The 72089-nt window shown below is 45.7% G+C and overlaps 1 protein-coding gene across 2 annotated transcripts; it reads left to right on the top strand.

Annotated features, from left to right (window-relative positions):
• The first annotated feature begins 32790 nt into the window (after positions 1 to 32790).
• On the top strand, positions 32791 to 70005 carry LOC147026238 (F-box only protein 32-like). 2 transcript variants are annotated; one of them, XM_085881457.1, is made up of 9 exons: positions 32791 to 33066; positions 36558 to 36661; positions 37210 to 37259; positions 37512 to 37604; positions 42130 to 42223; positions 46835 to 47019; positions 58980 to 59162; positions 64523 to 64597; positions 68800 to 70005. In XM_085881457.1, exons 1-9 carry the CDS (start codon positions 32936 to 32938, stop codon positions 68887 to 68889), a joined length of 1005 nt encoding a protein of 334 aa, XP_085737583.1. In that variant the 5' UTR covers positions 32791 to 32935; the 3' UTR covers positions 68890 to 70005. The 2 variants fall into 2 exon arrangements, with proteins under 2 accessions (XP_085737583.1, XP_085737581.1); XM_085881455.1 differs by having other exon boundaries at positions 32793 to 33066; positions 64454 to 64597.
• Positions 70006 to 72089: the final 2084 nt, after the last annotated feature.

Genomic DNA, 72089 nt, shown 5'->3' with positions numbered 1-72089 from the left:
TCATTCAAAAATGTGTTCGTAATTTCATTTTTTGGTATTTGACCTTTTGACCCCACCCAGGGGGTGGGGCTACAATGATACTGTTCTTGCACATTCTTGCCATGTGGTTTTCATAACTACCAAGTTTGGTGAATTCCTGCACAACCGTTTAGGAGGAGATAGCGTGACGGACAGACAGACGAAGCCGATTACAATATCTCCCTGTTTTTTTTTTCTCAAAAAAGTGTGGAGATAATGACGCTGGTGCAAATCGGTGCCAGCTAAGGTGCGCAGAGTCCAACAAGAGGACAGACTTTTGTGTCCTGCTTGCTTTCAGGCAAACCCTCACTCAGTGCACCAACACTCTTGGACGATTCTGCACTTCTTTGGATAATAATAGTAATAATAATAATAATAATAATAATAACAAGTCTGAAGACGACAATGGTTCACGAGCGGTATTTGACGATGTAGATTGTTTCAGAAGTCAAGGATGAGATAATGTGATAATTTTTGACCAAGTTATAATTAATTATAGTGGCCTTCAATTAACAGCTGCAAAATGTTGAAAACCCGGTTTCGTTCAACAACTTTTAAATTTTGACCTTTGCATAACCTTTGAAGGTCACAAAACAATGTTGTGGACATTAAAATAAGGAAACAGGATACGTGCTATAGCTTATTGGAGATAGTTCGTCGAAGAAGGTCGAAAACCCGGTTCGATTCCGACAACTTTGAAAATTTGACCTTTGTGGCCTTTAAAGGTCAAAGGTCAAGGATTATGACATTTGGTGCAAAACTTCCTCTGGAACATTCCAGGAACAATATGACGTCATATACGCTATATGGCATTTTGCACTCGGATTATCCATACTTTGATGAAATCAGCATAAAAACAAACTTGAAGGGGGCGTCACGGGCAAGGTGTTCGAGATAGAGCAAAATGGTTTCAAGACTTTTATTTAGGTGGGGAATGACCTCAAGATTATGCATAAAAAATATTGTCATCCGAGCTCTCAAAGTTTGGGCGGTCGTATGATTTTTGTCAAAATTCGCAATTTCCTAAGTTTTTGACCTTGTGACCTTGACCTTGGGATGAAAATGAAAATTCGGACAACAACAAGTTTTAGATAATTCATTTTGCTATTCAAATACCGAAGAACCCATTCCATTTAGTCAATTCCTTAGGAGAAGATAGATTTTTAATCCGACTACCCCCTAAAAATGGCTATTTTTTGGGCGTGGCTCCGCCCACAATGGGTGTAGCACGCCCTCATCCAGGAAAACACAACGAGACATTGATATCGAACACATAACCAAGTTTCCATAATATAACATAACCAAGAACACATAACCATAACTTTTTAACAGAATCCTTTCTCCCAAAGGACATTCCTGACTCCTTGGTGTCTCTCCGGTGATTGTCTCCTCCGATTTGCTCGGCCTGAACCACGCCCCAATGGCAGAGTTGCACTTTACATCAAGAACTCAATTTCTCACTGCCCATGTACTGATCTTTTACCTCCCAACCCCAGGAGTACCTCTGGCTGTGACTTCCCCTCTGCTCCCACCTCTTGCTCATGTGTGTGTTGGACCATCCTCCTATCAGTGCCTTACCTTGCCCTCCCTTTTGACCAATGTTGATCTAGTCTGGTTGGCCTAATCAACATCTAATCTAATCAACATCTAATCAACATCTGGCCAATGTTGATCTTTCCCTTGCCCTCCCCTGCCCTCCCCTCATGCTGCCTTCCCTTGCCATCCTCTCACGCTGCTTTCCCTTTCTGCAACCCTCCTCGCTTCCTCCTCTCCTTCCCCTGAACCTACCCTCGCTCATCTCTCCTTCTGCTCTCCCTCCCCTCCTTCTTACTCCCCACTCCTTAATATTCCTCTCAGTGAAGCGACAGGTTGTATTTGCTCGTAATAAATCTAAGCTTTATATATTTGATGAAGTGGTTTGTGGTTGCATTCTGCAAGCAGTTATGTACCTCAAGTCAGCAAAGAATTAGTGATTAGAATGAGCTCTTTCTTTAAACGTTTACAGCATGAGTAATTTTAATGTAAATTCGGCAAAAGTTATAAAACAAGAAACGGAAGAGACTCGTGTGAGCGTTTCCAGGCAACCGGTTCCGGTGTAAACGCCATGGTCTTGGGTCAGGTGATCCACCATGAGCAGAGCGAGTCTGCACTGGCCAAGTTTTATTCTTGGATATATTCTTTTACAGACATTTTCTGACTGCTTTGTGATTTTTCCTTGGATATTGGTTTTTAGTTGTGTAAGTGTAAAAATTTTGGGTTTCTATCCCACCGAGAAAGCACAAAATATTTATATCAGTGAGTGGTTGGAAATAACTTTATAATATACCAGCGGGGTATACTTAGTAAGCAATAATGAACCATGCTTCCCTATTGTCTTGGGCGGCTCACCTTCATTTGATTTTTTTCAATTATTTATTTTGTTTTACGGATGCTTTCTGACAGTTCTGTGATTTTTTTTTCTGGTGTATTGGCTTCGATGTCTGTTGGCATACAAAATTACTGTGCTTCCCAATTCTCAGGTCACTCACCTGCATATATATATATATATATATATATATATATATATATATATATATATATATATATATATATATATATGCATATATATATATATATGCATATATATATATATATATATGCATATATATATATATGCATATATATATATATATATATATATATATATATATATATATATGCATATATATATATATATTTATATATATATTTATATATATATATATATATATATATATATATATATATATATATATATGTATATATTGTTGCGGATTCGCGCCCGCCGGCGTGCGGACGGCCACATAACTCGAATCGCGGCACGTCGCCCACCGGACGGACAATCCAGTCATGACCCTCTCGGACTAACGCCGGGAACTAGTCACGGGTGGACCTTTCGGTCTCACCACGATCGTGCCAATCGGCCCCCGCGTGGGATAGGGTTGCTCGCCAAATTCGACCTACCTAAGTACCCACACGGAGGGTAGACCGGGCGATCGCACCTCGCCGCAGGTCGACTTCGGACATGGGCCACTTTAAGCGACCCGTTCCGTACTATCGGGATAACCGAGCGGTGTTATTCGTCGGCCTCGACGGTTCGATTAATTATCGGGCGTTTAACCCACGACCAACCCTTTACGTGAAGCAAGATGGAGATTCAATGAAAGAAAAGACGAAGCGAAGCGGGAAAACAGTTCAACATGAAGCACATTTATTTCGCGATGAACGGAAAGCACACATATACAATTCCACCAAAAGCACATGTAAAAGAAGAAGACAATGCAATATTACACAAAAAGCAAATGCAACAATGCAGATCTAACCGACTACCGGGCACACGGCAACACTTATACAATTTTACTTCACAGACGGCGCCGACAACACATATTCCCAAAACAAAAGAAAAAGAACCACCCTCAAGGATGAGGCGGGCCTGGGGCCGAGACCGGGTCGGGCCTACCCGTCTGATGATGAGACGCGAAGTGGCGGTGGTGCCTCAACTCCGCGGGCCTCGCGGACAGTGTCTGGTAGGGGGTGGGAAAGGGGCCCCCTTTGTCGCACTATCTCAGCGCGGGGGGAACAGGAGGGGGTTGCTGATGCTCGGGGGAAGGAGGATATCACCCTGTCTCGGGTCCCGCGGCGAGCGTCTCCTCCTCGACCTCGGTCGCGTTGCGGGCCTCTCCCTCTGCAGCTCCCGGCACCGACGCGAGCACCCCCTCGTCCGCCTTCGCCGCCGTCACCTCTCCACAGCTCCGTCTACTCGCCCTCTCCGTCTCCTCTCTTGGCTCGTCCCAACTCTTCACTCTTGACTTCTCCCACTTCTTTCCAGCTCCACCGACGACTCTCTTGAACTCCGCACAACTACTTTACTGATGAACGCAGCCGTTTATATAAGCCCCGTGGCTTCGCTCTTTCACCCTTGACCCTTTGCCTCCGACCCTTCACCTCGAACTGGCTCCCCATTGGACCGAGGAAAAGTGGGCGTGAATGCTTTTTGATCCATGAATTTGCATATCGCGACCTCACTCCAACGCCCTGGAGGCGGGGCCAAATCGCCCACGCTCTCCGATTGGATGGAACAAAAGTGGGCGTGAGTCGTTTTTGATCCGTTTTCTGCGGAAAGTCCGTGATGTTTTTGAATACGCTGCTCGGTGCGCGCCCTGCACGAGTCCAGTATCGGTGCCCACGAGTGGCGCGAGATGGTGTGGATGCGATGGTGGCGAGTTGTGACGGTAAAGGTCGTGGCGGTTGTGGTGAAGCGGCGTTGTGGTTGGTGGTTGTTGTTGTGAAGCGGCGTTGTGGTTGGTGGTCGTTGTTGTGAAGCGGCGTTGTGGTTGGTGGTTGTTGTTGTGAAGCGGTGTTGTGGTTGGTGGTTGTTGTGTGATGGCTGTTGAGACGTGGTTGGTGGTGGTAATAATGGCGGCTGGTCCAAAATAAAGATAGTAAAAGAAAAACGGCTATCCTGAAGAGTCGCAGCCCGCATGAATGACATTTATTCCCTCTAGACAACGGGTTTGGGCCAAACTACACATATACTTACCGAGATATCTCACCTAAGGGACCTGAATGGTGGTTTGTGAATTTCGTTAACCACAACACTACCCCCTCCCCTTTTTACAGACTCGTCCCGAGTCGTCAAATTTTCGTGTGCCATCATGTGTAGTTCTCCCCTAGTACATTTTACCTACGGATCCCTGAGTGCGACATTCATGGTATTCGTGTCCCCATAATAAATAACCTGAGGGCTGAGTAACTACCTAAACAAACTCACTCACACGGACGACTTAAATAAAATTGCCGGCGCTAAGACAAACATGCCGGGGGCGCACTCATATTTACAGTACATCTTACCTTAACTTACAAATTTTACACTAAACCATGGCCCAGGATCAATGAACTCTGCAAAAAGAAAGCAGTTAGCAGGGAGCCAGGCTGCTCGCATGCAGTCTCTGACTCAAACAATGCAGGTGACAGGGAACGTGGCCGGCTGCTCACACGCAGTCCAAGGCCTTCCTTTTTGAACTGAACGCAGTGAACCACAACGGTGCATGGGCTGCACAAACGTAGTCTCCGTGCCAGCTCAAGTGGCACACGCAATGAACACAACGAATGGATGGATGAATGGTTTGAACTGAACGCAGTGAACCACAACGGTGCATGGGCTGCACAAATGCAGTATCCGTGCCAGCTCAAGTGGCACACGCAATGAACACAACGAATGGATGGATGAATACAAACACGGTGCACGGGCCGCCACTACAGGCCCGTGTTGTAGCTGCCAACAGGGCAGTTCTTGCAGCTTGCAAACTGTTGCTTTCTGATCCTGGCGCACATGGCAATGAACAGGGGGGGGGGGGCAAAGCAAAAATTGAACGGGGCTGGTGAACAGGGGCAGTGGGCATGGCATGGCAAAGGCAGCAGGCAAACACAGCCTGCAGAACCAGGCCGCTGCAGGCAAACACAGCCGGCAGATGAACTGGCCGGCACAGGCCTTGAAGAAAAACAGCCAGCCGGCAGATGAAGTGGGCCGGCACAGGCCTTGCAGCACAGCAGCTGCAGACGATCCAGCCGGCACAGGCCTCGCAGCAAAACAACAGCTGCCGATGAAGTTGGCCAGCCTTTGCCGTTCCGTGGACGTTGGTGGAGGGAGTGCGGTGGTGCTGGCCACTTGGAAGGCGGGCTCGGACCTACCTACCTGTCTCCCTCCCAACCTATCGCCTTTGCCTGTCACTGTACATACCCACTCCCTTAATTTGTCAAACCCCAATTTAGCCCCAACTTATTTTTTTGTTTTTATTTTTACTTCCCCACTATAAATCGTCCCCTAACCCCCTGTACTGTCCTTGTTCGGCTAACCTATCCTGTCACCTAGCCTACTCCCAACCCCTACGTTCCCTTCCCGGAGGGGAATAAGGGAGAGCTCGCGTCCTGTGTCGAGGCCCAACGAAGCCTCAGAATATCCTCCCCAGAGTTCAGCGATCTATAACCAAAGTGGGTCCAGCGGCCCACAACGAGAGCGAGGGGATGGATGGTGCGGAGGGGTACACTTCCTAATCTACCCTAACCATTTAACTGTTAAACTACCCCGGGGCTTTCAACAAGCGCCTCTCGCTTAAACTATTGGTTCTAACAACCCAGATTCCCGTCGCCTGTGTTGGTGTCCTCACAATTTCGGGCCTCGCCCCCCCAATTTTCTCTCCGTGCCCTCACACGGTCTCATGGCTGGGACACGTGGCTCCCTTTGGCAGGCACGACCCTCTGCCGATTCTCCCGCTATGGCACCCCCGGGCACTACACTGCCTCCGAGCCTACCAGCTCCCTAACACCGGGGAGTGCCCCCCATGGCACCTCCCCTGAAACGCACATGTGGCAGGCTGGCTTCCCAGGCCCCTTTCCGCGGGTCACCCGTGCCCACAACACTGCCCACGCGGCTAATGGCACCCCGGGCCCCCGCACCAAGCAGGCGCACCCGTGCCCACTACGCTATCCCGGCCCCCCCCCCATGGGCCCTTGGCCTACCACGGCCGACTAGCCTGGTGCCCGGGGTACCCACTCAGCGATACTCACCTTTCGCAGCCACGCTCCCAAGCCCGTCAACAGGGCTCCTGCACCCCTCCAAATGGGTTTCGAGCCTACATTTCCACCAACAGCAAAACGACCTCCATTTTTGTTAATTTGACTAACCCAGCTAACTCACTCTACACTGACCCCGGGGTCCCTTGGGCGGGAGTCACTCCTCCCCCCAATCACTCATCGCACCATGCAGTCCCCATTCGCTCCACTCACACAGACCCGCTGGCCTCACTCACTCAACAAGCACACGTACTCACCTCACAACCCACAACTCTTCAACACACACACCGCTGAACTCTGCCATCCTCCTAACTACCTCCCCTAACTAACTCGTGCTCCCACGTCGTCCCTTAAACTAAAGCACGTTCCATTTAACCTACGTAGCTAAGCTACGTCCCCACTACACACTCACAAGTCTGTCACTGTCTCGGAATCATAAAAATCATTTTATTTCCCAACCTAAATCTCGCTACAATTCCTCTAACTAATCCATTCCACGGACTCCATGAGGACTTACCCCTGCCCCATGAAGTCGGTCTAACTAAGCTAACCCTTCCCCCTAACTAGTTTCCATCCTGTGCCCTGGCAAGGGGGTCTTCCACCCCTTGCCCAGGAATCCTGTGCACCCGAAAGTGAGGCTTGCTTTTTTTTTTTTTTTCATGCGCAGCACCAGCGCGGAAATTCGCAGCTCGCGCACTTTGCACCTGCCCGTGACGTCATGCAGCTGCACGTGTGCCTCGTCCCTCCTTGGACGGTACCATCCGGCAGGGATACCCCTCCTGCCGGATTCCAACCCCGCGTGCAGCCATGACGTCACCGTGTGCATAAAAAAAAAACACAAGCCCCACGTCTCGAGGGGTTCCCCACGTGAACACATGTGCTTTGCCCGTTGGAGCTCAACACACACGATCGCGTGGAGAACCCATCCGGTCCAAATCCGTAATCCTGCCTAAACTTTGTCCGTCCGCGGGATCGGCAAATCCACCGCTGGCGTTTCCGGACCGGGACTTCACTCTCGCAAGCGAGCACGTGGGGGCCTCGTGCGTTGCACAGCACGGACCTCGTGCTCACTGCTGGGTGAACCCGGCACGGTCCCCGAAACAACTACAGCCGCTACTCGGCTTTCTTTCTTCACATGTCTCCGTCGTCGCCTCCATTCCACCCACGCACACCTGCGTGTTACGACGCTCACACTCCATTCCATTACATTCACACCGGGAGACGCGGCTGCATGCTTCCGCATGCCAACCGACATCTCCCTCACATACCGCTCTCTCACACACACGGTCTCCCTTGCATAAACCATACCACTCACACGTGGTGCTCCATTCACTCGCGACCTTCCACTCACTCGTGCCTCACTCATACACCGTGCCTCACTCACACACGCGAGGGAACTCAACCGCGGTGCCTCATCCACACTGGCCGTTTCATCCACACACACGGCCTCTTCCACACACGGTGCCTCATCCACACACGGCGTGCTGGGAAGCACGTACTCCGGCACCATCGCCACCACACCACTCACACACGGGGTCGCTTCCACACACGGGGACGCACTCACACCTTGCACCACACACACAGGGACAACTACACTGGGGATTCGTGTCCCCACAAGGGTCTCCGGGGCCTCTATACCCCCCAAGCTCTCCGAGCACCCGTTCGCAGCACTCCTCCCCTCGACCTCGCAAAGCACGACCGAACCCAGCTGGTCGTGACTCGCCTCAAAGGGGCATACTCCCTCCCCTCGTTCCTGGAGGAGGCTATCCAGCTGCTCGCACCGGGCCTCCACCCAGTCCACCAGCTCACCCCCATTGTCCTCCACTACCTCCGTGTGTGTGTGTGCGTCACTTACCCCGTCTTCATCGTGCAGTCTTCCCTCTATCGTTCCCATCTCCCGTGTCTCTGCCAACTCTTCACCCTTTACCTCCCTTGTCTCCACTATTTTTATTTCCTTTGTCGTCACCTCGTGTCTCGTCTCACACGTTTTGGTCTCCCCATTTAATTTTTCCCTTTCGGTCACCGTCGCACCCCCTCCCAGTTCGTTCGCTCCTACACGTGGAGTCGCCATTTTAAGCTCCCTGCTCACGGCCTTCATGCCCGCCTGCAGGCATCGGCCCATGTTCTGCGTCTCACCCCGCAGCTTTTTAGTTTCTTCCTTCATTTGCTTGTTCATTCCTTTCATTTCATTTGCGTATGCATCCATTTTCGTTTTCATTTGTGCCAGCATGGTGAATAGCTGGGCCATGTCGGGTGCGCTTGGGTGAGCCGTTTCGGCAGGGGTTGGGGAAGGGTTTTGGTGGAGAGGGGGAGGGGAGGTGTCATACACCGCGGCCGCTGCCGTACCCATTTCGGGCTCTGGGTTCAGTTGGGCGAGTTCGTTTTCCTGTACAACCAACATTTCCTACACGGGGATTTCATCCTGAGCCATGGATTCTACACATTCTACATCCATTTCTAATACCCCCGGCTCCCGCTCGCCTTGAGACGCCATCTTGCTTCTCTTAAAGGGTTAATTTAGCTCGCTCGTAATTTGGAGGGAATCGGGGGTCGCTCCTCTCACCCCTGGAACGATTCCCGTGAATTTAGCCGGAGACAGGAGAGCCCGTTGTCCCGTTCTCCGATACCAGTGCCGCGAGGAGGGCGATGAGTTTATATCGCACGACCTGACACCAGTGTTGCGGATTCGCGCCCGCCGGCGTGCGGACGGCCACGTAACTCGAATCGCGGCACGTCGCCCACCGGACGGACAATCCAGTCGTGACCCTCTCGGACTAACGCCGGGAACTAGTCACGGGTGGACCTTTCGGTCTCACCACGATCGTGCCAATCGGCCCCCGCGTGGGATAGGGTTGCTCGCCAAATTCGACCTACCTAAGTACCCACACGGAGGGTAGACCGGGCGATCGCACCTCGCCGCAGGTCGACTTCGGACACGGGCCACTTTAAGCGACCCGTTCCGTACTATCGGGATAACCGAGCGGTGTTTTTCGTCGGCCTCGACGGTTCGATTAATTATCGGGCGTTTTAGCCCACGACCAACCCTTTACGTGAAGCAAGATGGAGATTCAATGAAAGAAAAGACGAAGCGAAGCGGGAAAACAGTTCAACATGAAGCACATTTATTTCGCGATGAACGGAAAGCACACATATACAATTCCACCAAAAGTGCATGTAAAAGAAGAAGACAATGCAATATTACACAAAAAGCAAATGCAACAATGCAGATCTAACCGACTACCGGGCACACGGCAACACTTATACAATTTTACTTCACAGACGGCGCCGACAACACATATTCCCAAAACAAAAGAAAAAGAACCACCCTCAAGGATGAGGCGGGCCTGGGGCCGAGACAGGGTCGGGCCTACCCGTCTGATGATGAGACGCGAAGTGGCGGTGGTGCCTCAACTCCGCGGGCCTCGCGGACAGTGTCTGGTAGGGGGTGGGAAAGGGGCCCCCTTTGTCGCACTATCTCAGCGCGGGGGGAAACAGGAGGGGGTTGCTGATGCTCGGGGGAAGGAGGATATCACCCTGTCTCGGGTCCCGCGGCGAGCGTCTCCTCGACCTCGGTCGCGTTGCGGGCCTCTCCCTCTGCAGCTCCCGGCACCGACGCGAGCACCCCATCGTCCGCCTTCGCCGCCGTCACCTCTCCACAGCTCCGTCTACTCGCCCTCTCCGTCTCCTCTCTTGGCTCGTCCCAACTCTTCATTCTTGACTTCTCCCACTTCTTTCCAGCTCCACCGACAACTCTCTTGAACTCCTCACAACTACTTTACTGACGAACGCAGCCGTTTATATAAGCCCCGTGGCTTCGCTCTTTCACCCTTGACCCTTTGCCTCTGACCCTTCACCTCTAACTGGCTCCCCATTGGACCGAGGAAAAGTGGGCGTGAATGCTTTTTGATCCATGTTTTTGCATATCACGACCTCACTCCTACACCCTGGAGGCGGGGCCAAATTGCCCACGCTCTCCGATTGGACGGAACAAAAGTGGGCGTGAGTCGTTTTTGATCCGTTTTCTGCGGAAAGTCCGTGATGTTTTTGAATACGCTGCTCGGTGCGCGTCCTGCACGAGTCCAGTATCGGTGCCCACGAGTGGCGCGAGATGGTGTGGATGCGATGGTGGCGAGTTGTGACGGTAAAGGTCGTGGCGGTTGTGGTGAAGCGGCGTTGTGGTTGGTGGTTGTTGTTGTGAAGCAGCGTTGTGGTTGGTGGTCATTGTTGTGAAGCGGCGTTGTGGTTGGTGGTTGTTGTTGTGAAGCGGCGTTGTGGTTGGTGGTCGTTGTTGTGAAGCGGCGTTGTGGTTGGTGGTTGTTGTTGTGAAGCGGCATTGTGGTTGTTGTGAAGCGGCGTTGTGGTTGGTGGTTGTTGTGTGATGGCTGTTGAGACGTGGTTGGTGGTGGTAATAATGGCGGCTGGTCCAAAATAAAGATAGTAAAAGAAAAACGGCTATCCTGAAGAGTCGCAGCCCGCATGAATGACATTTATTCCCTCTAGACAACGGGTTTGGGCCTAACTACACATATACTTACCGAGATATCTCACCTAAGGGACCTGAATGGTGGTTTGTGAATTTCGTCAACCACAACAAAATATATATATATATATATATATATATATATATATATATATATATATATATATATATATATATATATATATATATTTTTTTTCATTGATTTGTATTTTCATTGATTTATATTTTCATTGACAGATGCTTTCTGATGGTTCTGTGATTTTTCCTGGTGTACTGGCTTTGATACCTGTCAGTACACAAAATTACTGTGTTTCCTCATTGTCTCGGGTTGCTCACCTTCATTTTTTTTACATTAACTTATTTTCATCTATTTATATTTTCATTTACGGATGCTTTCCGACAGTTCTGTGATTTTTTTTTCTGGTGTATTGGCTTCGATGTCCATTGGCACACAAAATTACTGTGCTTCCCCATTGTCTCAGGTCGCTCACCTGCATTTATTTATTTTCATTTATTTACATTTTCATTGACATGCTTTCTGATGGTTCTGTGATTTCTCCTGGTGTACTGGCTTTGATACCTGTCAGTACACAAAATTACCGTGTTTCCTCATTGTCTCGGGTTGCTCACCTGCATTTTTTTTACATTAACTTATTTTCATTTATTTATATTTTCATTTACGGATGCTTTCTGATGGTTCTGTGATTTCTCCAGTGTATTGGCTTTGATGTCTATTGGCACACGAAATTTCATCTTTCTACATCACCCGGAAGGTACCGATCTTTAATATCAGTCAGTGAGTCAGTGAGTGATTGGAATGAGCTTTATACAATCATTAGATATACTCCCACATAAAGCTTCAGAATAATGTCATTTGCAAATGCAGTTGCCCTATTTAACCTTCAAATTACTAGAATTTGTGCAGTATTTGAGCTGATGTAACATTCGTTAAACAAAACCACGTGGGGTTGCTGTGGGTTTGAATGAGGAAAAGTGGACCAGCATATGCCAATCCGATATGAGGAATATGAAATGTGGCCATTTGCAGACTTCACTTTTTCTCAAAGATTACTGTGTTCAATGCTCACAAGATAGTGCAAGAAGAAAACAGGCGGCCAGACAGTCGCCTCCGAAGGACGGCGCACAATACGATAAAGTGCTCCCTGTTGGAACTGCAACATACAAAAGTTTTCCATATGATTCGATTCTGTTTCGAATTGAATGCAAAAGTTGGCATCACATAAAATACTTGAATTTTATTCGAGATTCCAAAAATTATCGAAAGAACGTTCTCAAAATAGTTTAAGATATGCCAACATGTTAATATACTTTCAAAATAAGTCTACAGGGTGGTCCAAAAGTCCCATCTCTATAGGGTCATGCTCGAAAATACAGTAAGTATGATTAATTCCAGGTTTTCTGTTTTGGTTGAGGCTGTGATGACACAGGAGTCCGACAAGACATTAAATTTTACAAATGGTGGAACCGGAACATGCAACATTTCGGATTGCAAGGAAAAATGGAAGGAGCCCAGTTTGCAAATTTCCTTTCATTATACATTGTCAATCAGACATTACATTGATATGTTATTGTCATTTGTTCCTGAAAGTGGCGAGAAATATATAATTAAACCCACAAACGATATTTTTTATTTGTTGAAAATCTTTTTACATTACCTTATGGGACAGGACACTTATTACTGGTGTTGGCTTAATGGTTAAGGTGGTGGGCTTGGGATCCTAGGATCCTGGGTTCCTGAGTTCAAATCTGACTCTGCTGTTTAATCAATACCAGGTGGGGTTGACTCTTTCTGTCATCCTTCCGTGGTTGGCAAAATGATTGCCAGCTTGCTGGTATCCTGTGTCGGAGTGGCGACCTGTCCAGGATTGTGCCCAATAGCTAAGGAGACTGCTTAGGCAGCACCAATGATCTGCACAGAGTATGGTCTCAATGGAATGATGGACAGGATATTTGGACCACCATAATGAGTGTGGTGGCAGGGTATCTTCAAGGCTTGTGCAAGTGCCTCCAGGCTTCGAATCTCCACCCAGCCATAAATTTTCACCTTAGCTGGTGTTCCATGTGCAGAGCAAGGCATCAATGTGTGTGCTGTCCTTCAGAAGGTTATTAAGTTAGAGTACTTGTCCGCCAGTACTGATTGATGGCGGATGTTCATTTATACAGATCCATCGGTATCTTTTGTAAAGGGTAGGCGAGTTATCGCCGACATCCTGAAATAATTGCAAGTTCTTTCCTTGACTAACTGCTGGGAGGACAGTGGCATACCACCCAGGAGACTCCTTCCCCAGTACTGACGCTCATGAAAGAGTGTGCCGTGCACTGATGACGATTATGACGTATCATTAGTAAGGAAATTAATATTTCTTTTATTCTACTTTATTTATTTGACCAATTTGATATTCCATTGAACTTTCGTGACGAAGCAGTTCACTCCATGAAAATTCGAAGGTTCATAAGTGAAATTAGATTAAAAACTCACATTTAATATACGTACTGTCGTCTCAAACAGGCACAATTCCTATCTATCCTGTCAACTTCGATGTACTTGCAGGTATTTCATCTTGTTTTGTTGGAAAAGACAGAACATGCTTTGTTAATGACGTCACAATTTGCAGTACACCTGGGCCTGCGAGAAATCAATCCGCCGGCCCTCAAAAGGTTCTCGGAAGGAGTTCAAAATAGTCCAAAAAAAGCCAACATTTTATTCTTCAATTATGAAGTCCAGGATATATAAGTAGCATCAAAATATTTCCTTTAACGTATAACATAAGAAAACAAGAAGTTGACGTTCGTTGCACTTTAGTCTCTACTTTGGAGAACATGATGAACGGAGTTCGCGTATTCGGCTTTCTTTACGACTCTGCGCCCCCAGGTGTTCAACAAAAGCATTTGTTTCAATCGCGCACAAACTCTGTGCATTTTTGCTGTTGTTAAAAAAAAACACACACAAACACACACACATTTTCTACCAAAAATAAATATTTTCGGAAGATAAACATGTCATGAGAGAATTTATTATAAGGTCAAGACTTGAGGTATGCACACTCATCTCTGAGCGGTCTAGAGCCTGGGTTCCAATCTCGGTCCAGCTATAAACTGCCATCCTGGTGCCTCGCATGCAAGAAGAGGAATCAGTGTGTGTGTGCCGTCCCTCAGATGGCTGTTAAGCCGGGTGTCCCGTCTGCTAGCATTATTTAGTGGACGCTAAAGATCCCACGGTGTCCTTCGTGAAGAGTATGCGAGATATCTCCTGCACCCTGAATAAGTTCCAAATTCCTGCCCTAACCTCAGGAGGCACTGCATCAGCAGCACAGCTATGCCCCGAGTAAATTAGGTTCACGGAAGAAGAAGAAGAATTAACTGGAGAGCTCATAGAGCACCTTACCCCGCACCATTTAGACACAAACACATGGGAGGGGTCTGTGAGCGGAAAACTTGATTGGTCGTGATGACGTAAAATGCCGTAATAGAACAATATTATGTCAAAATACTGCTAAACGGAAGGTTTATGAAAGTGCCAACAAGGCGAGTTTTGTTCTACAGTCTTCAAATATATAATTCAATTTAAATAAAATAAAGATTTTAAAGGAGGGAGAAAAAAAATTCGGAAGTTCATCACCATTGGTGCAGCGTCTTTTACACCACCTTATTTAACCGGTGAATTTGGTATTGACACAATCCTGTGTAAGTTGTGCAAGTTGATTTGGAAGAGTGAAGTATTTACAGACAAATGGGGTAAAGCCATCATTACCCCACATACAAAAAGGACAAGTTAAACTGTGACAATTACAGAGGCATCAGCCTGCTGAGTCATGCAGAGAAAATCTTAACAACTACTATTCAAACAAAAATGATGAAGAAATTAAAAGAAATACTGATTTCACCTAGGAAGATCACCAGTCGATCAATTTATTATTCACACGAAAAGCCTGGTGGTCGCTTAACAGTTGTGGTGATTGGTTTAAGATCTTAGGGTCCTGAGTTCAAGCCCCGGCCCAGCGATTGAATTAACACCACGTGGGTTGACTCAGCCTGTCATCCTACCGAGATCGGCAAAATGAGTACCAGCTTACTGGTAACAGGGGCACTGTATCAGTGGCACACCTGCACTTCCAGGAAATGATACAACCAAGCAGCCACAGGCTGCATACGAATAAGTAAATTAATAAATTCACACCAAAAAACATAATAGAGAAATACCTGGAAATGAACAAGGATGTATATTGCTGTTATATAGCCTTCGAAAAAGTGTTTGACTCTGTGTGGCAAGATGGCTTATGGTGGCACTAAAATTACTTGGCTTCCCCATTAAAATCACCAAGCTGCACTACACGGCAAAAAGTATGTGGACACCAGCTCATCCAACATCTCATTCCAACATCATGGGCATTAATATGGAGTTGGTCCTGCAACAACAGCCTCCATACCGTGCTGCAACAACAGCATCCACACCTTGCTGCTACAACAGCCTCCACACCTTGCCCTTACAACAGCCTCCACACCTTGCCCTTACAACAGCTTCCACACTTTGCTGCTACAACAGCCTCCATGCCTTGCTGCTACAACAGCTTCCACACCTTGCTGCTACAACAGCCTCCACACTTTGCTGCTTCAACAGCCTCCACACCTTGCTGCTACAACAGCTTCCACACCTTGCTGCTACAACAGTCTCCACACCTTGCTGCTACAACTGCCTCCACACCTTGCTGCCAAACAGCCTCCACACCTTGCTGCTACAACAGCTTCCACACTTTGCTGCTACAACAGCTTCCACACTTTGCTGCTAGAACAGCCTCCATGCCTTGCTGCTACAACAGTCGCCACACTTTGCTGCTACAACAGCTTCCACACCTTGCTGCTACAACAGCCTCCACACTTAGCTGCTACAACAGCCTCCACACCTTGCTGCTACAACAGCCTCCACACCTTGCTGCTAAAACAGCTTCCACACCTTGCTGCTACAACAGCCTCCACACTTAGCTGCTACAACAGTCTCCACACCTTGCTGTGAAAACAGCCTCCACACTTAGCTGCTAAAACAGCTTCCACACCTTGCTGCTACAACAGCCTCCACTCTTCTGGGAAGGCTTTCCACTAGATGTTAGAACATTACTGTGGGGATTTGCTTCCATTCAGCAACAAGAGCATCAGTGAGGTCTGTCACTGATGTTGGGTCATTTGGTCTGGCTCACAGTCGGTGTTCCAATTGATCCCAAAGGTGGTCGGTGGGGTTGATGTCAGGGCCCTGTACAGGCCAGTCAAGTTCTTCCACACCGATCTCAACAAACCATTTCTGTATGGACCTCGCTTTCTGCATGGGGGCATTGTCATGCTGAAACAGGAAAGAGCCTTCCCCAAACTGTTGCCACAAAGTTGGAAGCACAAAATCGTTTCGAAAGTCATTACATGCTGTAGCATTAAGATTTCCCTTCAATTGAACTATGGGGCCTATCCCGAACCATGAAATACATCCCCAGACCATTATTCCTCCTCCACCAAACTTTAGCATTGGTACCATGCATTCGGGCAGGTAGTGTTCTCCTGGCATCCACCAAACCCAAATTCACCCGTCGGACTGCCTGATGGTGAAGCGTGATTCATCACTCCAGAGAGCGCATTTCCACTGCTCCAGAGTCCAATGGCAATGAGATTTACACCACTCCAGCCAACGCTTGGCATTGCGCATGGTGAACTTACACTTGTGTGCAGCTGCTCGGCCATGGAAACCCATTTCATGAACCTCTCAACAAACACTGTTTGTGCTGACGTTGCTTCCAGAGGCAGTTTGGAACTTGGTAGTGAGTGAAACAACCAACGACAGACGATATTTCCACGCTACGTGCTTTCGCACTCGGTGGTCCCGTTATGTGAGCTTGTGTGGCCTACCACTTTGCGGTTGAACTGTTGTTGCTCCTAGATGTTTCCACTTTACAATAACAGCACTTAAAGTTGACCGGGGCAGTTCTGGCAGGGCAGAAATATGATGAACTGACTTGTTGGAAAGGTAGCATCCTATGACGGTGCCAAGTTGAAAGTCACTGAGCTCTTCTGCCAATGTTTGTCGATGGAGATTGCATGGTTGTGTGCTTGATTATATATTGTGTGTCTGTCAGCAATGGGTGTCGATGAAATAGCCAAATCCACTAATTAGAATGGATGTCAACATACTTTTGGCCATGTAGTGTACTTCAGGCATACTACCAGCAAGTCAAAGAGTGCAGTAACAGTGACAGGAGATCTGACCGACTGGTTCAGCATGACACTTGGAGTCCATCAGGGGCGTGTGATATCACCCTAGCTCTTCAACTTGTTGCTTGAACTCATAATGCTACATGCGATACATGACATGCCGCAAGGAGTTACCATCCATGGAAAGGTTAAATCAAACCTTCGATTCGCAGATGACGTTGTCTTGCAAACAGGTCAGGTCAGGTATGGGCGCATGCGCCAGAGCAGCACATCGCTGCGTCCACTTTCCGCCGGTACTCCAGGGGCCTCCGTCTGGCCACCCCCCAGGCAGATGCCTGGCCCATCCGCATCTCCTTGAGATGCCAATCAACGTGCTGCAACCACAAGGCATGTGGTCGGCCCATTGGCCTCCTCCACTCACGAGACTCCCTCGCTGAGAGAATCTGGTGAGCAGGATCAGCATCAGGAAAATGAGCCACATGTCCATACAGCCGCAGCTGACGCTCACGGACTATGCAGGTAACAAATCTCATTTGAGTCTCTCTCAGCAGCCGCCCGTTGGACACAAAGTCTGACCAGCGATAGCCAAGGATTCTCCGAAGAGACCTGGTACCAAAGGAATTAAGTCTCTGTCTCAGATCCTTGGTCAGAGTCCAAGTCTCGCATCCATAGAGCAAGACTGAAAGCACCAAGGACCTGAAGACTCGGACTTTCGTCTTCCCGTACAGGTACCGACTGTGCCACACCCCATTATCCAGTGAATCCATGACTCCCCAGGTCCGACCCAGGCGTCTATTGACCTCTGGCTCACAGCCAGCAGAGACATGAATATCACTGCCAAGGTAAGTGAATCTCTCCATGACCTCAACATCCTCATAACAAACAGGCACAGACAGGACAGCAGCATCCAAGATGTCATCGAAAGCCTGGATCTTATTTTTGACCCAGGAAACCCGTAATTCCAGCGGCTCTGACTCCTCATTCAGCACCTCGATGGCCCCCAAAAGGATATCTAAATTCTCCGCAAAGATTCCTGCATCATCTGTGAAATCAAGGTAGGAGATCTTGACATTCCCAAACGATGCACCGCAGCTTGATCTCTCAGACATCCTCCCGAGAATCCAGTCCATACAGTCCATACAATCCAGTCCATTGCAAACAGAGATGGCAGAATACCTGAAAACCGTTGTACATTGTGCTTACAGTAGCAGTCATGATCTGGGCATGAAGATCGTCATCACAAAAACAGACACAAGTCATCAGAAGGCACCACCCAAATTAAATCAATGTAAACAGCATAGTTTTAAAACAAGCTCAGGAATTCACTTATTTGGGGGGTACCATATCACAGGATGGAACTTGCAGCGAAGACATCAAACATAGAATTGGGAAAACACTGGGAGCATTTCAGCGGCTACAAAGTATTTGGACGGCAAAATACATCCAACGTGACACCAAAGTTGAACTGTATATGGTCTTGGTTCTCACAGTCTTGATGTATGGCTCAGAAACTTGAGCAGTAACGCAAGAAGATGAACATCGACTCCTTGTTTTTCAAATGGTATTCTTTCGGCAAAAAAATAATGAGAGTAAGGAGGCTGGACCAAATAAAGAATACTATAATAAGGGAAACCGTTGGAGTAAAACACACAATAACAGAGTATAACACAAAGAATGCCTGGTGTTGGCTTAATGGTTAGGGTGGTGGGTTTGGGATCCTAGGATCCTGAGTTCAAATCCCACTCACGCGTTAAATTAATACCAGGTGGGGTTGACTCTGCCTGTCATCCTTCTGAGGTCGGCAAAATGAGTGCCAACTTGCTTGTATCCTGTGTCAGAGTGGTGACCCTTTCAGGATTGTGCCCAAAAGCCAAGGAGACGGCTTAAGCAGCACCAACGCTCTGCACAGAGAATGGTCCCGATGGATGGATCATGGATGGATAGATCATCCATCATGGATGGATAAATAATACAAAGAAGGCTTATATTATTTGGGCACATTCATCGGATGCCCCAGAACAGGCTTCCAAAAACCCTCATAGAAAGAAGAGTAAATGGCACTCGATCAAGAGGAAGGTCACCAAAACTGTGGATGGACTTCAAGGCAGATTTCTGTGCCAGACAAATAACGTCACAAGTGGAAGCACGAACATTGGCTCGAGATCAAAGTCTGTTGTGACAGATCATCATTATGGAACAGATGGCAGGACAGGTAGCTGCAGTTGCCACACCTGCATGATGCATTAATGAACTAACTAACTAATTCAACACGTTATATTAGTTCTTTGTGCCTGTTGTTGATATCCTTTATGACGTCGTTAACAACAGTAAGTTTCCTGTTTGGAATGATTTTTGGCATACCTGGAACGTATTTCAGGGGAGCTTATGGGATGGCGCATCGTCAGTCCGTCCGTCCGTCCACAAATACATTCAACTTCATACATATATATATATATATATATATATATATATATATATATATATATATATATATATATATATATATATATATATATATATATATATATATTGTTGTGGTTGAGGAAATTCGCAAACCACCATTCAGGTCCCATAGGTGAGATATCTCTGTAAGTATATGTGTAGTTAGCCCAAACCCGTTGTTTAGCGGGAATAAATGTCATTCATTCGGACTGCGACCCTTTTAGATAGCCGTTTTTCTTTTACTATCTTTATTTTGGACCAACCGCCATTACTACCACCACAACCACCACCAACCGCATCTTGACAACCACAAAAACACCAGCCTTTCCGAGAAATCGGATCAAGAATGATTCACGCCCACTTCTGTTCCGTCCTATCAGCGAGCGTGGGGCGATTTGGCCCCGCCTCCAGGCGCGTCGGAGTATAATCGCTATATGCAGATTCGCGGATCAATAATGATTCACGCCCACTTTTCCTCTGTCCAATGGGGAGCGTGGCTCCGCCCCCGTGCCGTTCCTGATCCAAAAATCTGCATATGATTTCTCCTGTCGCACTATAAAGCGCCGAGCGAATCAGGGCAGTTGGAAAGAGTTTAGAAGAGGAAAGAGTTGGAGAGTTGTGGCGGCGGCGAAATCAGTCGAGAGAGTGTCTGTCGGAGTCCGGAGAGGCTGGAGAAGCCAAGAAGCTTTGTGGAGGTCTGCGCTCGTGTCAGAGTCGGGGAGCTGCGGAGAGGGGAGGCCGGGAACGCGGTCGAGGTCACGGTGGAGTCGCTCGTCGCGGGACCCAAGCCAGCCAGATATCCTCTTCCCCCCTGAGCATCAACAACCCCCTCCTGTTTCCCCCCGCGCTGAGATAGTGTGAGAAGGGGGCCCCGTTCCCACCCCATTCCAGGCAGTGCCAGCGAGGCCCGTGGAGTCGGGGCGCCGCTGCCATTTTGCGGCTAATCACCAGACGGGTAGGCTCGACGTGGTCTCGGCCCCAGGCCCGTCTGCCCCCTTGTATTTGAGGGTGGCCCCTTTTCCTTTTGCTTTGGAGTATATGTGTTGTCGGCGCCGTCTGTGAAGTAAAACTGTGTAAGTGTTGCCGTGTGCTCGCGTAGTCTGTAGTAGATCTGCATTGTATCTCTTTTGTTGCATTTGCTTTTTGTGCAGAATTGTCGTGTTACTTTTACATTTGCTTTTGGTGCATAATTGTTGTGATTGTATATGTGTGCTTTCCGTTTGCCGCGGAATAAATGTGCTTTATGTTGAACTGTTTTTCCCGTTTCGCTTCGTCTTTTCTTTTATTGAATCTCCATCTTACTTCACGTAAAGGGTTGGTCGTGGGCTAAATACGCCCAATAATTAATCGAACCGTCGAGGTTGACGATAACACCGCTCGGTTATCCCGATAGTACGGAACGGGTTGCTTAAAGTGGCCCGTGTCCGAAGTCGACCTGCGGCGAGGTGCGATCGCCCGGTCTACCCTCCGTGTGGGTACTTAGGTAGGTCGAATTAGGCGAGCAACCCTATCCCACGCGGGGGGCCGATTGGCACGATCGTGGTGAGGCCGAAAGGCCCACCCGTGACTAGTTCCCGGCGTTAGTCCGAGAGGGTCACGACGGGATTGTCCGTCCGGTGGGCGACGTTCCGCGATTCGAGTTACGTGGCCGCTCGCACGCCGGCGGGCGCGAATCAGCAACACTGTTGTCAGGAGTGGGACACAAACCCATCCCCCTCCTCGCGGCACTGGTATCGGAGAGCGGGAAAACGGGCTCTCCTGTCTCCAGCTAAATTCACGGGAATCGGTCCAGGGGTGAGAGGAGCGACCCCCGATTCCCTCCAAATTACGAGCGATTTAAATTAACGCTTTACGAGAAATAAGATGGCGTCTCAAGGCGAGCGGGAGCCGGGGGTATTAGAAATGGATTTAGAATGTGTAGAATCCATGGTCCAGGATGAAAACCCCATGCAGGAAATGTTGGTTGTGCAGGAACACGAACTCCCCCAACTGAACCCAGAGCCCGAAATAGGTGCGGCGGCGGCCGCGGTGTATGACACCTCCCCTCCCCCTCTCCACCAAAACCCTTCCCCGATCCCTGCCGAAACGGCTCACCCAAACGCACCCGACATGACCCAGCTATTCACCATGCTGGCAAAGATGAATGCGGATGCGCAACAAATGCATGCGGAAATGAGAACGAAAATGGATACAAACACAAATGAAATGAAAAACGAAATAAAAGGCATGAACGAAAAGATGGATACAAACACAAACAAAATAAAAGGCATGAACGAAAAGATGGATACAAACACAAACGAAATAAAAGGCATGAACGAAAATATGGAAACAAACGCACTCAAAATGAAGGAAGAAATGAAAGAGCTGCGGGGTGAGACGCAGAACATGGGCCGAAGCCTGCAGGCGGGCATGAAGGCCGTTACCAGGGAGTTTAAAATGGCGACTCCACGTGTGGGAGCGAACGAGCTGGGAGGGAGTGCAACGGCTGTCAGGCCCGCGGTGGAGGCGGGTGACAAAGTAATTCGGGAGACGTGTTGGGCGAGGGTCGTGACGGAAAAAGTGACGGTGACCGAGAGGGAAAAACTAATTTGTGTGACGGAGACGTGCACGAGGGAGATAACAAGGGAAGAGACGGAAATAATAGTTGAGACAAGGGAGGTAAAGGGTGAAGAGGTGACTGAGTTGGCAGAGACACGGGAGATGGGAACGATAGAGGGAAGACTACACGATGAAGACGGGGATAAAGACGTGTGGTGGAGTCTGCGGGCCTATGGGGAAGGGCATGGTGATGTTGCATGGTGGGCGTGATGATGGGAGGTGGCCGTGGGGGTCGGCAAGGGATATGAGGTGTGCACGCCGTCTGAGGCGTCGTAGTAATGCTGGAGTCGGCCGGCTCGTGAGTGTACCGAGTATGGAATAAAGGGGAGCCGCGGGCACAGTACGCCCTTGCTCGCACTCGTGCAACACAGCCCGGCTCGACTGTTCCTCCACTTCGTGTCTGCCTGCTAAGCATCTCCCATTTCAGTACAGTACAGTTGGCGAACGAGGATCGGCGGATCGGCGTGTGTAAGGGCGGTTCCAAGCTACGGAGCCAAGTATCTCACGGAACATGGCGGAAGGTCGCGGCACGGCACACGGACGTGTACCCGTGTTCGGGGGAGATGAGTTCGAGTTGTTTTCTGAACAGTTGGGTTGCTACTTTCGGGCGAATGATGTAGAGGATGAAGAGAAACGCAAGGCGATCTTGCTCGCCTCGCTATCAACGGAGCACTACCGCCTGCTGAGTGATTTGGTGGCTCCAAATAGACCCAGTGATGATGTGCTATCCTTTCAGGACATCGTGACGAAAATGAAGACCCACTTGGCGCCGGAGAAGTCGTTACATCTCGCGCGGTTCCAGTTCGATCATCTCGCTAAGGGTGGCGAGGAGCGCGTTGCGGACTTCGTGGCACGAGTGAAGCATTCGGCTGTGCCTTGCAAATTCACGGTAGAGGAGCGTCCAACAAGGCTCAGAGATCGTTTTATTTCTGGTCTGCGAGACGCAAAGATGGTAGCGGCTATCCTGCGATTACCCGACATCACATTCGACTCGGCGGTCGTGACTGCTTCGTCTGTCGAGCAGACGCTCACGGATGTCCGTGCCATTGCTGGCCAGGACGCAATGAGTAGCTCCAGCTGGAGTATGGCGGCTAATCCCGAAGTCAATGCGGTAATCGCACAAGTGCTGCGAGTCACGCAGCCCGAAGTCCGAGCGGTGGCTCAAGTGCCGCAGGTCGCACGCGCGCCTGGCGGTGCGGGACGAGGGGCACCGCAGCACGGTCGCACCGGGAGCGAAGGGGCACCGCAGCACAGTCGCACCGGGAGCGAGGGGGCACCGCAGCACGGTCGCGCCTGGAGCGAGGGGGCACCGCAGCACGGTCGCACCTGGAGCGAAGGGACTTTCCGCAGCTGCTGGGGGTGTGGGGGTCCGCACCTGCGACAAATGTGCCCGTATAAGAACACCGTGTGTTTGCATTGTCACAAGGTGGGACATTTGAAGCGTGTGTGTCGGATGGCGGGGGCCTCCATTGGGGTCTTGGATGACGAGGTGCGAGAGGACCCCAGTGACCTGGAGATCGGCCTGCAACCGGGGCCTGACAATGCCGGCGAGCCAGAGCGGGAGATGCAACCACGGTTGAGTCTGTTTTCCGTTGGTTCGGAAAACAGGGTCGTGACGCTAAGCATCTCCCATTTCAGTACAGTACAAGACGCACACACACACACGGAGGTAGTGGAGGACAATGGGGGTGAGCTGGTGGACTGGGTGGAGACCCAGTGCGAGCAGCTGGATGGCCACCTCCAGGAACGAGGGGAGGGAGTATGCCCCCTTGAGGCGAGTCACGACCAGGTGGGTTCGGTCGTGCTTTGCGAGGTTGAGGGGACGAGTGCTGTGGACAGGTGCACGGAGAGCTTGGGGGGTATAGAGGCCCCGGATACCCTTGTGGGAACACGAATCCCCAGTGTGGTTGTCCCGGTGTGTGTGGTGTCGAGGTGTGTGTTCACGAGTGTGGCGAAATGCGTGCTGCAACGCACGCATAGCGCGGGTGCAAGGGCGTGTGTGAGAGCGACCGGGTGGGTGACAAAGATCCCGTGTGCGGAAGCGACCCCGTGTGTGAGTGGTGTGGTGATAAGTGTGCAGAAGGGCGTGCTTCCCAGCGCGCCATGTGTGAGTGAAACACCGCGGTTGAGTGCCCCCGCGTGTGTGAGTGAGGCACGGTGTATGAGTGAGGCACCGCGGATGAGTGCCCCCGCGTGTGTGAGTAGTATGGTTTGTGTGAGGGAAATGGCACGAGTGAGTGAAAGGCCGCGAGTGAGTGGAGCCACGTGTGCAAGGGTAATGGCATGCGTGAGTGAGCGGCCGAGTGTGAGAGAGACAGCGTGTGCAAGGTCGCTGTGTGTGAGGGAGATGTCGGTGGGAATGTGTGAACATGCAGCCGCGTCTCCCGGGGCGAATATAATGGAGTGGAGTGTGAGCGTCGTAACACTCAGGTGTGCGTGGGTGGAATTGAGACGACGATGGCGACATGTGAGGGACAAAAGCCGGGTAGCGGCTGTAGCTGTTTCGGGGACCGTGCCGGGTTCACCCAGCAGCGAGCGCGAGGTCCGTGCTGTGCAACGCACGAGGCCCCCACGTGCTCGCTTGCGAGAGTGAAGTCCCGGTCCGGAAACGAGCACGGTGAATGTTGCCGATCCCGCGACGGACAAAGTTTAGGCAGGATTTCGGATTTGGACCGGACGGGTTCTCCACGCGGGCGTGTGTGTGAAGCTCCAACGGGCAGAGCACATGTGTTCGCGTGGGGAACCCCTCGAGACGTGGGGCTTGTGTTTTTTTTATGCGCACGGTGACGTCATGGCTGCACGTGGGGTTGGAATCCGGCAGGAGGGGTATCCCTGCCGGATGGTACCGTCCAAGGAGGGACGAGGTACACGTGCAGCTGCATGACGTCACGGGCAGGTGCAAAGTGCGCTTGCTGTTAGTTGCCGCGCTGGTGCTGCGCATGTGAAAAAAAAAAAGCAAGCCTCACTTTCGGGTGCACAGGATTCCCGGGCAAGGGGTGGAAGACCCCCTTACCTGTGCACAGGAGGAAACTAGTTAGGGGGAAGGGTTAGCTTAGCTAGACCGGCTCCATGGGGCAGGGGTAAGTCCTCATGGGGCCTGTGGAATGGATTAGTTTGAAGGATTGTAGCCAGATTTAGGATGGGAAATTATTTTTTTGATTTTGAGGACATGGACAGACTTGTGAATGTGTAGAGGGGATGTAGTTTAGCTACGTAGTGTTAAATGGAACGTGCTATAGTTTAAGGGACGACGTGGGAGCACGAGTTAGGTAAGGGAGGTAGTTAGAAGGATGGCAGAGTTCAGCGGTGTGTGTGTTGAAAAGTTGTGAGGTGAGTACATGTTGAGTGAGTGAGGCCAGCGGGTCTGTGTGTGTGGAGCGAATGTGGAATGCATGGTGCGATGAGTGATTGGGGGGAGGAGTGACTCCCGCCCAAGGGACCCCGGGGTCAGTGTAGAGTGAGTTATGGGGTTAGTTAAATTGAAAAATGGAGGTCGTTTTGTTGTTGGTGTGAATGTAGGCTCGAAACCCATTTGGAGGGGTGCAGGAGCCCTGTTGACAGGCTGGGAGCGTGGCTGCGAAAGGTGAGTATCGCTGAGTGGGTACCCCGGGCACCAGGCTAGTCGGCCGTAGTAGGCCAAGGGCCCATGGGGGGCCGGGATAGCATAGTGGGCACGGGTGCGCCCGCTTCGTGCGGGGGCCCGGGGCGCCGTTAGCCGCGTGGGCAGTGTTGTGGGCACGGGTGACCCTCGGAAAGGGGCCTGGGAAGCCAGCCTGCCACGTGTGCGTTTCAGGGGAGGTGCCATGGGGGGCACTCCCCGGTGTTTAGGGAGCTGGTAGGCTCGGAGGAAGTGTAGTGCCCGGGGGTGCCATAGCTGGAGATTCGGCAGAGGGTCGTGCCTGCCAAAGGGAGCCATGCGTCCCAGCCATGAGACCGTGTGAGGGCACGGAGAGAAAATTGGGGGGGCGAGGCCCGAAATTGTGAGGACACCAACACAGGCGACGGGAGTCTGGGTTGTTAGAACCAATAGTTTAAGCGCGAGGCGCTTGTTGAAAGCCCCGGGGTAGTTTAACAGTTAAGTGGTTAGGATAGATTAGGAAGTGTACCCCTCCGCACCATCCATCCCCTCGCTCTCGTTGTGGGCCGCTGGACCCACTTTGGTTTAGATCGCTGAAGTCTGGGGAGGCCATTCTGAGGCTTCGTTGGGCCTCGACACAGGACGCTAGCTCTCCCTTGTTCCCCTCCGGGAAGGGAACGTAGGGGTTGGGAGTAGGCTAGGTGACAGGATAGGTTAGCCGAACAAGGACAGTACAGGGGGTTAGGGGACGATTTATAGTGGGGAAGTAAAAACAAAAAAATAAGTTGGGACTAAATTGGGTTTTTTTTTTTTTTACAAATTAAGGGAGTGGGTATAAACAATGACAGGCAAAGGCGATAGGTTGGGAGGGAGACCATAGGGTAGGTCTGAGCCCGCCTTCCGAGTGGCCAGCACCACCGCACTCCCTCCACCAACCTCCACTGAACGGCAAAGGCTGGCCAGCTTCATCTGCTGGCTGCGTTGCTGCAAGGCAAAGGCCGGCCCACTTCATCGGCAGCTGTTGTTTTGCTGCAAGGCCTGTGCCGGCTGGATCGTCTGCAGCTGCTGTGCTGCAAGGCCTGTGCCGGCCAGATCGTCTGCCGGCTGTGTTTGCTTGCAGCGGCCTTGTTCTGCAGGCTGTGTTTGCCTGATCACCTTTGCCATGCCATGCCCACTGCCCCTGTTCACCAGCCCCGTTCAATTTTTGCTTTGCCCCCCCCCCCTGTTCATTGCCATGTGCGCCAGGATCAAGGCAACAGTTTGCAAGCTGCGAGAACTGCCCTGTTGGCAGCTACAACACGGGCCTGCAGTGGCGGACCGTGCACCGTGTTTGCGTCCATCCATTCATCCATTCATCCATCCATTCGTTGTATTCATTGCGTGTGCCACTTGAGCTGGCACGGAGACTGCGTTTGTGCAGCCCAGGCACCGTTGTGGTTCACTGGGTTCATTTCAAAAGGGAAGGCCTTGGACTGCGTGTGAGCAGCCGGCCACGCTCCCTGTCATCTGCATTGTTTGAGCCAGAGACTGCATGCGAGCAGCCTGGCTCCCTGCTAACTGCTTTCTTTTTGCAGAGTTCATTGATCCTGGGCCATGGTTTAGTGTAAAATTTGTAAGTTAAGATGTACTGTACATATGAGTGCGCCCCCGGCATGTCTGTCCTAGCGCCGGCAATTTTATTTAAGTCGTCCGTGTGAGTGGGTTTGTTTAGTTAGTTACTCAGCCCTCAGGTTATTTATTTTGGGGACACGAATACCATGAATGTCGCACTCAGGGATCCGTAGGTAAAATGTACTAGGGGAGAACTACACATGATGGCACACGAAAATTTGACGACTCGGGACGAGTCTGTAAAAAGGGGAGGGGGTAGTGTTGTGGTTGAGGAAATTCGCAAACCACCATTCAGGTCCCATAGGTGAGATATCTCTGTAAGTATATGTGTAGTTAGCCCAAACCCGTTGTTTAGAGGGAATAAATGTCATTCATTCGGGCTGCGACCCTTTTAGATAGCCATTTTTCTTTTACTATCTTTATTTTGGACCAACCGCCATTACTACCACCACAACCACCACCAACCGCATCTCGACAACCACAGCCACCTTCTCCAGAACTGCCTTCACAACATCCACCTTCTCCACAACCGCTTTCACACAACAACCACCAACCGCAACGCCGCTTCACAACAACAACAACGCCAACAGCCACGACCTTTACCGTCACATCTCGCTCTCGCAACCATCGCATCACCTCCATTCCCGCGCCGCTTGTGGGCACCGATCCTGGACTCGTACAGGGTGCGCACCGAGCAGCGGGTGCAAAAACACCAGCCTTTCCGAGAAATTGGATCAAGAATGATTCACGCCCACTTCTGTTCCGTCCTATCAGCGAGCGTGGGGCGATTTGGCCCCGCCTCCAGGCGCGTTGGAGTATAATCGCTATATGCAGATTCGCGGATCAAGAATGATTCACGCCCACTTTTCCTCTATCCAATGGGGAGCGTGGCTCCGCCCCCGAGCCGTTCCTGATCCAAAAATCTGCATATGATTTCTCCTGTCGCACTATAAAGCGCCGAGCGCGGAGCGAATCAGGGCAGTTGGAAAGAGTTGAGAAGAGGAAAGAGTTGGAGAGTTGTGGCGCCGGCGAAATCAGTCGAGAGAGTGTCTGTCGGGGTCCGGAGAGGCTGGAGAAGCCAAGAAGCTTTGTGGAGGTCTGCGCTCGTGTCAGAGTCGGGGAGCTGCAGAGAGGGGAGGCCGGGAACGCGGTCGAGGTCGCGGTGGAGTCGCTCGTCGCGGGACCCAAGCCAGCCAGATATCCTCTTCCCCCCCGAGCATCAACAACCCCCTCCTGTTTCCCCCCTCGCTGATATAGTGTGAGAAGGGGGCCCCGTTCCCACCCCATTCCAGGCAGTGCCAGCGAGGCCCGCGGAGTCGGGGCGCCGCCACCATTTTGCGGCTCATCACCAGACGGGTAGGCTCGACGCGGTCTCGGCCCCAGGCCTGTCTGCCCCCTTGTATTTGAGGGTGGCCCCTTTTCCTTTTGCTTTGGAGTATATGTGTTGTCGGCGCCGTCTGTGAAGTAAAACTGTGTAAGTGTTGCCGTGTGCTCGCGTAGTCTGTAGTAGATCTGCATTGTGTCTCTTTTGTTGCATTTGCTTTTTGTGCAGAATTGTCGTGTTACTTTTACATTTGCTTTTGGTGCATAATTGTTGTGATTGTATATGTGTGCTTTCCGTTTGCCGCGGAATAAATGTGCTTTATGTTGAACTGTTTTTCCCGTTTCGCTTCGTCTTTTCTTTTATTGAATCTCCATCTTACTTCACGTAAAGGGTTGGTCGTGGGCTAAATATGCCCAATAATTAATCGAACCGTCGAGGTTGACGATAACACCGCTCGGTTATCCCGATAGTACGGAACGGGTTGCTTAAAGTGGCCCGTGTCCGAAGTCGACCTGCGGCGAGGTGCGATCGCCCGGTCTACCCTCCGTGTGGGTACTTAGGTAGGTCGAATTAGGCGAGCAACCCTATCCCACGCGGGGGGCCGATTGGCACGATCGTGGTGAGGCCGAAAGGCCCACCCGTGACTAGTTCCTGGCGTTAGTCCGAGAGGGTCACGACGGGATTGTCCGTCCGGTGGGCGACGTGCCGCGATTCGAGTTACGTGACCGCTCGCACGCTGGCGGGCGCGTATCAGCAACAATATATATATATATATATATATATATATATATATATATATATATATATATATATATATATATATATATATATCAACTTCGTCCGATATAAATCTAATTCCAGCCCTGTTATTTTACACCTAATAAATACCTTCTGCTTCTCCTTAATCGAGTCCTTTATCTCACTACTCAACCACCCTGGTCTCTTTATGCTTCTAGTTTTACACCTCATTGGAATGTACTTACTCTACACTCTACACATTTGGTCCTTAAAGTTTTCCCATTTCTCTGATGCTGATTGTCCTGTTGTTGGAGTCTCCAAATTCACATCACCCAACTCTCTCCTCATACCCACAAAGTTTGCCTTCCTGAGATCTAACAGCCTTTCTCCGACTATCCTGACCTTTGACGTTGTGCTGTTCAATTCATTAAAGCTTTTCATCTCCTAACTTGAGGCTCGAATTCGTCATATTGCATGAGCGGCTGTATGGTAATGTATTAACAACCCTGGAGAGTCGAATAAGAGTAAAAAAAACTGCCGTCCTGGTGAGGTTTTAGCGGGTGGTGATGCATCTCGGAACATGCCGTCTGCCGGTTGGGGATGTGAAATTGCCTCCCTTGTTTTTTTTTTTTACCTTGTAGGTATTAATTGGTACCAAAAAAACAAGATGGCTATATATCTATATATCTATATATCTGTATATCTGTATATCTATATATCTGTATAACTATATATCGAAATATCTGTATATCGATATATCTGTATATCTATATTTCTATATATCTGTATAACTGTATATCGAAATATCTGTATATCTATATATCTGTATATCTATATATCTGTATATCTATATTTCTATATATCTGTATAACTATATATCTATATATCTGTATATCTATATATCTGTATATCTATATTTCTGTATATCTATATTTCTATATATCTGCATATCTTTATATCTGTATATCTGTATATCTATATATCTATATATCTGTATATCTTTATATCTGTACATCTGTACATCTGTATATCTGTATATCTGTATATTTATATATCTGTATATTTATATATCTGTACATCTGTACATCTGTACATCTGTACATCTGTACATCTGTACATCTGTATATCTGTATATCTGTATATCTGTATATCTGTATATCTGTATATCTGTATATCTGTACATCGGTATATCTATATATCTGTATATTGGATTCGCTATATATGAGATATCCCTTATTGTCAGGTTTTCCGTGTGTGTGTATGTGTGTATGTGTGTATGTGTGTATGTGTGTCTGCAACGCGAGGCTCCACAACACGAACCAACGAACCGATTTCGATGAAACTTTGCCAAGAGGTGGAATATATACTGGGAATGTGCGCGTTTGAATTTCGTTGCCTAGCAACCACCCGTTGCTGTGTTGCGGCCGAAAAACTGCGTACAGTATTTTCAATACTTGTCCTTCATTTTTGAATGTAGAGAAACGAGACTTCGGAATTAAACACTTCGAGATATTTAGAAAATTTCATTCGAGCCGATTTTTGATTGAGGCTTTATTTTTCAAATGGTAGTCCTTCAAAAATCGGGTGTCTATTTGCCGTCATTTAAGGTGTGTATGCAGTATTTGTAAGGAACTACACCGTCGTTCCACCTTCGATCTCTCCTCGATCCAAACGTTATTGACCAAAGTGAAAAGGATCCAAAATAAATGGAATCACCGGCATTTCTGTCTTTGTGGATTTCTAATAATATGTTTATTTATTTACCGAAAACGATTCCACGATCCACACAACACCTTCAATTATTTATTTATTTACGGAAAACGATTTCACGACCCACACACCACCTTCAATTATTTATTTATTTACGGAAAACGATTCCACGACCCACACACCACCTTCAATTATTTATTTATTTATTTACCGAAAACAAATCCACGATCCACACACCACCTTCAATTATCTATGTATTTACCGAAAACGATTCTACGATCCACACACCACCTCCAATTATTTATTTATTTACCGAAAACAAATCCACGATCCACACACCACCTTCAATTATAATTGTACGGAACGGACAAAAACTTACTTACACTGAAAAAAAGTTATAATATATCTTTTTCATATATTATATATATGTTATAATATTTCATATATTATATATGCTCAAATATTTCGGTAAATACATAATTATCTATGTATTTACCGAAAACGATTCTACGATCCACACACCACCTCCAATTATTTATTTACCGAAAACGATTCCACGACCCACACACCACCTTCAATTATTTATTTATTGACTGAAAAGGAATCCACGACCCACACACCACCTCCAATTATTTAATTATTTACCGAAAACGATTCCCCACCCACACCCCACCTCCAATTATTTATTTATTTTTCGAAAACGATTCCACGACCCACACACCACCTCCAATTATTTATTATTTAAAGTGGGAGCGGCGTAGGAAAGTGGGCGTGGCTTATGAAAAATATTGTGTGGCTCAGGAGGTGTGGTCAAACAAGAGCATTGAGAGAAGTTTATCGTGTTTTCTGTGTGCGGTGTGCGCGCAACGTGAGGCTCCACAGCACAAACCAGCAAACCGATAATTTTTCAAATGGTAGTCCTTCAAAAATAGGGTGTCTATTTACTGCCATTTTTTATGAGGAGTGCCAGTTGGCAAAATACGCAGTAGGAAAAATCTTGCCAGGCAGAGGAACAATTGTGTGTGAACCAATACGTCTTGGCAATGAATCTTCGTCGGTGGATCGGTCAGAATGAAAAGCATCGTATCCAGCGCTTCGATCCTAGCGAATCCCTCGTCGCCTACCGGCTTATCTGTATATCTGTATATGTATATATCTATATATCTATCTCTATATCTATATATCAATATGTATATATCTATATAATCTGACCGACCTCTCGGTATTTAATGATGAAAAGAGATGTGGTTGACGTGAAAGATTAAGACATTAAGTCGACGGAAAATGGATTACCCTTCTGTTTTTATTGCGATTAAACTTCCGTCTCGCTGGACGAAAAGTAAAACAGTTCGAGATTCAGAGACAAAAACAACAAAACATTAAAAAGGACCTGCGAATACGCCCATCGCCGATTCAAACCAATGACATCACCGAGAGATTATTTATGTGCCACGCCCACTGCCGATGTCGGCCAATAGGAGGCACGCATTGGCGGTGACGCTTGAGACATCGGTTCCGGCAACAAAGAACTGCAGAATGTGGACGGGATGGGACGGATGTTCGGGCTCCTTGTCCTCGAACTATTGATCCTCTTTCTGGGTTGATCCCACTTCTTGCCCCCCACCAGCGACTCGCCATGCCTTTTCTGGGAAAGGACTGGCGCTCACCTGGCCGCAGCTGGGTAAAAACGAGTGAAGGATGGACGGTAATTCGGGGGTGTTGTGCTCAAGATGAGACGACCGAGGCAGAGGCAGCGCAGCGCAGCGGGTACGTTACCGACTCGAGTTGTGACGTCATTCGCTGCGTTCGATCGGTGTGTGTGTGTGTGTGTGTGTGTGTGTGTGTGTGTGTGTGTGTGTGTGTGTGTGTGTGTGTGTGTGTGTGTGTGTGTGTGTGTGTGTGTGTGTGTGTGTGTGTGTGTGTGTGTGTGTGTGGTGTGGTGTGTCGGTTCGCGCTCGGTTAAAACCGTTGTAGTGTTATTGTAATTATAAAAATAAAAATGTTGTTGTCTTGGTGAACTGTTGGCAATGTCTTTATGAGAAATGCTGCTGGTACTGCCCTGGTTCGCTAATTACGCTGTTTACGCGATTAGTGGTGGTGGGGGAGGGGGCGGTGGTTAATGCATGGAATGCCTTATTTTAAACCTAATAAATGCTTTCTGCTTCTTCTTCTTAATAGCATCCCTTATCTCACTGCTCAACCACCCTGGTCTCTTTCTGCTTCTAGTTTTACACCTCATTGGAATGTACTTGCTCTACACATTTGGTCCTTAAAGGTTTCCCATTTTTCTGATGCTGATTGTCCTATTGTTAGAGTCTCCCAATCTACATCACCCAACTCTCTCCTCATACCCACAAAGTTTGCCTTCCTGAAATCTCGTACCAGGTCAGGTCAGGTATGGGAGCATGTGCCAGAACAGCGCGTCGCTGCGTCCACTTTCCGTCGGTACTCCAGGGGCCTCCGTCTGGCCATCCCCCAGGCAGATGCCAGGCCCATCCCCATCTCCTTGAGATGATGGTCAACCTGCCCCTTCAAAACTGATGCATACATCTGGGCTTTTCAGACCTCTACCTGGGTTTGATCCTTTCCCAAAGTCTTTTCGTTTGCAGTTCTTTGCATTAGCAGTTATTGACTCTCGTTTCCTGTGGGACCCGCACACTCTGTAGCAACTTGGTTTCATGCGATGTTCATTTGATTCTGAGACCCACGTGCTCCTGGCAAGTGACATCAATACACGCTTACTGTACCTATTTCCCATTCTTATAATTACAAAATAACTTTCTTATAGCTACAACAAACACAACTGTCTTAATTTTACAATAGACTTTTAAAAAGTCTTATTATCAAAGGAACAGAATCTGTGCATCTTTGTTATTCCAGAAGGTCTTTTTGTTTTTGTTTTCCGAAGAGGAAAAAGAAATGAACAGACTTCTAAAATGTATTAGCAACTCAACTGGACTTTAGTCCGGTGAGCCAATGTGATCGAGCAGTGAGTCAGTGAGTCCATAAACACTTCAGTCATTATCGCTTGAACCAAGCACATTATTTTGATGAAACTTGGCCACAAGCTTAATATCTGATGCTTAAAGGCCCAGTCACACCTTGACGATTTAGCCAGCTTATGCCGATTTTAGGAAAACTTGTGTAAAACGCTGGTACACGTCGAATACGTTATGGGTAAGTTTTGATAACATTGAGAGCACGCTGAAAAACACTGCCATACGTCGTAGTACGCTGGCTTTAAACGTTGTACTGTTTGGTTGTCCTCAAATTTTCCATGCTTGAAATTTTAAGACTTATGCCAGCGTATGACTCACACATTCCGCATAACGTGGGCCATAAGTTGTAGGCACGTTGCGCGATCGTTGACACACGTTACTTGTAAGTTACTCATAAGCCAAAACACGTCGAGGTAATGTTTAGCGTATCCGAAACTTATTTCTAACCTATGAGTAACGTGTTGTACGCACGATAAGCGAACGTTGGCACACATCGACAAAAGTTACTTGTAAGGTACTCATAAGTCGAAACGTGTCAATGTAATGGTTAGTGTTCCAGACTCCGTGGTTGTTTTTTTTTTTTTCTTCGGTATGACAGTGATGTCGACACTTCGATTTCTAGTGCGGTTAAAATATAATTAAAAGGCTTCCGCTCAACGATTTAAATCGTAACCGCACTAGAAATCGAAGTGTCGACAACACCGTCATACCGAAGAAAAAAAACCAAAAAAAAAACAGGAAGTCTGGAACACTGACGCTAACCATTACCTTGAGTGTTTCGACTTATGAGTAACTTACAAGTAACTTTTGTCGAAGTGTGACAACGTTGGCATATCGTGCGTACAACTTATTCCCATCGCATGCGGAACGTGTGTCATATGGCAAGTACGTCGTAAAATGTTTAACACGTTTATAATTACAAGATGTACTCCACTTACTACGACGTATGATGGCGTACTTTAGCATTCTATTCACTATACCAAACTGACCCATCCCGTATTCGATGTGCGCCAGCATTTTAGACGCATTTTTCAGAGGTCGGCATACGCTGGCAGGATCGCCAAGGTGTGACTGCGATGTTGACACTTCCATTTCTCCGGCGGTTATGATTTGAATCGTTGTGTGGCAGCCTTTTAATAGGCTACGTCACGTCATCGTCGGCGATACATGCAGCGCGCTATGCATGAGTTAGACTATCGTTGGGCGTAGGTTGTGAACGCCGACAACAGGCTAAGCATTCGTTGGTATAAGTTATCTATAAGACAACGAAACGTTGTGTGTCCGTTACTAATATGTTATGAATACGTCCGAATCTTAAAAAAAACATCAAAAGTTCAACGTAAGCCAGCGTTTTACATACATTTTGATACGTTGCTATTTCTGGCTAAAACGTCAAGGTGTGACTGGGCCTTAACGAAGGTATCTTGACCGCATCAAAATCTGCACTCATTAAGGTGGTCCATGGGGGTGGGGGGGGGGGGTGAGCCCCCCCCCAAATAGGCATTTGCTCTCTTCTTCAAAACTACACACACAATTGAGATGAAACTTGACCACAACCTTCATCATGAGTGATGTACCAAAGTTTGTTCATGGCATTAACAAAATCAGTCGAAGGGGATCTGTGGGGGGGTTTGAGTGACTTGCTCCTGATGCAGGTGAGCTTCAGGATGTGCTGTCCTCCCTATTTTTGTATCCCTCCCTCATAACGATTGCATCATTGTATTGTTGAATTGCCTTATCCAGGACTATAATTAGGCAGGCTGACATGTTGTCATTTTGTATAGGTTGCAAAGCCTGAACCATTGGAGATGGCAGAAGGGCTACTCCTTTCACATCTTCAGATGCATTGGGCTACCAAGGCAGTTTTCCACTGGCCAGTGGGCATAGACCTGGATGGGTCTTCACTCTGACACAGGATACGAGAATAGCTCATTCTTCCCAGTAAGCTGGTACTCATTTTACCGACCTCGGAAGGATGATCGGATGAGTCAACATACTTGGTGTCATGTTAACGGCATGGCAGAGGCTCAAACTCAGGACCCTAATATCTTAGACCAGCTACCTTAAGCTAACATCAGACTTCATTGGAGATAGGTCCACAAGAATAACAACAGAGGCAAAAACAACTATAATTTGTAGCAGGAGCTTGTGCTCAGCTAACCTGAGCCTTTAATAAAGGTGCTAATACAAGAGGTTAATCCCACAATGATTGAATGATGTATGAGTTGAGATAGTTTCCCACATCGTATATATTTTCAGGTCTGCAGAAGACAAAGAAAATTGGATTTCGGGGAACAATGAAAAATGCTTCGAAAGTGCAAGCAAGAAACGAAGGAAGGAACTTGCAAACATCAAGGCACAGAGTACGTATCACACCCATCCTAAACTTTGTGTTCCATGGCTGTGGAACTTTTATTTTCATTTTAAAACTTGCTTTGGGGATAGGGGGGTGGGGTGAGAAGGTGGTTGGGCGTTGGCACCTTTTCATAGGTAGCATTTTGATGTCCAACGCAAAATGCCCTGCGGGCATTAAGTATCAACTACAATGTGTGCACTGGCATCACATGTAAAGCAGAGCAGGTGTAGCAGTTAAGACTGCCTTCTCCCTGAAGGTCATTAATGAGGAAACTTTGTTTTTACGACCAATCCAATAGCGACGTGGTAATTCTCCTGAGATTAACTCATCGCGACGTGGTCATAGCGACGCTTGGTAATCCAATTCCTTAATACTGTTGCCTTCTGCTGCATATGAACCGATGAACTTTAGGATGCCAATCCAGTGGCAGGGAGTCAGTGAAGTTACCATGAGACCACAACCAGACCCAACATGACTTGATTAGAAAGTTGTGCATTATCCAATTTCTTGTGCTCATTTTTTGTTTTGTTTTTATTGGAACATTTTGTATTCCAGATTGCGACAATGACAAATGGATCTGCGTGCATAAATGCAGCACAAAAGAGGTAAGGTTTGTGTGGACGTGGAAAAGGAGAGCATTTGGTATTTCCTGCCCGATTGTTGTCTCAGATGGTTCATAAACGAGGTGCACGGTGGGAGGGAAGGGGAAGCGTGTGTTTGTGCCTGTAATTTTTTTTTTTTCCTTTTTTAAAATACCTTGAAAAAAGCACAGCACTTTCATGCTATACTTTTGTTGTTCTTGTTTATGTTATATCTGATGCTTATATGATACAACAAATTCTATTTTGTTTTTGTAGCGCCACGGTTACTGCACTCTCGGCGAAGCTTTTACTCAGTTGGACTTTTCCAGCGCCATTAAAGATGGCTGTCAATTTCGCTACATCATCAAGGTGAGAACCGAACCTACACTTACTTCCATACTTTTCTTCGTCTCACATCAGGTATTTGTTTCATCAATAAATAATGCACTCTGAGTAAGTAAGATGTCTTTATCCAAATGCTAAGTTTGCATGACTTTGGACGAGACAAGTAGTGAGTTTTTAACCACTCGCCAATCGTAATGTTATTCATTCACTTCTTAAACCAGGCCGAGGTCTGTATGCAACTGCTCTTTTATTACCCTGTGCACACAAAGCGAAAAGCAGGGTAAAGCAATTGGTTCACGTCCATCCGTCTTTCTTATCAGTTTGTGATCAAGGAACAACGTACAGTATTTAAATTGAATGTTATATTCTGAACACTATTCGGACATGAATAAGAAGACAAGTAGTTTGTCGTTTTAACATATCTTGGCTTAGAAATCACCCCAATCGCACATGTGCAGAGAGTAGTGAGATTATATTTTTTTAGTCTGTCTGCCTGCCTTATAGTCAAATAAAATGAAAAACTTATTCCAAACAGAAAACGTACTGTTTTTAAGGACATTATAAAAGACATAAATATCAGGCATGAAGAACTAATGTAACGTGTTAGATAGGGTGGTGCAATAGATGCTGCGCAAAATGGCGGTAAAACGGATATTTTTTTTTTTTTAATACGCCTTTTAAAGCTCTTTAAACCTCAATTTAAATTGAACTATATATTGGAACACTGTAGAACACAAATCGCCTTCATCTTACTTCCAAGAACCTCCAGTTTTGTGGTGGTGTGTTCAGTCACCAAGTTTCTTGTAGAGCACGCGACAAGTGTCTGAAGCACTCAAGCAAGCATTCCATTCAAAACCGTTGATAAGGAAATTGAAAATAGTTCCGATTCTGGTGCATGGTGAAATTTGAGCTCCTCCGTCCCAACTCACCAAAGTGTGTGTGTGTGTGTGTGTGTGTGTGTGTGTGTGTGTGTGTGTGTGTGTGTGTGTGTGTGTGTGTGTGTGTTTTTTTTTTTTTTTTTTTTTTTCTCGTCATTGTGTTGCTATCGTGTGAAACGTGTATGGATGCGGTGGAGAGACGGACGCAGAAACAGAGGCACAAGTCACAGTCTGGTTTGATTCTATTATAAACATAATGCCTATTCCCTTCCCACTAATGGGGGAGGTGGTAGAAGGGGGGACAATTTACATACACAATATACCATGGAGATGACTACACTGGGGCCTTTCAATGTGGATTTCGATAACCATCACAAAATACTTGAAGACTCTAGTACACAAATTGTGTCATAATACTTCCAATAGCCTCCAGTTTTGCTGTACAGTACTTCAATTTAAGTTCAGGTTCAATAGGGGTGGTGTATCAGGGTGCTGTTCAAGACTGCTTCTGGACTACTTCAATCACATTAAACTTTCGGATTTTTCTTTTTCTTCTTTGTAACAATCGTTGAAATCATTATTTTATTAACATTTAAGCAACACTGTGCAGGGTATCATGTTCTATGAACCCTATAGTTTCCTTGATATTTCACCTTGATCGATACGTGTTGTTAAGATTCATTATCACCAAACTGTCCCTTTTTTAAATGTTACAACGACATTTATAGGAAGGACACGTCGACGGGGCAACTCCATAATTTTGGAATATCCTTTTGGTGCCTGTTAACTGGATAGCTTCACATTTTCATCTTGGCTGTGGATGATGTAGATGTCATATGCAGTACCACTACATGGTTTGATTTGAAAGGAGGCAATTGTGTAGCAGTGCCTTGCCTAAATTCCCTGCCAAAAGATTAAATAGGATATGTGAATTAATTATACATAGGCAAGTGGATGTTTTAAGTGAGATAAAGTTTATTGTAAGAACACAGTTAATACATAAGAGGTCAGAACATTCAGAGTTAATGGAGTGTGGATATGGCACAGGCATGATGTTCCAAATTTCCTCCTCCTGGGTCTAAGTTTCCTTGATGATCTTCATGGTTTCAATACCGTCTCACCATGGAAACGATTTAATGATGTGGCATTTCAACTCTGCTTCCACGAAATTTTAAATGTGTGCAAAGCTTATGTATACCAAGAGGCAATGAAAACGCATGACAAATTAAAATTGACATTTATTTCATAGCATGTGAAAAAGGATCAATGTATGCAGTCACATGAGATTTGTCAGGGAGAGTCTTACAGAATCTGTACAGAGATGGGAAAATTGGGATGCACACATGACATCACAAAAACGTCAAACGATACAGGGGTCTGTACAGTCAATCTCGAGTGTGACAACCTTTGGCGGCGATGCACGCTTGCAGTCTATGGGGCATGGATAGACACATGCGGCAGATGAGAGCTTGTACCTCAATTGCAAGCCTAACCCTAACCCTAACAGCTAACATCCTCAGCAGGATGCAATGAAATTGTTCATCGGGAAAGAATTCCTTTGAGCTCTTTAATCATCTTGTGGACGGGCCAGCGTGCGAGAGGACCCCGCGACGGGAATCGAAGGATCGACAGACTCGAAGGACGAGGTGAACACTTGTGAGTTGTGCCGGCAGGACTGGGACACTGGGCGGCAGAAATAACTCAACGCGGGAATCATAGTCGGACATTGTATGTGATGGTGAACTTCCTCATTTGACTTTGTATCTGTTTATTTGAAATACAAGTTTCAAAAACGTTACGCTCTTGATGTGGTCATTGTAACGCCACTCAGAAATCACAGACACCAACTGACAAAGATCCTATTTGAGTGATAGTGGACCTGTATGTTCGTTCATACTCATGAAGCTCAAAGCTTGGATTGCAGTCATTTGAGAACGCGCTGCGTTCGGCACCATGAACAACATACGTACACCAAAGGGAAGGAAACCCGCGAAGGTGTGCATATCCCCTATCACCCTCACCTCCGACAGCTATATTCCATATATATCGTATATGTGTTTTCATTGCCTGTTAGTATATTTTGGGCAGAGGATGCAATAATGGCTCAAATAGCCGAAGCCTGGACCCCTTGTTGATGGGTAATAATTTCTGCTGAAGAGTTGTTGCAAATATCATGTTGGAATTTGCTTGCTCTGCTTCACTGCAGAATGAAAGGGTCTTTAAAATGATATGTGCACCAAAAGATTTGTGAAGATTTTTAATTTTTTTTAAGTTCTTTGAGAGTAAAAAATAAATAAAACGAGTTCATATCACACCTTACCTTGTGCAGTCTTGAGAAACGGACGTGAGAAGGGTCTTTTCAACTCTTGCTTTGCATTTCCAAGCATGAGCTATATTTCTTACAACTCACAATTTTGTCTGAATCTCGTTATTGAGAGCATGAGCGGAAAACTTGATTGGTCGAGATGGTGTGATATTTTGTCCAAGTACAACTAAACTGAAGGTTTTTGGAAGTGGCAAGGAGATTTGTGTTCTAGTGTTCAAGTGTATAATTAAATTTAATATAAAATAAAAACTTTTAAAGGCTGTAGTATGAAAAAAAAAAAATTCAGAAGTTTACCACCGTTGATGCACCACCTTTTATTTTACACCACCTTATTTAACACCTTAAATTAGTTATTCATGCCTGTTGTTTGTGTTTAGAATGATGTCCCTGAAAACAGTAAGTTTCCTGTTTGGAATGATTTTAATTTTTGTTTGACTGCCAGACAGGCAGACAGTTAAAATGTCTCGCTCTTCTCTGCGCATGCGTGCTCAGGATGAGATTTGCCATATTCAGAGCCAAAGTACTGCTAAATTGCTTGTTTGTGTTCCGATTTGTGTTCTACAGTGTTCAACATTTACAATTAAATTGAAATAAAGTAGTTCCTCGATCATAGACTGATGTCTGTAGACAGACAGACGGACAGAGTAAACCAATTGCTTAACCCTGCCCAAGCCTCGTGTTGGCTTAGCGGTTAGAGTGGCTGACTTGGGATCCTTGAGTCCTGAGTTCAAGCCCCGTTGGCCGCTGAATTATTACCAGGTGGGGTTGACTCAGCCTGTCATCCTTCCGAGGTCTGCAAAACGAGTACCAGTGTACTGGTAATAGGGACACTGCATCAGCGGCATAGCTGCGTACCTACCATTGATACAACCAGCAGCATTATCACCTGGTTGTACAGTATAATGAATTGCATCAACAACAGTCTTGGACAATATTGTTTCGGACTTCATGTCTTTATCAATGAAGACGATGCTGGATGATATAAAGCTGCTGTTTCCCTGCTCTCTTAAAGTTGTTCACATTGTTATTGCTGCATTTATGTTTAGCCTTGCCCATCCCTAAAGGTATTGGAGAGAGGATTTAACCAGTCTGTATGTCAGGTAGTGTGCGTGTTCGCACGTTGATGTACTTTAATGTAGGTCATTCATTTTCCTCATCGACTGTAATATATGTAAACCGGTGAGGTCTGCATTTTAAAGTACTCAGTCTTGTTTCCCTCCTGTATCTAAGTGGCATGTTTGTTTCCGAGTTTCATTGCCTACCTTTTTAGCACCGAATAATATCCAAACTTTTCTTCTTTGTTGCAATCTCAACTCACCACACTTTTTTTTTTCTTTTCTTCCAGTTACTTCAGCTCATCGCGAACACTCAACTCACATCGCTAAGTGGAATTGCTCAGAAAAACTACTTCACTCTCTTAGACATGGTCATTGTCAAAGGTACAACCTCTCTATGGTATCTGTGTGTCCTGCTTGGGACATGGGTTTACCTTCTGGAGCAGGAATATTTCCAGGTCACTGACAATACAATATGGTTATAGCCTCAGCAGGATGCATGATTGATAAACGTAAGCAATCACCTGATTGGTGAGCTCACCTTGGAAGCTCCACCTTCTGAAAGAATGGTTACGTTCACTACATTGTCCTACATGTTGATTTATGTTCCCTTTCAGGAATGTGAACAATAATGTCGTACAGTGCAGCTCTTCATGGACTAACCCCCCCCCCCCAAAAACAGCCTTTATACAGCCATTTTTCCCTGCTGAGCAGGGGTTAGCTTTTTGCGGGCTCCATGCAATCATGGTTCCCTTCTTGAGGCAATGTGTTTTTTTATGGCCGGATGCCCTTCCTGATGCCAACCCTGGTCGCCTCTTACGACACACAGGGATATGGTACACCTATTCTAACCAGGGCATACACCGGGACCAGTACACTGGTACTCATTTAATCGACCTCGGAAGGATGACAGGCTGAGTCAACCCCCTGGTGTTAATTAAGTGGAAAACGGGGCTCGAACTCAGGACCCGAGGATCCCAAGCGTGCCACCCTAAACACTAAGCCAACACAAGGCTCCAGCTGTTCATGTACTGGAGAAGCAAATTGTCATGCAGTTGATATGACTGTTCATTGCAACCTGGGTGACCAGCTTTTATGGGGATGAGGGGGGGGCACGCAGGCAGGGCTCAAGGCCGCCGCTGCAGACACCCTTGCAGAGTGAAGGGGCAGCGTCCCTTGTGTGAAGTCAGGGGGTGAATTTCCCTGAAGCAATGAGGTTTTAAAGTATTTAAATAAGCTATTAGTCTTTAAGGATTTAAATATGCCCAAAATGGATTCCAGAGCATGTTGTCACCCAGTTAATGTACAGGACAGCTGCATCATGGGAATTTGCATCAAAATACTGAGATTACCAGGCCAATTGGCATCCCAGGAGGATATGAAACAGGACGTGGCACACTTTGGCATAAAATGAGACTTTCTCATAAAATACGAGACTGCTCGTCAGTGTGAATGCAACAAACCTTCACATAGTTCAGTAAACAAAGTCTGATGTGATCTCTAATTTGAAGGTTTGTCATTTGTGGAGTATCTTGAGACTGCTACTGTCTTTTGAGGTCAGGATGAGTACTAATGAAACTAATTGGTCATGGGATTTTGATATTTTGGCTAAGATAGAGACCCAGATGCCTCGTCTTGTAAATTATGCTGAGGAATGTTTAATATCTGTATTGCAGACTACACTGCTTGCTTAAGATTACTTCTGAAGGATGGTTTGCTCAACAATACGGCATCCACAAAGATATATCCAGGATGAGAAAATGATGCTGTGAATTGTGGTCCACCTTCGCTTGTGGAAACACGGGCTGCGGTGAACCGGTTGAAACAGGGTAAAGCTCCAGGGATCTGTGGCATCCATGCTGAACTTCTCAAGGCTGGTGGAAATGCTGCACTCGTGTCGTTGCACGCAGTTTTGTGCTCTGCCTGGAACACAGGCATCATCCCAACTGATTGGAAGAGGGGCCTTGTTGTCCCTCTCTGGAAAGGGAAGGGTGATCGCCAAGACTGCAACAACTACCGAGGGGTGATGCTGCTCTCAGTGCCGGGCAAGGTCTTTGCTCGGATAATTCTTGAGAGGGTTCGCCACAATCTGCTTGAGCACCAGCGTCCAGAGCAGTCAGGTTTTACACCAAAGAGGTCATTGATTGACCGTATCCTTGCTCTTCGTGTCCTCACCGAACGCAGACGAAAGTTTCGGCAGGGGCTGCTTGCAGCCTATGTTGATCTCTGTAAAGCGTTCGATTCAGTGAATTGGGATGTCCTCTGGAGGATTCTTGGTCTTCGTGGGGTGCCACCAAAACTGATCGATCTGATGTCTGAACTCTACTCTGGTACTGAGAGTGCTGTGAAGTTTGGTGGTACCATCTCTGACTTATTTCCAGTTGCTACTGGAGTTCGTCAGGGGTGTGTACTGGCCCCCACACTTTTTAGCACTTGTATGGACTGGATTTTAGGGAGGATGTTGGAAAGATCAAGCTGTGGTGCATCGTTTGGGAATGTCAAGATCTCGGACCTTGATTTCGCAGATGATGCAGTCATCTTTGCGGAGACTTTAGATCTCCTTTTGGGGGCCCTCGAGGTGCTGAATGAGGAGTCGGAGCCGCTGGGATTACGGGTTTCTTGGGTCAAAACTAAGATCCAGGCTTTCAATGACATCTTGGATGCTGCTGTCCTGTCTGTGTCTGTTTGTGGTGAGGATGTTGAGGTCATAGAGAGATTCACTTACCTTGGCAGTGATATTCATGTCTCTGCTGGCTGTGAGTCAGAGGTCAATAGACGTCTGGGTCGGACCTGGGGAGTCCTGGATTCACTGGATCATGGGGTGTGGCGCTGCCGGTACCTGTGCAGGAGGACGAAAGTCCGAGTCTTCAGGTCCTTGGTACTTCCAGTCTTGCTCTATGGATGTGAGACTTGGACTCTGACCAAGGATCTGAGGTGGAGACTTAATTCCTTTGGTACCAGGTCTCTTCGGAGAATCCTTGGCTATCGCTGGTCAGATTTTGTGTCCAACGAGCGGTTGCTGAGAGAGACTCGGATGAGATTTGTTACCTGCATAGTCCGTGAGCGTCAGTTGCGGATGTATGGACATGTGGCTCGTTTTCCTGACTCTGATCCTGCTCACCAGATTCTCTCAGCAAGGGAGTCTCGTGAGTGGAGGAGGCTGATGGGCCGACCACATGCCTCGTGGTTGCAGCAGGTTGACCAGCATCTCAAGGAGATGGGGATGGGCCTGGCATCTGCCTGGGGGAAGGCCAGACGGAGGCCCCTGGAGTACCGGCGGAAAGTGGACGCAGCGACGCGCTGTTCTGGCACATGCTCCCATACCTGACCTGACCTGACAAAGATATAAAATGCATTTGTGAGTTTTACTTGTTTAAAATACTGTATCTGATATAAAATTTGGATCAACTCTGCTTTCAGAAATTGGTCACACACATTGCTGATGCACATCTTCCATAGAGCCACAGGCATGATTTGGGCAAAGTCGAAAAATGATCAACTGCATTTTCAAGACAAGACCGATACAAGAAAAGTATCAAGGGTAGAATGTACACCTGTGTGTTGTCTCTTTTGACCTGATTCTGGCTTTTGATTCTGTGAACAGGCTGAGACTCTGTGCTATTAAAACTTGGATGGCCCCCTAAATCTGTCAACATAATTGGAGAACACCTTTTTGGCATGTGCGGAAGGGTCAGTGGCCACCGAACAAGTCTCAGACCCATTACCGATAACAAATGGCCTGAAGCTGAGATACAGCATGGCATCCCTTCTGATTACCCTCGACTATACACCTCAATGCTGAGAGAGGCTCTGTTTGAGATTGTACAGGAATATACATTCGGTTTCTGCACATCAGATGCACAACCTCATGAGATTTACTGCAAGCAACCTGGTATTGGAAGCACTAATATTAGAACTTCTACATGCCGATGATTGTGCCGTTTGCTCACACAAGTGCGATCTTCAGGAAATGACAAACACCTTCTTTTTTGTAGCAGCAATCGCATTCGGCCTTACCATTAATTTTAGCAAGACAATGGTACACCCATCGGTATGGAGACGTCGGTTATTGAACTGAAGGAAGTCCTTCAATCTTTTCAAATGATACGCTGATTGAGAAAATGGTCGCTTGCAGACATAAAGCCAGCAGAAACTTTGACTGTCTATATGAAAGAGTCTGAAATGACCGAGTACTTAAATTGTCCACAAAGATCACATTTTATCAGACTATTGTATTGACTGCACTGCTGTATGGTTGCAAGAAATGGAAACTGGGTAGACCGCAAGTAAAGCGGCTCGAGTCTTTCCACATGTGGAACTTCTCCGGAGTAAATGTCCGGAATATACTCTGGATTAAATGCCAGAACAAAATCGCCAACACCAAGTCCAAATCCTGCGTTGATCTCAATCTTTCAGCCTTGTAGTACTTTGGTCAAAATGCAGCTTAAATGAGGTCATTTGCTTTGTGTGAATGACTCAAAACAGCCAAAATATCGTATCAAGATAATTACAGTTGGGAAAGCTCTCGATAGGGTGGACAAAAGAACAGGGATACAATGAAACGGTTCCTAATGAAGTGCAGCATTGCCCTGAACAACCGAGAGGCAATGGCCCAAGAGGGCTCTCAGTGGAAATCCACTGTTTATGAGGAAGTCAAAACATTCGATAGCCAACGCTTACTGGCTGTCGAAGCAAAAAGGAGAAGCAAGATAGAAACGGCTTCCTTCTACTAAGTAACAGCTGCTGTTTTGAATCCCGCTTGTCCTGTATGGAGATGCTTATGTGCGGCGCATATTGGCTTGATCAGCCATATGCACACACAAGCTTAAAACCTTTACTTTTGCTTTCTCTTCCAGGGCAGTCATTGTCGCCACTAATAACCATTCATAACCACTAATTAAAATATTATGATGTATTACATAGCTTAAATTGTGTTGATAAAAGTGAATAGCATGGCACTCCTGAATCATCCTTCTATTCTTTTGCCCAATGCAGTGCTTGCCGAGCAGCAAAATGTACAAGCAGTTCGGGGGTTGCTGGCTCAACTGGACTTGTCAATCAGCAGCCTGGTCAGGTGCATGGGTCGTCTACTGCTCATTGGCAATGTGGGTACCTGGTGCTGGCGCTTGGACACCGTCCGTCATTGGCAGGCCGCAGTCTCCTCTCTACAGGTCTCGGGCGTGAGTTCTCACCTGCCATCATTGGTGTCTTTGTATTGGGGAGTATTGGTTTTCTACTCCAATATAACTTGTAGGATTGGTCAATGATTTGCATTTGAGGAACATTGATTTCACAAGAATGGTCTAGATAGATTTCCATAATGTAGTGCAATTCCCCTTTGCATCCTTTTTTATATGCCTGATATATATATATATATATATATATATATATATATATATATATATATATATATATATATATATATATATATATATATATATATATATATATATATATATATATATATATATATATATATATATATATATATATATATATATATACACATACATCGGGGCGTATTATGTGATACCGGTCATCCGTTTGTCACTCTGTCCATCTGTCTCTGTCTGTCTGTCTGTCTGTCCGTCTGTTCCTGTCCGCACTCTAACTCCCAAAGTTTTCAACTTTCATGTTTAATATTTGGTACATAGGTACAGACTGTGGAGACGGTGTGTCGCGACATATGTTCCTCATCTCAAGTGGTTGCCATGGCAACCAGGATGCTGTTTTCCATCCATTCCTGTCTGCACTCTAACTCCCAAAGTTTTCAACTTTCACGTTTCATATTTGGTACATAGGTACAGACTGTGGAGATGGTGTTTCGTGACATATGTTCGTCATCTAAAGTGGTTGCCATGGCAACCAGGATCCTGTTTTCCATGTAGTAGCACAATTCTGTATATACCTTCTCGTTCGGGCGTATATTGTGCTCACTTGCACTCTTGTCTTGTTTATTATTGTTATTATTCCTCTTATTCACTGATGATGGAAACTGTGGGCATGAATGGTCAATTAAATTTTTAGTTAGTTTTTTTTTTTGTTATTCTACTATATCATTCATTGGTTGTGTGCACATTTGGGCTAAGAGGATTGCCTTGAAGTATGCATACTCATCTCTAAGCTGTTTCTCTAGCCTGGGTTCAAATCTCAGCCCAGCTATAAACTGTCATCATTTCATTTAATTTACTATTTTACAGGTAGATCAAGACTTGCACTGTGCTCCCACAGGATTGCTACAAGCACACAAGGCACCAAAATACGTTTGAACAGAAATTGAGTTGTTGCCATCACCCCCCCCCCACCCAAACCTCTTCTTCTTCTTTTGGCTAGCTCCCATGAGGGGTCGCCACAGCAGATCAACCGTCTCCATTTCGCTCTATCCTCCACATCTTCCATTGACACTCCAACCACCCGCATGTCTGCCCTCACCGCATCCATGAACCTCTTTTTTGGCCTTCCTCTTCTCTTCCTGCCTGGCGGCTCCATCTTCAACATCCTTCTCCCGATATACTCCGCTTCCCTCCTGTGCACATGTCCAAACCATCTCAATCTCTCCTCTCTCACTTTGTCTCCAAACCGTTCTACCTGCGCTGTCCCTCTAATACACTCATTTCTTATCCTATCAATACTCGTCACTTCAAACGAGAATCGCAGCATCTTTAACTCTGCCACCTCCAGCTCCGCTTCCTGTCTTTTTGTTAGCACCTCCGCCTCCAAACCATACAACATAGCTGGTCTCACTACCGTCTTATATACTTTCCCCTTCACTCTTGCAGCTACCCTTCTGTCACAAATCACTCCTGCAACTCTTCTCCACCCACTCCATCCTGCCTGCACTCTCTTTTTCACTTCTCTCCCACACTCTCCGTTACTTTGGAGAGTTGATCCCCAGTATTTAAACCCATCCACCTTCCCCACCTCAACTCCTTGCAACCGCACCATACCACCACCCTCCCTCTCATTTATGCACATGTACTCAGTCTTACTCCGACTGACTATCATTCCCCTTCTCTCCAGTGCGTACCTCCACCTCTCGAGGCTCGCCTCAGCCTGCTCCCTACTCTCCATACAGATCATGATGTCATCCGCGAACATCATAGTCTATGGAGACTCCAGTCTGATCTCGTCTGTCAACCTGTCCATCACCATTGCAAACAGGAAAGGGATCAGAGTCGATCCTTGGTGAAATCCCACTTTTACCTTAAACCGGTCCGTCATTCCTACCGCACACCTCACCGCTGTCACACTGTCCTCATACATATCCTGCACGATCCTCACATACTTCTCCACCACTCCTGACTTCCTCATAGAATACCACAACTCCTCTCTTGGCACCCTATCATAAGCTTTCTCTAAGTCCACAAACACACAATGTAACTCCTTCTGGCCTTCCCTATACTTCTCCATCAACATTCTCAAAGCAAACATCGCATCAGTGGTGCTCTTTCCTGGCATAAACCCATATTGCTGCTCACAGATCATCACCTCTCCTCTCAACCTAGCTTCAACTACTCTTTCCCACAACTTCATGGTGTGGCTTAACAACTTTATCCTTCTGTAATTTCCACAGCTCTGTACATCACCCTTATTCTTGAAAATCGGAACCAGTACACTTAATCTCCACTCCTCCGGCATCCTCTCACTTTCCAAGACTTTATTAAACAATCTGGTTAACAACCCCACTGCCATCTCTCCCAAGCACTTCCATGCCTCCACTGGTATGTCATCTGGGCCAACCGCCTTTCCACTTTTCATCTTCTTCATAGCAGTCCTCACTTCATCCTTACTGATCCACCCCACTTCCAGATTCACTATCTCCACCTCTTCCAACCTTCTCTCTCTCATTTTCTTCATTCATCAGCTCCTCAAAGTACTCCATCCACCTTCTCAACACACTCTCCTCGCTCGTCAGCACATTCCCATTTGCGTCCTTTATCACGCGAACCTGCAGCACATCCTTCCCAGCTCGGTCCCTCTGTCTTGCCAATCGGTATAAATCCTTTTCCCCTTCTTTTGTATCCAACTTCTCATACAGCTTGTCATATGCCTTTTCCTTGGCCTTTGCCACCTCTCTTTTTGCCTTTCGCCGCCACTCCTTGAACTCCTGCCAACTTTCTTCATCTCTCTGACTATCCCACTTCTTTTTCGCCAACCCCTTCTTCCTTATACTTTCCTGTACTTCCTCGTTCCACCACCAAGTCTCCTTATCTTCCTTCCTCTGTCCAGATGTCACACCAAGTACCTTCCTCGCTATCTCCCTCACCACTTCTGCTGTCGTTGCCAAATCATCCCACCCATCTTTACCACCATCCAACGCCTGTCTCACCTCCTCCCTAAATTTCACGCAACAGTCTTCCTCCTTCAGCTGCCACCATCTGGTCCTTGGTTCAGCCCTCACTCTCTTCCTCAACCTCACCTCTAAAGTCATCCTACAGACCACCAATCGATGCTGTCGAGCTACACTCTCCCCTGCCACAACCTTACAGTCACTAATCTCTTTCATGTTGCATCTCCTGCTTAAGATGTAATCCACCTGTGTGCACTTTCCTCCACTCTTGTATGTCACCCTGTGTTCCTCCTTCTTCTTGAAATACGTATTTACCACTGCCATTTCCATTCTTTTTGCAAACTCTACCACCATTTGCCCTTCCACATTTCTCTTGTTGAGACCGTACCTACCCATCACCTCCTCATCCTCTTTATTCGCTTCCCCAACATTCCCATTGAAATCTGCTCCAATCACCACTCTTTCATCCTTGGATACACTCTCCACCACTTCATCTAACTCACTCCAGAAATCTTCTTTATACTCTATCTCACACCCCATATGTGGGGCATATGCACTGATGACATTCATCATCACCCCTTCAATTTCCAACTTCACACTCATCACTCGGTCAGACACCCTCCTCACCTCCAATACCCTCTTGACATGATCTTCCTTCAGGATTATCCCGACACCATTTCTCCTCCCATCCACACCATGGTAGAACAGTTTGAAACCACCTCCAATGCTCCTCGCCTTACTCCCCATCCACTTGGTCTCTTGTACACACAGTATGTCCACCTTTCTTCTCTCCATCATATCAGCCAACTCTCGCCCTTTGCCAGTCATCGTCCCAACATTCAGAGTTCCAACTCTCACCTGTACACTTCTACCTTTCCCCCTCTCCCACTGCCTCCGGACTCGCCTTCCCCATCTCCTTCTCCTCCTTCGCCCAGTAGTAGAACAATTTCCACTGGTACCGTGCTGACCGCCGGTACCGGTGGCGGTCGTTGGTAACCCGGGCCTCGACCGATCCGGTATGGAAATTCGTTTTGTTGTCCGCATAATGATTTGGCATAGGTTTTTACGCCGGATGCCCTTCCTGATGCAACCCTGGTCGCCTCTTACGACACACAGGGATATGGAACACCTATTCTAACCGGGGCATACACCGGGCCCAGTACAACTGGTACTCATTTCGCCGACCTCGGAAGGATGGCAGGCTGAGTTAACCCCCTGGTGTTTTCGACTTGGTATATATATATATATATATATATATACACACACATACATACACATATACATATATTAATTCAGTGTCCCAACGGGGCTTGAACTCAGGACCTTTTGGGTCCCAAGCCACTGCCCTAACCACTGCGCCAACACCAACACCCCTCCCCCCCCCATCCAAACCATAAAAGAAAAAATAAGTACAGTATAGTAAAATCGCACATATATACAAAGTTTTTAAAAAAAGAAAGTTTAAAATGCACAAGTATTTCGGCCATGTCTTTTCTTTTTTTCTCACATTTTTAATTTCTTTTTTTTTTTCATTTTTTCATTTTTTAAAATTAATTTCTCACATTTTGCCTTTTCTTGTGGGGTCATCATAATTCAATCTGAAACACGAAATAAACTTTAAGCTCAGAAACTTCGATATATGGTGTGGTAACTGTCCAGCTTTCAACATTCTCAAATTTATACCTAAAAAGTTATAAGGCTTCAAAGTTCTTTCATTTCAATGTGGACACCCTGTATATTCAAAAAGGAGAAAACTTATAATAGTCAGACATAAAATATAACCCGGATGGTTAAGTTATGACGAGGGATCGTTCACATTTGGCACCAACCAATGCTTTTTAAGGTTCTTAAGAAAAGAGATTAGACCAAAGAGCATCCCTATCAGAGATGGGGAATCCCCCGCCATTGAAAAAGGTCATGCATATTCCAGATAATGAGGGAGGTGAATTGGAAACAAGACACCATTTGGTCATCATGTCTTTCGAGCTATACAGCAAATCTTACCTCTTGGATCTGGTCACAGCCAAAATCAAGCTAAAATCAGCTATTGTGAATACCAATATGGCTGCCAGTCCATTTTGGATCCGGCTACACCCAAAATCAATAGGGTTCTTCCTTTTTGGGTGGTACACGTATGTACCAAGTTTCAAATCGGTATTTGAAAAAATAAAATTTCAAGATGGCTGCCCGATTGGCCATTTTTGCTCCGGCCACACCCAATATGGCTACCAGTCATCCATCTGGGATCTGGCTACACCCAGAATCAATAGGGTTCTTCCTTTTGTGTGGTAAAAGTATGTACCAATTTTCAAATTGGTGTGGCCAAAAAAAGGCCTTTTTTCAAGATGGCTGCCTGGTGGCCATATTGGATGTCCGGCGGGGCAGAAATTCAATAGAAACCTATGTCGTCCCATTACCTACCCTCCCAGCAAGTTTCGTCGGAAAAGAAAAAAATTTAGGGCCTATTTCGCGATGTCATTTTTCAAGATGGCTGCTTGGTGGCCATATTGGATGTTCGACATGGCCAAAATTCAATAGCAACCTACATCGTCCCGTTACCTACATTTCCAGCAAGTTTCATCAGAAAAGAAAAAAATTAGAGCCTATATCGCGATAATGTCATTTTTTTTCAACATGGCTGCCTGGCGGCCATATTGGGTGTCCGAGTGGGCCAAAACCATGTTGGAAAAAGTTCCTCAGGGGTGACAAACGTAGTATCCAAAAATAATTGAAATCGGATAAGCGGTTTTCCATGTATTACAAAAACATTTTTTTCAAGATGGCCGCCCCAGTCGGCCATATTGGATCCGGCCACACCCAAAATCAATAGGGTTCTTCCTTTTCAGGTGGTACATGTGTGACTCAACTTTCAAGTCAATATGGTGAACAGTTTGAGTTATCGCACTCACAGCTATAAATGTTGACAGCCGGACGGACGGACGGACGGACGACCCGGGTGACAACAATATCCCCCTTCCGCCACGCGGCGGGGGATAATAAAACTGTCTACCACATTGGCAGGAAGAGTATCCCACAGACGAGGGAATTTGATAGAAAATGGAATGATATTGTTACAGACTCTGGGTTCGAGGCTCGCCGTGAGGGGAAGCACTCGGGTCCCTTTCGAATGCCGGTCCTTAGGCCGCCAGACACAGATAACTCCGCACAGCGGCAGGTTGCTAAGCAACCACAAATGCTGATTGGCACTGCCAATCCGGGCAGGGTTACACTACTTCGTGTAATACCTTACCTCTGGGCAGCCAAGTCAATCGGGGTATTGTGCCCTCGGCACACACCTGGATTACTGCCAAGTGATCCAGTGAGTGTATGCTGGCGAACAAGAGAAAATTTGGTGAGGCAGAACTTCCTGGCTGAACTGATGTGTGGACCATGCTGGACCAATACAGAAAAAGATGAAATGGAGTGGGTTCATTTATAACATAAGCAATTTATTACAAGCTCGGGCGAGGAAAGGTCATGTGGCACAGCAAAGGGTTTCCTTCACACATGTACGGCAGGAAAAGCAAGGATTAATGGGTGCGGCAAAAGAAATGCAATGATGATTTACAGAAAGAAAGACACAGAGCAGAGCTTATCCAAGAATAACTTCTGCAATCTTATATTATGCTACACATCACAGGTGCCAGTAAACACACACCCAAGGAAATTAGAGATAGCCCAGAAAGAAGAGAAGCAGTTGAGGTGTGAGTGACCTCATTGTACCTGACACGGTCGACGGACCTACACAACCCAATTGCTGAGGAGGGGGGAGGAGGGAAGAAAACTGGGGTGTCCATCGTACGTGAATGGGGAGGTGTAAATCTGCAATGAGGTGGAAAATAAGGTGTGAAGATGTGGGGAATTGGAGAAACAAAGGAAAGAAAAGAGCATGTGAGAAGATGGACTTTACGTGAGTTTATGAGATGATCTGTAAACGTAATGAGTTGGCTGTTGTTCTCTCGGCTCGGCTATTGCAGTGGCGCTTCTGTCTGGCCAGTGTCTCATTGAGGCGGAGAGAAGTGAAAGGAAGAGAGCCGATCTGATCCGCTCACTGCCACTACTTTTATAGAGCCCAGGCAAAGGAGAGGCCCAATGTTGGATCGAGAGGCTCTGTAGGCATTTCCGAGCTCTCTCTCAAATGGCGCATAGACACCTCCCCCCGAGCAGTAGCCCCACCAGACTCTGGAGGCCAAAATGGTTTTGGTTGCCTCCCCCCCCACCCCTAAGCCTGGCCATGCAAGAGAGCTCCACAAACTCTGAGGCAAGGGTTCCCGAGAGCGCTCCCCGGCCACGAACGTGCGCTGGACTCTACCCGAATGCTGCCAGCCAGCGGAGCACCAGAGCCACCCAGACGCTGCCGAATGAATCCCAGCACGCACTCGTGCCCCGAGCCACACGCCAAAGTATTCCGGCCCAGGGGTACCCACAATGCATCCTAACTACTGCTGTGAACGTCCAGGGAGCTGACGGCAGCCGTTGTGGCCATAGTGAGGTGGGGGAACCGCTGTGGTGTCTGTGGTAAAGTAGTTGAAGCATTGTAAGCAGTTGAGGCAATTGTGGTTTTGGCTGATGTGGTGAAGAAGTTGGGCATAGGTTGTTGTGGGGATTTTTGGGATGCGATGTAGCGATCATCGTGAGCGTTGTAGTGTCGTGCTGAGAGTCTGAGGTGAGGCATCGGTTGGTTCATGGCACTCTGAACAGGGAAATGATACGTGGTTTGAACGGGGGTGCTGCAGCATATCCTGATGACATCACTGTCCGGCCCGTGGTGTGCATGCATGCATGGCAAGGTTCATGTTTGAAATAAAGTGAATAGAATAAAATAAGTGAAAGAATCGCAGAACTGCAACAATATAAAGCATTTGTTTGAAAGCAGTGATGAAGAAATTTAACATTATGGACATGTCTTGGATTAACATTAACCAAATTATCAATAGCAATATCAAATCTGTTATACAAACATTTGCGACAAAAACTGACAAATATTTAAACCTGTTCGTCAAGAATGACGGACCGAGCTGGGAACAATGGAGGGAATAATCAATATTCTTACCACTGTGACTCGGTAAACATCTCCTTAGAAGACCGAGACAGGATTGGGTATATCTCCCCTGGACCACCTCCAGAGAGGATTGCTGGGAGAGAGTATGGGGGCAGCATACTCGAGGATGGGTCCAATGAGAGCACAGTGAAGCTTAACGAGTATGTGAGCATCTTTACAATTAACAAGTTTTCTGATAAACTGTCATTCTGGTTGCTTTTGAGACAACTATGTGGGCATGGTGCTTTCAGGTAAGATCCCTGGAAATAGACCAGCCCAGATATTTATAATGGTGAGTGATTTCAAGAGTTTGAGAACCTATCATGTAAGCTGGTTTTGGTGGGTTTCTGGAACGAGTGAGGGTCATCAATTTACATTTATAAACATAGAGTTTCATCTTATTAAGGGAATACCAAATGTCGATGGGACGCAAGTCGTTCTACAGAGCGAGCTCGTCATCTTGACCAGAGATAACTCTGTAAGTTAGTGTCATCAGCATACTGTCACAAGTAAAACTGGACACAGAATGGCAAGTCAAAGGCAAAAACATTGAAAAGCAGGTTCTTGAGAACTGACCCCTGGGGAACACCTGAGGGAACAGGGGTCCAGCCTGAATGGGCCCCTCAGAACTGCACCCATTGTTGATGGCCTGTTAAGTAGGAATTTGGGATTTTCCTTATCAATGCAGTTTGGCAAGGAGAACACCATGGCCCACACAATCAAAAGCTTTAGACCAATCCAATAATATGGCATCAATATGGGGGGTTTGAGGGAGTCCAAGGTTTTGACCCAGTGGTGATAAATTGTAATAAGTTGTCTGACACGAGAATGTTTTGGCAGGAAACCATGTTGGCAGTCTGAAACGAGGCCACATCTGTACAGATGATCCGTGAGATCTTTGGCAACAATGTTTTTCAAGACCTTTACTAAATGAAGAGCAGAGTGAAATTTGTCTGTCATTGGATAGATTATTTAGGTTTCCTGATTTATATATTGGGACCACATTTGTGAGTTTCCATTCAAGTAAGAGATTGTGGCCTGTGGCAATCGAAAGGTTAAAGATCAAAGGCAGTGGGTAGGCTAAGCTGTCAGTTGCTGGTTTGAGGAACGCAGGGGAAATGTTATCAAACCAGGGCGTTTTGTACACTTAGAGAGTTGAGAAAGTTCTTGACTTCTGTCAAATTAGTCTGGATTAGTGTTCGATGAAATTGATTGCAATCAAGACTACATGGGTAAAATACAAATGGAATCTTAGAAAAAAAAATCCTTTGAAAACTGATATCAAATTCATTAGCGACAGCAGGGGGATCACTAATGACATTGTCAGTCGTGTGGAGACTTGTGACTGAAGGCTTTTTTGAGATTTGAACAAATGAAAGACGAGAATCGTTTAGGATTGGTAATTCAGTTTTGGGCCAGGTCATGAATATGGTGATTGTAGGATTTCCTTGTGAGATATTTAACTTGGTTACAGAAAGATTTGTATTTAGCCCAAAGGTGAGTGTTGCCTTTCCGACGCACAGCTGCCTTGTCAGACCAGATGTAGTAAAGATCTTGTTGACAAGATCAAGTTTGTTACTAAAGGTTAAGTCCAGTGTTGACCCCAGCAATTCATCAGAGGATTTGCAACGTGTAATTCGGCTGACCATCTGGTGGAAGTTTAAAGTGTCAGAAGAGGTGAGGAGATGGTTAGCGAGTCCGGCCACGGAAAGGGCTCGAGATGGGTTAACATTAACATTAAAATCGCCATCTACCACAATGGCTAAGCAGTTTTGGGGAAAAGTCAGAACCAAGTCTAAAACTGATATGTATTCCTGGTGTTTCACATAGAGGGTGATTTATCAATGTGTGTGTCGTCCTTCGGATGGACGTTAAACAGGTGTCCCATCTGCCAGCATTATTGGTGGCTGTTGATGATCACATGTTGTCCTTCACGAAGAGTAGGTGAGCCATTGCCGGGACCATGGCAACATTCCAAATTCCTGCCCTAACCTTGTCGAACGTCAGGCCTGCCCAGCCAGTTCGTGAAAGACTTGGCCAAACACACAAGACCGTGGGAATAATTGTGGCCTTTAAAGAAGAAGAATGTTGTGTGCACATTGGAATTAATGATTCGGTTTTTGTTTTTTGTTTTTTCTTCCTCAATCCATATTGGAATTTCTGGTGAGATATTGGACTTGGGTAGCTGCAACACAGATCAAGTTTAAATAGAAACCTTGACACATCTCTCCATCATGGAGTTCACATTACAGTAATACGAGCCACCTTCCAAAAAAGGGACGTTGTGTAGTGATCACGTGTATCCGCAAAAGTATACTCTCGCCAAGATGAAGTCTTTGAGAGAAATTTGGATAAAATGAACTATACTCACTTTCCTCGAAGAGCAAAATATAATGTCTGTGAATCACTTGTATTACGCCATATCTATAGGAGAGGAAAACAGAAGTCGAAGCATGTTTTTATCGTTGAATGCATATATAAATACAGAGACTTGGTATATTTTCGTAAGAAGTAAGATAATTTTCAATGGCAATTAGCATTGAAACAGGACGTAGTTTAAGGAAGAAATGATGGATTTTAAAAAGACACTAACAAAGTGACACTTGTATGGATATACACCCTAACTTTGAGGATTTCTTCTCAGAATTGGTGTTATTTTCCCACCCTCAATACTCCCCTCCAGCAGGGGTCAGTGGTTATATGCCACATATACAAGAGAAAATTGAAAGTGGGCTCCTCACCCTTGTGGGGGGTGTAGGGGTAGGAGAGAGGTTATTTCATCGCTGTGAGCTGACCACCGGTACCCTGAGCAAGCATGCAAAATTTGAGGGAAGTTGGCCAAGCAGTTTATGATTCTATGAGTTTTAGACATACATGCATACATACATACATACCCACATACATGGAATTCCAAGATTTTAATATAATAGCAAAAATGTGGTTTCAAAATAAATAAGAAGATGCATGAATAAATCAGGAAAATTTTAGTTTTTAATTTTATAAAAATGTCTCGGGCTCTAAGTTTTAACGAGTCTTCAAGATCAGCACCAGTTTTGGATATCACTGTTTTCCATTAAATCTAATGAGCAAGGAAGATGAATGGCTACAAGACTAATGCAATTCAAGGCATCAGCCACTTTTTGCAACCGGTAGTCTCGTAACATCAAGAGCAGCCAAACGGATACTTTTACTGGCAAACCACTATAAAACTCAAGTTGAAAATAAAGGAAATGATTTCAAATAATGACAAGCTAGTAAACAGAAAAAACAAAGTTTGTGAAAAACAAATTGAATGATCTGCACTTGCAGTATATGTTGTACTGTACGTCGTTGAACTACTCATGCAAGTGCTCTAAATTCAAAACTGTCTCAAATAAGAAATTAATTGTCAAACTATTGGCATCATACAAAGTTGAGGTTATTGATGATTATGGATGCTCTAAAGCTTATTATTTGCTCCTTCCCTCCCACCCACTCCACCCCCACCCCCCCCCTCTCCACAACAATATAAAGATGAAATTTAAAGGTTCTCGGTTCATACATGGATGTAACAAGTTTAGCAATATATATTTGGGCTTGTATAATATCTTACTTGACAATGCCAGTCAAATCGTGCCTTAAATGCACGCAACCCAAATATTCCATCCTCAAAGAACGAACACTTCCACCTCATAATGGGTAAAAATCAATGACAAGATCAGCCTAATGTGAGTTCGGTTTCCACTTCAGCTTCTAAAAACCATTTGGTCTTGTCTCCACCCCCCTCCTCCCCACACACTCCTCCATGTCCTCCTGTTTCCTTGTGCCAGAGAGTCGACCAAGGCCTGACCTTGAGCGACCTTCCACTCACTGCTCAGCTCTCAATCCTTCGTTGCCTTGACGATGGGCGTGATGTGGTGAGAGTGGGTCATACCACACGCAGTCTACATGCCCTCAGCCACGATCGATCCCTGTGGAAGGCTCTTTGCCACTATCACTTCACTGACAGACAGGTGAGAGAAGCCATCAAGATGTGATATCTTAATTTGCTTTTCTTCTATCTTGTGAACATTGCCCCTTTCCTTTGGTTAGACATTGCATTGGTTCATGTAAATCTGGCTTTCTGATTGGTGCAAGAATTGCTTGTCTTCACGAAGACACGTGTCTGTCTACAGACAGGTGAAATAATGGTTTTGTCAACTGAAAGCCAGAAAGCATAGGGGAACTGCCTTTGGAAGCTAGGTGTCACTGATGTTTTGAGCATTCACCTTTCGTTAGAGCAAAGGTTTTGGTCCCTCCTGATTGAGGCTGATTTAGCCACAACTTTTTTTTTATTTCGTGATAACTTGGAAAATGTAATGAAGTACAAATGTTCTTTGCATTCAATGTATAGAATAGATTGAAGGTTTTGAGCAGCCAAAGCTGACACAGACTTCCTTATATAAAACGAGGTGAATGCACCCGGCGCTGCCCGGGTTCTTTTTGAATGAATTTAATGTTCTATACGTATGTCTAACACGAGCACAGTATCGGTTCCCGATTGGGCCATGGCAGTCAGATGCTAAGGGGGTTGGTGAGAGGGAAACACACCCCCTCCCCCCCCCACCCCCGGCCGAGGGGCTTTGCCACATAGCCTATAACCTTCCCGGGGCCCATCCCGACATTTTTTGTTTCAGTGGTTAGCTCCTATCTTTAATCTTTCAGATTAGCGCGTGCAGACAAACAAACAAACAAACAGACAAACAAAAACTTAAAATCATATGTTAGATATATTGTATATGGCGTTGGTCCCATGTCAATCGGCTGAACTTGAAAAATTAACGTTACGAAATCAAGTGATGACGTCATAATTCGGAAACCGGAAGTCGGAAGTACAATTCTTTTACATCGGGACACTCCCGGGTACATGTTCTGTCAGCATGTGAAGTTTGGTGAGGATCAGTCCAGTACTTTTCGCGTGCATAGGTCACAGAGAAACACACATTCAATTTTTTATATATATATATATATATATATATATATATATATATATATATATATATATATATATATATATATATATATATAGATATTATTTATTTTCTTCCTCAAATTTTGGTATAATTTGTGTTGTGTGTCAGACAATAAACAATGGCCATAAAAACATGATGGTATTGTTTGCCGATGATCCAAAACGCTGCCACCACATTGTGACGTTTTGAAGCTACATGATGTATCATTTAGTTTGTAAGTAGACTATTTTGGGAGTCCCTAAAACTTTTCCTGCAGCTCATTTACTCACACGATCCACCACCATCAACCCCTTGTAGTGAAACTACCTAAATCCTGATCACTGCTCACCTCCACTCATTTGCTCCTCTTTTCTTTTTTTTTTTTTCTTCCCCTCTCCCTCCCCCACCTAGAGAAGTGACTCACATTCTATTCAATATCATTCTTCCCTCTAGTTCTTCAAGACAGCTGTTCACCACCATGTCAGATCATCCCCAATCCAAAGCCATGATCTTTTATACCCTCGTTAACTCCCTCCCTTCCCCACTTCAATTCCTCCTCTTTCCAAATTTCCAGTTTTTCCTGCTTGGAGTTTCCTTCTGTGTCCATTCTTGTCCACCCCATGCATCCTCTCCTGCCCTCCATAACTTCCCAACATATTGTTAGTCCAAGTCACCCTCCATCTTGGCCTTCAACTCTGCTGTTGGTCCTCTCTCTCTCTCTCTCTCTCTCTCTCTCTCTCTCTCTCTCTCTCTCTCTCTCTCTCTCTCTCTCTCTCTCTCTCTCTCTCTCTCTCTCTCTCTCTCTCTCTCTCTCTCTCTCTCTCTCTCTCTCTCTCTCTCTCTCTCTCTCTCTCTCTCTCCATCTCCATCTCCATCTCTCCATCTCTCCATCTCTCCATCTCTCCATCTCTCCATCTCTCCATCTCTCCATCTCTCCATCTCTCCATCTCTCCATCTCTCCATCTCTCCATCTCTCCCTCTCTCCCTCTCTCCCTCTCTCCCTCTCTCACTATCTCCCTCTCTCCCTCTCTCCCTCTCTCCCTCTCTCCCTCTCTCCCTCTCTCCCTCTCTCCCTCTCTCCCTCTCTCCCTCTCTCCCTCTCTCCCTCTCTCCCTCTCTCCCTCTCTCCCTCTCTCCCTCTCTCCCTCTCTCCCTCTCTCCCTCTCTCCCTCTCTCCCTCTCTCCCTCTCTCCCTCTCTCCCTCTCTCCCTCTCTCCCTCTCTCCCTCTCTCCCTCTCTCCCTCTCTCCCTCTCTCCCTCTCTCCCTCTCTCCCTCTCTCCCTCTCTCCCTCTCTCCCTCTCTCCCTCTCTCCCTCTCTCCCTCTCTCCCTCTCTCCCTCTCTCCCTCTCTCCCTCTCTCCCTCTCTCCCTCTCTCCCTCTCTCCCTCTCTCCCTCTCTCCCTCTCTCCCTCTCTCCCTCTCTCCCTCTCTCCCTCTCTCCCTCTCTCCCTCTCTCCCTCTCTCCCTCTCTCCCTCTCTCCCTCTCTCCCTCTCTCCCTCTCTCCCTCTCTCCCTCTCTCCCTCTCTCCCTCTCTCGCTCCTTTTGTGTGCGTCTCTACTGTTCCCTTTGTGTCCTGTTTTTGTCTGTAACATCCTGATCCGTTAAGTATACGAGCTCCTCCACAAGCCTCGACTATGTATACAAAAAAAATGTAGTTTTCCCACAAAGCTGGTTCCTGCGTCACTCCAGACGCGTCGGTTTAATATAAACGAGCATTTAATTTGTCACTTCACTGCTGGTAGTTGAACAACGTAGCTTATGTATGTTACAGTACAGAAAGCTTATTACCTTCGCATTCTGTGAAAGGTTATGTTTTGGTCGCTGTGTATTTATTTATTTGTGAATATGTGTGTTTGTTTGTTATTCTCATAACTCAAAGTATTAAACCGAATTGCATGAAATTTGGTGGGATGATTCGTGAGTATCCACGGACGATTTCATTAGATTTTGGGAGCGATCGGGTCAAAGGTCAAGGTCATGAAAAGGTCAAAAACACTCTTTTGAGCATAACTTCCTTCATAATGCAACCACCGCCATGTTGTTCCATGACGAGATACCTTTCGGATATGTAGTGCCGGAAGTGCGTCTAAATGACGTCACAAGATGACGTAAAGTTTCAATTTTCGATCTCATCAGTTTTGATCATACCGTTTTAGAGGACTTACCTTAAGGACGTCACACACCAAATTTGACTTCGATCGGACTGACCGTTATGACGTCATTGACGTTTGAACATGATGTTTTTCAATTGTGGCTAAAATGTCCTGATATTTTGCATTCAAATATCTATATAATTTATAAAGCAAAGTCTCCCAAATCCAGGCATTAGGATCAGTACCAAAATATCTGTTTATTGATGTACAGGTTTTGCCAATTAACTCTGTAGTCAAGGTCACACTCAAGGTCAAAATATACTTGTAGGCATAGCTTCAGATCTAATAGAGATATTGACATGAAACCAACATTAAAACGTTCATTGAACTACGAGCTTTCAGAATGGTAGTCCCCGACTGGACGTGACTTCCCCGGCAGTGCGTCAAAATGACGTCAAAAGATGACGTCATTTTTCAACTTTTTAATTTTTCAGTGTTTATCATTCCATTTTGTTGGACTGCCTTCGAGGAGGTTACACACCAAATTTGACGTCAATCGGACTGACGGTTGTGACGTCATGGACGTTTTAAAATGACGTTTTTCAAATGTGCCTGGAAAAAAGTTGCGGCGGCGAAGGTATGCGCTCTACCGAGTGCCCGTTCTAGTTGACAGTCAGTTTTTGCAACAAAAAGAATAATTCCAGAATCATTTTGTTTGCTGCTCACAACCCAGCATTAATTTTAGTAATATGCACACTGATTTGACAACAACAACAACAAAATGACAACAAATTCCTTTTGTGTTCCCAGTGATCAGATGTTTATTGTTTTGTTTGATTGTTTGTTTTTAAGTTACAAAATGCAATTCTCATTGAGTCATGAATAATACACCGCCGTAAAGGCCTAGCATAGTGCTAGACATAATGCCATTTTACTACACTGCAACCTTGCTAAGTGCGTCACCCCGATGCCCAACATCTGGCGTTCAGCCCGTAGTCTCCGGATGTCAGATAGTCAGTCAAATGTTTGGGTTATGGTTTTCAACTGCCTTCAGCGAAGGGATGGGATGGGTTGAGTGCTGGGCACTGAGATTACATGCACGTTCGTAGAGGCCGAGCCAGGCGGTCGACATAATGACACATTTAGATGTAAGGCTGTTATGACGTCCCAGAAAAAAGGAACGTGACAGACAGAAGGATGGATGGACGGACAGACAAAAAATCCAAGTGTTTTAATATATAAATTGATGGGAAGTGCATGTCGCATTTAAACATTTATTTGAAATTTTACAGTTGTATTCATTATTTCCAAATTCCCCAGTTAAATTATTCAGTTAATAAAAATGAAATATATTATTTTGCATGCAACAAAAGTAATATATTTTCAAGGCTCAAAACTAGATGAAGAAAAGGACAGTGTCTGTCGGTTTGTGTCTTCTTTGTTTCCTTTCTCCTCTTTCATCACTCGGTTTTGAAAGTCGTATAATTAACAATGTCTTACGATTTTGCTTATGGCATCAAAATTAGTCTACATCTCCTCCATTTATTCCATTCATCTCAGTCATAAGTTGACTTTTCTCAGTGTTTGCCATGCTGGATGACATCATGACATTCTGGTGGGTGGACAGTTCGTTAATGGATTGCTGTTGTTTTGTGGCCTTCCCGTCCTAGCAAATCCTATACCAAGCCATCATTGTCCTCGACGGGTAGATCACCGAGGCGGGTGATGCTTTCGTTGCCATTCTGTCATGGGAATGATGATTATGATGACGATGATGATGTTGTTCTGTGGCCCTCCCATCTTATAAAATCTCATCACCTGTCCTTGACTTGTGTATCCATGAGTTGCACATGTTCTACCTTTTTAGGCAATATAACCTACTAGACAGGTTTTTTATTCAAGATATATATATATATATATTTTTTTTTTAGAGCAGTAGGAAGGGTAACGTTCATAACTCTGCACAATGTAACATTATATATTTTATGATTAACATGGTTTTATTGAAGTGAAGTTTCAAAACATTATGCCATAATTTTCTAAGATGTGTTAAAATAAAGGAACTCTAATCCTTAGATTTTTTTTTTTTTTTTTTTTTTTTGTCATCATAGCCATTTGGCAAGATTGTTGTCAAATCCGTTTTGGGTCGTTCTGGTTTATGGGAAAGCTGTCAACAATTAATGCATAAAACTCTCTAATTATCGAGCATGCCATCACAGGTACAAAAACACATAGTCATTGGAGAGACAGGTGCGGCAGATTGGATGAACACTTATGTTGCTCTGCAGAAACGATATCCTCGAAAAGAGCAATACCCCGACAGTCTCCTTTACTGCCAACATTGTAGCATCCTCTTCTGGAAGGTGAGATCTTGTTTGCCTTGTCACTCCCATGCAACTTCTCAAATTTTAACTGGAACTGAAATGTGCCAAGATGTTTTTTGAATATGCTATTTATGAAAATAATTAATACTACAGAAAACCGTAATATGTTGAGCGAACTTAACAAATTCTGTCATCACTCGAGTTACTTGAGTTTATTTTACAGTAATCGTCAGGAATATGGATATTGAGATCTATGAGCGTAGACTTGTTCACCCAATATTATAGAATATTATTTGACAAGAGGTTACACACAATGTGTGTCCAGTATAGCTGGAACTATTTATAACTGAGGACATCAATGAAAGTATCACAAAACCCAGGGTTCTTTGATCCAACAGGAATTGTGTGTGTGTCCAAGTTTGCTTGCTTGATGCAAACTCTGCTCCTATCCTCAGCATGAGGGCACAGAAAGCTCTGTCCCTCTCAGCAAGAAGGTATGGAGCAGGAGCAAATTTAAAGCAAATGTTCATGCACAGTCCATGGTTGATAGGATGGCTTAGAGGTACGCACACTGCCCTCAGCTGTCTAGCCTGGTTTGATTCCCTGCACAGCTATAAACTGTATCCTGATATTTCGTAGGCAGGGTGGTTCATCAGTATGTGTGCGCCATCCCTCGGATGGACGTTAAACGGGCGTCTCGTCTGCCATCATTTGTTGGTGGACGTTAAAAATCCCACAGTGTCCTTTGCGAAGAGTCGGTGAGATATCACTGGCACCATGAACAAATTCCAAATTCCTGTGCGAACCAGCAGAGGGCATTGCATCAACAGCACAGCCGCACCCTCAGCCAATCCAATGATGTGACCCCTCAGCCTTGTGTTGCTTTCGAACGAACGAATGATGCACAGTCCAAGCTCCACTTTCTCAGTAAGATGTTAGTATGGGTATCACAATGCAAGTATGTCTAATAAGGACATATTAGAATATAGTTTACTAGCAGGGGGCCACCCTGGGCCAGGGGTGGAGTGGGGGGGGGGGTCGAGGGGATGTGGGTTCCCTTCGCTACCTGGCTGGGTGAGCTTTTCCTGGTGGTGGTTTTGGCCATGAAAAAGTAACAAACCAACGGAACGCAGAAAAAAAAAAATCTCGCAAACGATATCATTTAAGATTTCATTTCAACATTTGATGCACATCATCTGCCCCAACTTCCAAGTAGTTTTATTTTTGCCCCCCCCCCCATGTAACATGTTGTGGGGAGGGGGGAGTGGGCTTTTTCTTTTTGTATCCATGACCTGACTGGGTACTTCCAGCATGTTTGCAAAATTTGGAGATTGGTCCAGCCGTTTTATTTTCCCTGATTTTCAGAACTACACAAACATAAATACGGGTAATTTAATTGAGGGATGAGGGGGATTTTTCGGAGGGGGTAGCGTAAATCTTGTCCTGGTTCTGAAGTTCTTACACCCACAATTTGGTGTCTCTCGGTGCTACGGTTCGGCCGTGAAAAAATAACGTACAAACACACAAACACTTGAACATATTTGTACAGATTAAAATTATGACCAACATGCTATAAAATATTTACTTTCAGCAAAGAAGTTCAACTCCACCTCAGTTTCACATTCTATACCCACCTATAGGGTGGGTAAACAACTGGTTCGAAAGTTAAAACAAAAGAGCGACATGAACACACCAGAACGGGACTGTACACAGTGAAACAAAATATGATGACTTCCTCTCTGCTCTGCTTCTCCTGGCTCGGCTCTGCCATTTGGACAAGCAGTTCACGAACATTCCTGCAAGAAACCTACCTCGATGAAACAACTCGTAAATAAATATGAAATGGTTTTATATTGGAAAAAGCAAGAAAATGCTTGAGACCGCAAGATTGTTGGGAAATGGCGAGAACTTCCCTGAACACGGACTGTAAAATCGAACTATTATATTAATACTCGTCAGTGTTTTACTCGACTCCACATTTACAATTAACATCTTTCCTCAACAAACGTTACAGATTTGTATATATAATAAACAGCTTGTTCCATATTGAATTGTAAGTAGGCATGTGTTGACATTACACTGAACCAATGCGTCGTATAACGGACTCGTAATTAATTTGTGACAGTTTTTGGGGTTTTATTTTGTACCATGTATGCAAATCGTAATCTCATTTTAACCCCCTCATCTTTACAATAAGTATTTAACAGTTTCTTATCAATCCAAATTTTTTAACATACAGCCAAGCCTGTTCAAAATGTAAAACACAAGGGGTGGGGGTAATATATGCTGTGAGCACACTCTGGCTGTGATGGCGAACATCAGTTGCATATTATGTCTCGCACGCTAAAACCGCATAATCTGCATTGAACAAAAGTCTGCCACCCAGACGATCGATCCTGCCAATGCACACCAAAAAACAGAAGGCAATTGCCATCAGGTGGAGATGTAGGCCAAAAAGTGTGGAGCGTGACGAACGCCCCCACCCAATCTCAAACAGACGTGACACGAGTCCCGTACTTGATGACAAATCTCTGTTTTTGGCATGAGTGGCCGGGCTGAAGCCACCCTGTTGGAGGCGACGATTTGGTCGGCACGTGTACGGGACTCACGTCATGTACATTTGAGATTGGGTGGGGGGGCGCTTCGGCGCGCTCCGCACTTTGTGGCCATATATACACACTTCCATCATTGTGTTGTTCCTGAGCAGGCAGGATAGCTTGGAGGTATGCAACTTACCAAGCTTGGTTTAAACCTTGGCCCAGCTATAAACTTCCAGCACTGCTTATTGTTGGACATGGAAGATCCCATGGTGTCTCTTGTGAGGAGTAGGTGAATTGTCGTTGGTATTCCGGCTAAACTCAAAATTCCTTGCAAGTCGTCTGGTCTTCTTGGAAGTTCTTGACTCCAGGTTATACTGCTCACGTCACGTCCATTTGAGATTGTTGGATCAAAGAACACTTTCTTCGAGTGTGGTTTCTGTCTGGGCAGCAGCCTCTGCACTACAAATAATTAATTAACCAGTTAGTTTGCATGTTACATGTGAGCATTTTGTACATTTGTATGAAATTGCTGAGACAATCCCCCCCCCCACCATACCCTTACCAACTCCAATTTTATATCGGCAAAATTATGAAGGTAACCCAGTGGTTGTTTTTCAAATCTCTGAATGATGTACTTTTTAACTTAAACAAAATCCATTAGTTGTTATTCCTGGTGTTGGCTGAATGGTTAGAGTGGTGGGCTTGGGATCCCAAGGTCCTGAGTTCAAATCCCGCTTATCCATTGAATTAATAGCAGGTGGGGTTGACTCAACCTGTCATCCTTCCGAGATCAGCAAAATTAGTACCAGCTTGCTGGGATGATTGAGCCATTATAGTGTTGTGCGTCAGAATGACAACCCATCCAGGATTGTGCCCAATAGTCCAGGAGACTGCGGCAACACCGACGTTCTGTACAGAGTGTGGTCCCTCCCAATGGATGGATAGATGGATTAATTATTCTTCTCCATTTATTAATATTTATCTCCAATTGTGCAGCACATTCTTTGTACTTTCAAGTTGAATTTGATTATGCGAGCACTTCTGGAGTGCATTACAATGTTCTCGTTGAGATCAAATGTGTTTCGACTAAAGTTCCAACCCTAACCTGTGCTTATGGTGGCTGGCAATGTATGTACTACTCTTTTCCTGTATGTTTGACCTCTATGTGTCCCAGAGCTTTAATTATTGTGTTTTCTTTTTTGGGCTCTTTCTTCATTTGCATTTTGTACATTTGTATGAGATTGCTGCCATGGCTTCTCACGCTCCAGGATTACAGCGTTGTTGTTTTGCTGGAGGTATTAACCTGATATTACTTTCTTCTATCCACACTTGTGTGGACTGTTATACCCAACATTTAATTTGATTTTGTTTTGGTAAGTTTTAAGGTCAAGCCCCTCAATTTTGATGATTTACTCAAAAAATATTTTTTTTAATACTGAAAGTGCTGAGTGAATTGTTATTACAAACATTCCCTCAAAACATTTCTCAACAAAATCATTAAGGTTGGAGATAATATGGCTCCCCTATTGCTTCCTTAATCATTTTAACCTCGAGTGTGAAACGTTTGTACCAGCACCTTCGTGGCCAAGGAAACCTTAATCTGATGTTGGTAGGAGTACTTTGCAATTTGCTCAGTGACTTAATGATTCCCATCAACTTGTTCTCGTGTTTCTTCCCTCCTCACCTTACTCCTCCTGACAGGATTTGGGCCATCCTTGTTCGGCGAACAATCCGGAAAGTTCATCTGTGCCCATATCACCGCAAGACTTCATCGATCTCTTCCGCTTTTGATGATGATTTCCTGCTGCTGTGAAATGCCAGAGGACAACTTGCTCAAATAATAGCTCAAACTGTGGGAGCATTGTGATAGCCTGGTGATTCGTGAGCAGAGAAAACAATGGGGTCACGACCAGTGGAAGATTGTATATCGACTTCTCCAACACAACAAACAGATAGTTACACATTGGCGATGGAACTCGACGTGGCTCTTTACATGCGGAATCGTGTAAAATCTGGTGATGTTTGCTTAATTTGTCGTACCTTTACTTTTTTTTTCTTTTCTTTTTTCTCGCCAGTAAAGTATACAAGTTGAGAATATTTTATCCTCCTGTCAAAAATCGTATGAAGAGTTGTAATTATTTATTTTATTTTACTTTTTACAATGGAATGTGCATCGAAACAACTTACAAGTTGTTTTAGCATGTCTATACTTATCACTATCTTACAAAGTGGTATGTTCTTTTGATCTTTCTTGTGTCTTTTTAACTTGTCTGTCTGATTATTGTTGCAGTCTTTTTTTATTATTATTATTTTTTGAACGTAAGCAAGGATTCTAGACTCATCGACTTTGGCCCATACCTTTTAGCCTGGAGTCTTGCGTTTGGTTTAGCGATTCTTTATGATGAATGTTGACTGTCGGGAAAAAAAAAAACCTTGCTTTTCTCTGTTGTGTAATTTTTTACAATGATTGAGGTCTGTGTCTTAATCCCTTGATCAATTTGCCAACTTTTCCTGCAGGTCGTTTACACTTCAAGCTAAATTGGACAAAGCAAGCACTTTTTTTTTTTAATTTACAAACGTGCACACTTTTGACTGTCGGCTATCAGTTTGACAAAAGCAAATTTTTGCACATTGGAGTGTTCATTTATGGAACTTTTTCCATACTCTTAACCTTTTTTGTTGTTGTTGTTAACAGAATTTTATAATATGTATTGGTGATATTTATTCCTGTGTTGCTTTATTTTTCTCCATCCACCTGTCGTGCATTCCACTTCCCCTAAATGCCAGTGTGAAACATTTTTGGTTTTTGCAGTCTGAATCCCAACTTAAACCCCCTGCCCATATGTTTTACTGCTCTCTTCATAGCTTGCCTTAATGTGGTTAATTAAATTAGATTACTGTTGCTCATGCAGGAGATGCTGTGTTTTATTTTATAATTGATTCAAGCATTTTCAGCTTCACCATTATCAAAACTTTTGAACAAACCAATGTGTTTGAAGTAGTGTAGCTTAACCCACTAAAATATAATTGCTTAGCAGGCAAGCACCGACTGTTTCATAATTGCCAGTATGTGTAATTTGACACTTTTTTTTTTCCTTCCCACCCATGTACTATTGAGGTGGTTGAGAGGATCAAATGGTGTGAACATGACAATTTGAAATGAGAAAAAGAGCAATCAGAGATCTCAGACCCTCACCAGGACTTGTTTTGTGTAGTGGTGTATTATGAATTTAATAACTGGAACTGCCACTTTATAACTGCTGGCAGTGATGACCAGGTACCAAGATGTCCTGCTTTGATCAGACACTTGACCCTGACCCAGACATTTTTTGTTATTCAATTGAATTCAGAATGGGATTAAAATAAATTCAAATCAAATCAAATGCAAGACTAAACAAGAAAAAGACGTCTTGCAGAGAACGACACTTGTAAAATCCAAACGTTGCCTTGGATACATGTAATTGTCCATTTCATTGAGGTTAAAATTGATGATCTTAATCAAAGCTCAGGTCAATTGGATGAAAATTGATTATTTCAGATTGAAATTCATGATTTTAGATGTTTGACCTTTTGACCTCAAAGTTACTTTCCTAATTCAGTGATGGACTATATATGCAAATCCTGTTCAACTTTCAAGTTAATAGGATGTAAATTGTTCCTGACCACATAAAAAGCTTTCATCTGCAATCTGAGGGAGTACTGCTCGCTCTTCTGGGGTGGTGCTTCTGCTTCACACCTTTGTTGACTTCACGCTGTGGAAACCAACTTTTAGGATCATCGGTATCTCCCACGATTAAGCTGAATCTGAGTCTCTCACTCTCACCAGAGGCAGCTCTGGTCTTTGTCTTCTACCATCTCCTCTCTGGCCTTTCCCCCCTTTGCTCTGTACCTCTTATATTTCCTCAGGTCTACCAACCCCCAACCCCCCTGGTGAAACTTCCACAATCAAGAATCACTGCTCACCTTCACTCTTACATTCCTCTTTTTTTTCTCACCTCTGGAACAAACTCCTACTCTCTTCAATCTCAGTCCTCCCTCCAGGTCTTCAGAACAGCTGTTCACGACCATCTCATATCTTCCCCCACCCAAAATCTTGATCTCTATTACCCCCGTTAATCCACCGCAAGCTCACCTCATTTGTGTACCCTACCCCATCCCTCTCCGTTTTACAAAAATCCTATTGTCTTTGTTCCTCACTATTTTGTGCTTCCCTCTCCCACCCCTCATCTCCTGCCTTGTTTATTGGGTAGTCAAAAAAAAAATTTTTTTTTGAGATTTGTTATACCCTTATTATCAGTATTTAAAATGGCGATTTCAGTTAATACAATGGCGATTTTAATGAAACTTGGTTGGTAGGTTCATACCATGACCGAGTTGTGTGCAAATGAGAACCGTTGCTATGGACACTACTGTTGCTGAGAAAATGGACTTTGAAATATTTGAAAAATCATAAAAAATTTATTTTTTTCAAAAATCAGGCCATGAGCAACTGTGGGCAGTACATTCAGCCATATTGTCAAAAATTTCCAGCCGGATCCTATGAAAACTGTCGGAGAAGATAGACTTTGAATGAACCCTGGTCGAAAACTAAAAAAACGAAGTTCGTTATACCTTAGAGACTTGTTGTTCGTCTTTCGGCTGCTCTCATTAGGGGTCACCACAGTGGATTATCCGTTATGATCCACATACTGATTTGGCACAGGTTTATGCCAGATGCCCTTCCTGACACAACCCTGGTTGCCTCTGATGACACAGGGATAAGGATTGGGTTTCACCATGATTCCAGGATGCCCTACACGCTATCATAGCGTGGCCCAGTGCAGAGCTCCCATCCTCGAGGGATCCTCCAACCCAATTAGAGTAGCTGGATTACAGGCGCATGCCACTACACCCGGTATTGTTATATCTCAGAGACTATGAGTCAGATATACATGAAACTGGTATGGTAGGTTCATGGTATGTCCTAGTTATGTGTGAGAAAGAACCGTTGC

The sequence above is a fragment of the Eptatretus burgeri genome, chromosome 5, assembly GCF_056783735.1.
Source record: "Eptatretus burgeri isolate ZD-2024b chromosome 5, Ebu_testis_v1, whole genome shotgun sequence".
In the NCBI taxonomy this organism is placed as follows: domain Eukaryota; kingdom Metazoa; phylum Chordata; class Myxini; order Myxiniformes; family Myxinidae; genus Eptatretus; species Eptatretus burgeri.
The sequence above is the reverse complement of the archived record's forward strand: the minus strand, read 5'-3'. Positions and strand labels throughout refer to the sequence as shown.

What these genes read in the sequence shown, in the direction of transcription:
- LOC147026238 (XM_085881455.1), top strand. Translation starts at nt 32,936, where the DNA reads ATGCCTTTTCTGGGAAAGGACTGGCGCTCACCTGGCCGCAGCTGGGTA. An exon ending in CCTCTCTACAGGTCTCGGGC is followed by an intron (nt 47,020 to 58,979) that starts GTGAGTTCTCAC and finishes TCCTTGTGCCAG; the next exon opens with AGAGTCGACCAAGGCCTGAC. An exon ending in ATCACTTCACTGACAGACAG is followed by an intron (nt 59,163 to 64,453) that starts GTGAGAGAAGCC and finishes ATGCCATCACAG; the next exon opens with GTACAAAAACACATAGTCAT.